Source organism: Quercus lobata, chromosome 9 (genome assembly GCF_001633185.2).
Source record: "Quercus lobata isolate SW786 chromosome 9, ValleyOak3.0 Primary Assembly, whole genome shotgun sequence".
Taxonomy (NCBI): Eukaryota; Viridiplantae; Streptophyta; class Magnoliopsida; order Fagales; family Fagaceae; genus Quercus; species Quercus lobata.
Genome location: NC_044912.1, coordinates 44,364,690 through 44,435,289, shown reverse-complemented (window position 1 = coordinate 44,435,289; position 70,600 = coordinate 44,364,690). Strand labels below are relative to the sequence as shown.

The 70,600-nt window shown below is 35.5% G+C and overlaps 6 protein-coding genes across 16 annotated transcripts; 3 read left to right on the top strand and 3 right to left on the bottom strand.

Annotated features, from left to right (window-relative positions):
* Positions 1-13,469: 13,469 nt before the first annotated feature.
* LOC115962300 (alcohol dehydrogenase-like) lies at positions 13,470-18,180 on the top strand. 4 transcript variants are annotated; one of them, XM_031081209.1, is made up of 11 exons: positions 13,470-13,794; positions 13,919-13,994; positions 14,292-14,407; positions 14,977-15,023; positions 15,888-16,213; positions 16,318-16,400; positions 16,504-16,579; positions 16,662-16,723; positions 16,837-16,932; positions 17,385-17,546; positions 17,663-18,180. In XM_031081209.1, exons 2-11 carry the CDS (start codon positions 13,958-13,960, stop codon positions 17,777-17,779), a joined length of 1,122 nt encoding a protein of 373 aa, XP_030937069.1. In that variant the 5' UTR covers positions 13,470-13,794; positions 13,919-13,957; the 3' UTR covers positions 17,780-18,180. The 4 variants fall into 4 exon arrangements, with proteins under 4 accessions (XP_030937069.1, XP_030937068.1, XP_030937066.1 ...); XM_031081208.1 differs by having other exon boundaries at positions 13,471-13,794; positions 14,271-14,407; XM_031081206.1 differs by lacking the exon at positions 13,470-13,794 and having other exon boundaries at positions 13,801-13,994.
* A 1,006-nt stretch (positions 18,181-19,186) lies between these two features.
* LOC115962299 lies at positions 19,187-26,269 on the bottom strand. Of its 2 annotated transcripts, none has more exons than XM_031081203.1 (4): positions 25,876-26,267; positions 22,701-22,762; positions 22,462-22,566; positions 19,187-19,527 (listed from the first exon to the last, which is right to left on the bottom strand). In XM_031081203.1, the coding sequence occupies exons 1-4, from the start codon at positions 26,117-26,119 to the stop codon at positions 19,387-19,389; spliced, it is 552 nt and encodes a 183-aa protein (XP_030937063.1). In that variant the 5' UTR covers positions 26,120-26,267; the 3' UTR covers positions 19,187-19,386. The 2 variants fall into 2 exon arrangements, with proteins under 2 accessions (XP_030937063.1, XP_030937064.1); XM_031081204.1 differs by lacking the exon at positions 19,187-19,527 and adding an exon at positions 21,958-22,074 and having other exon boundaries at positions 25,876-26,269.
* A 10,804-nt stretch (positions 26,270-37,073) lies between these two features.
* Positions 37,074-41,423, bottom strand: LOC115960997. Of its 3 annotated transcripts, XM_031080040.1 has the most exons (7): positions 40,994-41,423; positions 39,576-39,629; positions 38,996-39,070; positions 38,416-38,515; positions 38,025-38,183; positions 37,496-37,906; positions 37,074-37,195 (listed from the first exon to the last, which is right to left on the bottom strand). In XM_031080040.1, exons 1-5 carry the CDS (start codon positions 41,183-41,185, stop codon positions 38,158-38,160), a joined length of 447 nt encoding a protein of 148 aa, XP_030935900.1. In that variant the 5' UTR covers positions 41,186-41,423; the 3' UTR covers positions 37,074-37,195; positions 37,496-37,906; positions 38,025-38,157. The 3 variants fall into 3 exon arrangements, 2 of the variants coding, with proteins under 2 accessions (XP_030935900.1, XP_030935901.1); XR_004085277.1 differs by lacking the exons at positions 37,074-37,195; positions 40,994-41,423 and adding an exon at positions 40,381-40,402 and having other exon boundaries at positions 37,393-37,906; XM_031080041.1 differs by lacking the exons at positions 37,074-37,195; positions 38,416-38,515 and having other exon boundaries at positions 37,393-37,906.
* A 3,515-nt stretch (positions 41,424-44,938) lies between these two features.
* On the top strand, positions 44,939-45,683 carry LOC115962161 (acanthoscurrin-1-like). Of its 2 annotated transcripts, XM_031081050.1 has the most exons (2): positions 44,939-45,224; positions 45,276-45,683. In XM_031081050.1, the coding sequence occupies exons 1-2, from the start codon at positions 45,023-45,025 to the stop codon at positions 45,407-45,409; spliced, it is 336 nt and encodes a 111-aa protein (XP_030936910.1). In that variant the 5' UTR covers positions 44,939-45,022; the 3' UTR covers positions 45,410-45,683. The 2 variants fall into 2 exon arrangements, with proteins under 2 accessions (XP_030936910.1, XP_030936909.1); XM_031081049.1 differs by having other exon boundaries at positions 44,939-45,683.
* Positions 45,684-47,230: 1,547 nt separating this feature from the next.
* On the top strand, positions 47,231-48,075 carry LOC115962162 (acanthoscurrin-2-like). The gene has a single exon (XM_031081051.1). It carries the CDS (start codon positions 47,420-47,422, stop codon positions 47,804-47,806), a length of 387 nt encoding a protein of 128 aa, XP_030936911.1. The 5' UTR covers positions 47,231-47,419; the 3' UTR covers positions 47,807-48,075.
* Positions 48,076-61,399: 13,324 nt separating this feature from the next.
* On the bottom strand, positions 61,400-68,515 carry LOC115960715 (U3 small nucleolar ribonucleoprotein protein IMP3-like). Of its 4 annotated transcripts, none has more exons than XM_031079692.1 (6): positions 68,352-68,515; positions 66,552-66,590; positions 66,272-66,414; positions 66,070-66,177; positions 63,846-63,929; positions 61,400-61,866 (listed from the first exon to the last, which is right to left on the bottom strand). In XM_031079692.1, exons 3-6 carry the CDS (start codon positions 66,403-66,405, stop codon positions 61,635-61,637), a joined length of 558 nt encoding a protein of 185 aa, XP_030935552.1. In that variant the 5' UTR covers positions 66,406-66,414; positions 66,552-66,590; positions 68,352-68,515; the 3' UTR covers positions 61,400-61,634. The 4 variants fall into 4 exon arrangements, with proteins under 4 accessions (XP_030935552.1, XP_030935554.1, XP_030935553.1 ...); XM_031079694.1 differs by having other exon boundaries at positions 68,290-68,353; XM_031079693.1 differs by lacking the exon at positions 66,552-66,590 and having other exon boundaries at positions 68,290-68,515.
* Positions 68,516-70,600: the final 2,085 nt, after the last annotated feature.

The window sequence follows — 70,600 nt, the reverse complement described above, 5'->3', positions numbered from 1 at the left end:
TCCTTGATGAGATGCCCGCCTCGAGAATTCTCCATATCGGTTTGCCTTAAAGAGTTTACCACAGACTCAGAATCACCCTCGCATACAAACTGATCATAACCTGACTCAGCAGTAAAGCTTACAGCGCGTCGGGCAGCGAGGAGTTCAAGGATTTCCACTGTTGGAGGTTTCACGATTTGCTTGGATAAGGCAGCTAACACCCGGCCCTTACTGTTGCGGACTACTACCCCAATTCCGGCCATATTAGATTCCGCAAACATGGCACCATCATAGTTAGTTTTCACTGAACCTGCACTAGGAGGTTGCCATCTGGTAGAAGTAGCTTGACGTTTGTGGGAATGGTTACTGTCCAGCCCCTTGAATTCACAGAGGTAGTTCTTGGCAAAATCAGCGATATTGCGAATAGGCAGGGGATTTTCATTGAGGCGAGCTTTGTTCCTTTGATACCAAATTGACCAAGCCGTAGCAGCAAATAACGGAAGCAAAAATGGTTTGACTCAGATTTTTTGCAGAACTTTCGAGAAAGAAATAGGGGTCGTTAAGCTCCTGTCCACCCATTCGAATTCCGACTCCCAAACAACTTGGATGCAACTACAACTTCAAAGAGCGTGCACAATAGATTCCGAGTCCCCAGAACAGCGAGCACAACCCAATTCATGGAGAATTTTTCGCTTCAGAAGGTTATCTTTAGTGGGTAGCGAGTTGGTGCAAGCTTTCCAGAGAAAATGCTTGACCTTACCGGGCACCTTTAGCTTCCATATGTTTTTCCAGAAGCCTTTCTGCGAGTCCGAGACTTGAGGCCGATTCATTTCAAAATTATGGAGCTCGCACAGGAGTTTATAACCAGACTTTACCGAATAGCAACCTGATTTTTCTGTTCTCCAAACCAAAGTATCGGGTTGTGGAGTAGAACATAAGGGAATAGACTTGATGAGACTTGCTTCAGGTGGAAAAAAGCACAAGTCAATGAGGTTGGTATTCCACCAACCTGTTGCAGAATTAATCAAAGATACAGCTGTGGACTCCGGTGTTAGATGCAAAACAGGAGAGTTGATTCGACCATTAGGACTAGGAAGCCAAGCATCTTTATAAATCTGAACAGATTCGCCACTGCCTATTCTCTAGAAAGCTCCTTTGTTAATTAAATCTCTAGACCACAAAATACTTTTCCATGCAAAAGAGCCCGTAGAAGTCTTAGCTTCAAAAATTGAGCAACTTGGAAAATACTTTGCTTTGAACACTTTGTAAAAAAGAGACTCCTTATCATGAATCAATCTCCACACCTGTTTAGCCAACATGGCTTTATTGAATTTACATAAATCTTTGAAACCTAGCCCCCTTCACTCTTTGGTTGACACAAAACCTCCCATTTTTTCCAATGAATTTTTCTCCTATCACCCCTTTGACCCCAACAAAATTTCTGAATGAGCATCTCAATGTCTTGGCAAAGCCCAATAGGCAATCGAAAACAACTCATTGCAAACGTAGGAATGGCTTGGACCACCGCCTTCAAAAGAACTTCTTGCCCGCTTGCGACAATAATTTCTCCTTCCACCCTTGGAGTTTACCCCACACCCTATCTTTTATGAAATTTAAGCTTGCCTTTTTTTTCCTCCCAACCACCGTCGGTAAGCCCAAATACCTTTCATACTCCTTTATTTCGGCCACCCCAAGCAAATTTTTTATTTCTTCCTTTGTAGCACTAGAGGCATTGCTACTGAAAAAGAGGGTAGTTTTATCCGAGTTAATTTTTTGACCGGATGCACGTTCATATTTTCCCAATATCACCTGAATTTTTTCCACATCCCCCACCCTAGCTCGGCAGAACAATACACTATCATCTGCAAAAAAAAGATGAGAAATCTTTGGACCATTTCTGCAAAGGGAAACCCCCTCAATATGCTTGTTGTCCACTGCATGATCAGTTAACCCATTTAAACCTTCGAAACATATTAGAAAAAGATAAGGGGAGAGAGGATCACCCTGCCGAATACCTCGAGTTGGCACTATATGACCTTTAGGTTCGCCATTGACAAAGATCGAATAGGATACGGATTTTATGCACTCCATAATCCATCCTATCCACTTCGAGTCGAAGCCCATTTTCTCCATGATCCTTTGCAGGAACACCCATTCCAACCGGTCATATACTTTACTCATATCCAATTTTAAAGCCATATGACCCATTTTTCATGTTCTTTTTCTTTTCATGTGATGCAACGTCTCAAAGGCCACCAAAATGTTATCGGAAATAGCTTTGTCCGATTGAAAGGCGCTCTTAGATTCTGAGATAATATGGGGTAGCACTTTCTTCAACCTATTGGCCAAAACTTTCGAAACAAGCTTATACAAAATATTACATAGAGCAATTGGACGGAATTCAGTAACAAATTCAGGGCTTTTCACCTTAGGAATTAGAGTAATAAAAGTGTGATTCAAACCTGGTTCAATTGAATTCGAATTTAGACAAGAAATCACAGCTTTGACTACGTTGTCCCCAATGCTCTCCCAATAATGTTGGAAAAAGATTGGCGGCATTCCATTTGGGCCCAGCGCTTTTAACGGGGCCATTTGCTTCAAGGCTGTCTCCACCTCTTCCTTTGAGAAGTTTCTGGTTAAACAATTATTCATATCATCGGACACCACCTTTTTTGTATGTTGGACAACTTCCTCAATGTCATGCGGATTGGAGGTAGTAAACAATTGGTTGTAATATTCAATAATCATCTCAGAAACCTTTTCATCACCTGAAGCTATTCTTCCTCGAGAGTCTCTGAGTTCCGTAATGCTGTTTCTCCTGAAACGCTGAGACGCCCGGTTATGAAAATAGCTAGAATTTTTATCCCCAGAGATCATCCAGTGCACATGACTACACTGCTGCCACATTTTTTCTTCCACTCTAAGCAAATCTGCCACTTCAGTTTTTAATTGAAGAAAAAACTCCACACTCCCTCCTTTCGTTGTAGCCTCTTTCGCTAATTTTAGATTCTTTTTTTTCTCTGCCAATGCACTTACAACATTACCAAAAGATTTTCTACTCCAATCACGCAACTGAGTTTTGCATGTATCGACGTTCATCATAACTCTAGGCATAGGTGGTTCCGAGGAGATGGTTTTCTAGGCGTTCTTCATTGTGTTATGGCGGCCTTGCTCTTCTAACCAAATATTTTCAAAACGCTAGGGGCGTTGAGGTTTTAAGCTAATCCCATCGGGAATGACTAAGATAGGGATGTGGTCCGATGAAGCACACACTAGAGTTTTCACTTTAGTTGCAGGAAAAAGGTTAAACCATTCCGTTGTACACACAGCCCTGTCTAGCCTTTCCCAAACAATACCACCATCCGGATAAGTTTTGTGCCAAGTGAATTTACTACCCACAAAGCCAAGATCAATCAACCCACATTCATCTAATGCTTCACGGAATTTCAGCATTTGACCATAAGGTCTTAACCGGCCTCCCAACTTTTCCTGCGACTTCAAAAGTTCGTTGAAGTCACCTCCACACAGCCACGGTATTGAGAAACAATTATTTAATTCTCGTAACAAATCCCATGATTCCATACGAAGCTGGGTTTCAGGAGCACCGTAAAAACCGGTAAAGCGCCAAACATTCACCTTTCCTCTATTGATCAAGACATCAATATGATTATGAGAGGAGGACATGACTTGCAAGTCAAAGTCCTTCTTCCAAAACAACACCAAGCCACCACCACAAGTTAAACGAGAAACTCCATGGTGATGACCAAAACGAAGCGAATCACGTAAACCAGTTAGCCTAACCTCATCCAGCCATGTTTCGGCTAAAAACACCATCGTAGGATCTTGTGCTTGGACTAAATCGCCAAGCTCTTGAACTGTCTGCCGATTCCCAAGCCTGCGACAGTTCCAACATAGAAGACTTATAAGTCTCGACGAAGTTGCTCCGCAACCTCCGCCGATCCCATTTGTGTAGTAAACAACGTGCTCTGTTTTTCAGCTTCCTTCTCTGTTTTTTGTTTTTTTTTTTCCTTCACTGCATTTGCTTCCTCACGGGCATGAGCTTCCCTTATTTTGCGTTTTGGGCCTTCAACCCCATAGGGTGCTTCCTCCATTAACTCAGAATTGGGCCTAGTTAATAATCTAGTCCACTGGCATTTCTTCCCTTCCTTTATTGGGCCCGGCCCAACTCCAGCTTTTCCTTTCCTACCCAGTCCAGCCAAGCCTTTACTTATATCAGTTTTTGCACTCATTTTGCTGTCTGCTGCACACTCCAACCAATCCGCCTCTCTGCTCTGACAGCCTTCAGCTTTTGGTAGTTGTGAACCTAGTTGACCCTCTAAGCACCCTATTTTCTCGCATGGGACATGATCATACTTTTGTATGTCACTGTCAATTTCCTGAAGTTTTGCCAGAAAAAGGGTCTCCCTCAGCGTATGTTCCCATGCTGTTTGGAAGAAAATCAGAGTTTAAAGTCATAGGTAAGTGTTCCGCATCACCCATCGAGACTCTACCTCCACTAGTGTTCACGTCGCTGTCATTGGTTTGGTGCGCGAAAGCTGGTGATGAGGAAGAACCAGCTTTACCCTGCAAATCCGTCATCAACTCCACATCAATCCTCAATCTTGAGGCAACCAGAGGCACAGTGGCATTTAATGCATTCCCCATCAATACCGAGGCTTCCATTTCGGCTTGTTCTCCAGAGGGAGGATGGCCAAAGTTTTCCGGTGATGATGAAGTCTCCATTTGCTTGAGATGCTAGTTTCCTACATAGTTTTACAAACATGACAGCTAACTAAAATATTTTTAAAATAATGTTAAATGGAAAAAAAAATTCTCATACTAGGCCTTTACATTGTTTGTCAATTTAATTCATGATCTTTCAAATGTGTCAATTTGATCCCTAATTTTTTGGTATTATGTTAAAAATGGTCTCTACCGTTAACTGATGGATGAAAAATGTTGATGTAACTAATGGTTAAAATATAATATTATTTTCATGCCAACTAAGATGACACGTGTAATTCTATGTAGATTTAAAAAACAAAAAAAATCAAAAGGTTAAAAAGTTAGAGATAATGTCATGTTTCATATTAATAGAGTTTATTTTAGAGAGTGAATATTTGAATATCTCTAACTCTTTAACGGAGTGTAGTCCTACAACCCACATTGGTGGCTCCTTAAGTCCTATCTTATAATATGACATAGTTTTATCCTTGCAGGAGTTTCGATGTGTTGAGTTCTTCCATGTCTATAGACAAAGTAATAGACCTACTTATTTGTTAGCAAAACATGTTTTGGGCATTGATGATTTTAATGTTTGGATTGAAAAGAGTCATTGTTTTCTTGAACAATCTCTTGTCCATGACGTTATTTATATTTCCTAATTAATGTAGTTTCAGTTTCCTATCAAAAAAGAATATATATATATATATATATATACACACACGAAACATGATGTTAACTCCAACCTTTTATGTAATTCCAAACAATAAAAATAAAAAGTTCTGTAGATTAGTGATATTATTCAATTCAACTTATGGAGAGTATGTTGGATGCACATGCACCATAGTCTAGCCCATGAAGAATAAAAGCCGAAGTGATGAAGACTTATCAAGTTGAAATAAGAGAAAGATAGAGTCATACCTGGAATATGAAAAAATCCATCATTTTTTTTTTCATAATAGATGCTCTCATGCTCCTGTGCATGTAGAAGTAGTGGATGTCTTGTAGGTCCTTCCTTGCAAGAGTAAGGTGACCTCTCCCTAGGTGAGGTCTGTTGATCAAACGTTGTGATGGCAAAGGAACTGGAAGCACTATGGCAGAGATTATCTCTCACGGAGGAGGAAGACGAAAACTTTGTCCTAGGGAGTAGTAGCATGAAGGCAGCGAAGGAGGGTGGCAAAAACTGCTTGGTGATGAAAATACTCTCTTGTAAGAGTATCAAGCTGGATGCCCTACGAAAAAATTTGAGAATGATGTGGAAGCCAAGCAAAGGGGTGTAGATCATGGAGATAGAGGATGAAATATACATGGTGGAATTTGGAGATGAAAAGGATAAGAAAAAGGTAATAGAGATGAGTCCTTGGAGCTATGAGAAGCAACTAATCCTTCTACACGATTTTGAAGGAGAATAGGTATTGAAGGAAATCTCCTTTTGGATATAGATACACAACTTACCTCTGAAGAGCAGAACAAGGGAAACAGGTTGGGTAATAGGTGAAGCCTTAGGAAATGTAATGGAGGTTGATGTTACAGATAGTGGAGTCTAGTGGGGGAAATGACTAAGAGTACGGGTTAATGTGGATGTCACCAAAAAATTAGTCCGAGGGAAGAAGGTGGCTATCGAGGAAGACGAGAAAAGATGGGTCATATTCAAATATGAAAGGCTTCCTAATTTTTGCTATAATTGCGGGCTGTTGAGCCATAATCTTAGAGACTGCCTAGCCTCCTTGCATTCGACTAAGCCAGTGGATTCAAAGGAGTACCAGTATGGACCATGATTAAGGGGGGAAATCATCAAAAGAAGCTTAAGAGAGACCCCAAAGATGAATAACAAAGAACCACTAGAAAACCCAATAAACTCTGATAAGGGAGACCAAAGTTGAACGACCGAGGAAGCACTAACGCTAAGGGGCAAAATGGTGGTTGGTGGGGAACCGAGGTCAACAACGGATCACCTAGGAAAAAGTATCATAAGGGAAGAGACAAACAAAATTTTATTGGGGGAGGAGAACATGGAGAACTTGCATGAAAGTGGTGAGGTCAACCACGATAACTTAACCCTAGAAAACATGCTTCCCATCCTAGGAATTGAAGGCAAGGAAGAATCTGAAAAACAGAGAGGGACAGAGAGGGTGATGCAGTGGGAGAAAACGACCCATCAATGGAAGGCCCCACTTTTTGTGTTCAAAATGGAACAAAGCCATACGAGTAACGGTCCAAAAGGAACTTTAAGCAGCGAGGAAGAAGTTTTGGGCCCAATGGCCATGACTTTTAGTAAGGAAGTAGGCTGGATAGCAGAGAAATTGGGCCCAAAAAGTGAGCACTAGAAACGTATGGCTAGAGAGGCCCATGTAAAAGATCAGGGGACGGGGTCAGGTCCAAAAAATGCCAAGAGAGAAAGCTCAACCCCAGTTTATGAGCTTGATGCGAATGCGTTAGAGCGCAGAACAAAAAAACCCACTGACCAACCCTACAAAATCCAAAAGAAAGAAGACCAAGCGGATGGCTGAGCCCAATGATGGTCTTGGCATGGAACTGTCGGGGCCTTGAATTACCCTTGGCGGTTCGGACACTCACCAACAAGGTGAAGGAAGAAAAACCGATCCTAGTCTTCCTTGCGGAGACGAAAGCTAATCGGAGTAAAGTAAAAGGTATCCAACACAAGCTTCAACTCACACAAGGCATATTGGTTCCGAGTGACAACCGTAGTGGAGGACTTGCGATGATTTGGAAAGAGGGCTACGACATCAAGTTTAAAAGTTGTTCAAATTCTCATATAGATGTGGTGATTCATGGTGAATCCGGTAAGCCGCCGTGGAGAGCAACGAGATTCTATGGGCAACCAGATACAAATAAAAGGTACATTTCTTGGAAGCTGATGGAAACCTTGAATGAGCAATGTGACATGCCGTGGGTTGTGTTTAGGGATTTCAATGAAATACCCATCCAAAGGAGAAGCTGGGGTGGTTGGATAGAGATGCGGATCTAATTAGGGCTTTCAGGGAGTGCTTATAGCAGTGTGGACTTTTGGACCTGGGGTTTATGGGGTAGAGGTTCACTTGGTGTAACGAAAGAATCGGAGCCCAAAGAACACTGTTAAGGCTTGATCGTGTGGTAGCAAATGAAGGATGGAGAGCTCTATTTCTTGAGGCCACGGTTCACTATCTGCCAACCTTCGCATTGGATCATTGTCTTTTTGCCTTGTTGGTCGAAAAAAGGGTGCTTCCGAAGCCTAAGAGGAGGAGATTTTTCTTTGAGGAAATGTGGACCCACGACGAGAGGTGTAAAGAGATTATGGAGAAGGCATGGGATCTGCTTAAGGAAAGCCCAGACACCCAAATTCAGGATAGAATCAAGAATTCTCAAACCCACTTATAGAGATGGAACCAAGAGGTCTTTTGCAATGTAAATAAGATCCTAAAGCAGAAGCAAGAACACCTTAAACAGCTAGAGACTCTCAACTTACTCCATGAAACAGCAAAAGAAATTCAAGAATTGAGGAAGGAAATAAATGAGTGTCTAACTAGAGAGGAAGTGATGTGGAATTAAAGATCAAGGGCTATATGGCTGAAGTGTGGGGATCGTAATACTAAGATTTTTCACACCACGGCTACACAAAGGCAAAGGAAAAACAGGATTGCAGGTTTGACGGGATCGGATGGTAGTTGGCACAAGGATTGAGGGGTGATTGAACATATGATCTTGGATTCTTTTGTGGAGATTTACAGCTCTGTGCAACCCAGTAATCATGAGGTTAAAGTGGAAGGAGTCACTCCAAGAATCTCAGTGGAGATGAATATCAAATTGCTGGAGGAATTTCAGGAGGATGAAGTTAGGACTGCTCTAAAACATATGCACCCAACGAAAGCACCAGGACTAGACGGTATGCCCCCAATCTTTTATAAAAAATACTAGGATATACTGGGTGGTAATGTGATTAATTATGTTCTGAATACTTTAAACTCGGGTAGGATGCCTTAGGTCCTTAATGAAACGTATATATGTCTAATCCCTAAGGTTAAATGCCCACATAAAATTTCAGAATTTAGACCTATAAGCTTATGTAACGTAATTTACAAGATTATTTCCAAGGTTCTTGCCAACAGGTTAAAGAAAATTCTCCCCAAAATGATAAGTGAGGAACAGAGCGCCTTTGTGCTAGGGAGGCAGATCACAGACAATGTGCTCATCAACTACAAGACCATGAACTGCATAAATCAAAAAAGGAAAGGGAAGGAGGGGTTGATGGAAGTAAAGCTCGATGTGAGCAAGGCGTACAATAGAATTGAGTGGGCGTACCTTGAAGAGGTTATGAGTAATTGGGCTTCCAAGAAAGGTGGATCTCCCTATCTATGATGTGTGTCAAATTAGTATCCTTTTCAGTCCGAATAAATGGGGAGCCGATGGGCAGAATCATCTCAACAAGGGGCTAATGGCAAGACGACCCTATATCGCCATATCTCTTCTTACTATGTGCTGAAAGTTTGTTAGCAATGCTAAGGAGGGAGACTAGTATGGGGAGAATTAAAGGGATCTTGGTGTGCAGAGGGGCTCCACACATATCGCACCTCCTTTTTGCAGATAACTGCATAATTTTTTACAAAGCTACAAGGGAGGAAGGCAACCGGGTTATGAAGATTCTAAAGGATTATGAGGTTGATTCAGGTCAGAATTTAAACAAAGAGAAAACCTTGCTTTTATTTTGCAAAAATACCTCGAGGGAAACCTAGGAGGAGGTGAAGAATCTCTTTAGAGTACAAATCATACAACAACATAAGCGATATCTTGGGCTACCCCTTATGGTGGGTAGGGGAAGGAAGAAAGCTTTTAGTCGGATAAAAGACCAAGTGGGAAGAAGGATCGCAAGCTAGAAAGGAAAACTTCTCTCCAACGCAGGTAGAGAAATCCTCATTAAAGCAGTGGCCCAAGCAACTCCCACTTACACGATGAGTTTCTTCCTCCTCCCCGATTCATTATGCACGGATCTGAACTCTTTGGTCAGAAACTTCCGATGGGGTTAGAAAGAAAATGAGAGAAAATTGGCTTGGATGATGTGGGAGAAGCTATGCACTAGAAAATCTAAGGGGGGGAATGGGTTTCAAAGACCTTAGGGATTTTAACTTGGCCTTGTTAGCCAAACAAAGTTGGCGGATCCTAAAAAACCCAAATTCTTTGCTCCATAGTGTTTTTAAAGCTAAATATTTTGCAAAAGTCTCCTTTATGGATGCTCAATTGGGGAGGAGTCCTTCTTATGTTTGGAGGAGTATTGTCGCGGCACGAAGCACTAATGATAAGGGTCTAAGGTGGAATGTTGGTAATGGGAAAAAGGTGAACATATGGAAGGACAGGTGGTTGCCAACCGAGGATTCTTTTAAGGTAGTGAGCCCAAGAAACGAGGCTTTAGAGCTGGAAAAGGTTGAACAACTGATAGATTTTGATTAGGGCTGCTGGAATATTGAAAGGGTAAGGAACACGTTCTTGCATTATGAAGCGGAAACAATCTTGGGAATCCCAATCAGCTAGGGCATGACAGAAGATTATCAATCATGGGTGTGGACAAAAAATGGAGAATTCTCAGTCAAGAGCGCTTATGGAGTGGCACTAAAAGTCTTAAAAGAGACAAAAAAAATAAGGGATTGAGGTGATTGCTCAGACAACGCGAAAATGAAGAAAATGTTTAAGGTTATTTGGAGCTTGAATTGCCCAAGCAAAATCAAACACTTTATGTGGAGGTCGTGCAAAAATATTCTCCCTACAAACCACTGTTTGAGAAATAGAAAAATAGTTGTGGTGGAGGATTGTGTCCTTATGGGGAAAGGGAGACATCAGACCATATTCTATGAGGGTGCAGAATCGTAGCAAAGGTTTGGAAAGAGTTTGGTATCAATTTGCCCAATGGCATATCGCCTCAAGGAAAGTTTATTGACTTGGTGTGGAATCTTATGGAGAAGCCAAATGATTTTGACTGGGAACTCTTTGCAACCACTGCTTGGTGTGTGTGGAAGAACAGAAATGCTATTAAACACAAAGGCAAGAGCAAGCAAGCGAAAAGTATTGCAATGGAAGCAGGCAAGTATGTAGAAGAATTTAGACAAAGTAACATGAGCAACCTGAAGCCCCAAAAGCAGCCTCCTCAAGCCAGACCTCATTGGCGCCCTCCAAAGTCGAGGTGGTACAGAATCATTGTAGATGGAGCAATATTCAAGGACCCCCACTGCTGTGGAATTGGAGTGATTATTAGAAATGATAGAGATCAAATTATGGGGCTATGAGCAAGAAATTGCCCCTCCCCTTGGGGGCGTTGGAGGTGGAAGCCAAGGTTACCGAGGAAGGGATTACACTAGCAAGGGATTTAGGCCTTGGAGAAGTGATTGTGGAAGGTGATGCCTTGACAGTAATGTCTGCTCTATCAGGTGTAAATCGGCCCCCAAGCTTTATCAAAAAAGTGGTGGAAAGCTCTATCCATGTGGTCCAGAGTTTTAAGGTTTGGGAAGTAAAGTACGCAAGTAGGAGTAGCAATGCTGCTGCCCATCAGTTGGCTAGACATGCTAAATCAGTATCAGATGCAGTAATTTGGGTGGAAGACAACCCCCCCTCCCCCCCGCCCTAATTCCTTGCAAAATACTTTACGTGGTGTACCAAGATTCCTACTCCTAATTGAATTAAGAGTGTGAGGGCATGCTTTTATATAAAAGGAACGCGTGTGGTGCTAAAAAAAGATGAACACACAAGTGAATTGAAAGAGGAAGTCATTTAGAGAAAGAAGACAGCCAAAAGAGAGAGCTGTACATGGAGAAGAAAAATAGAAAGGAGAGAGCAAAATATTGCCGTCTTTGAGAAAGATAATTAGTGTGTGTGAGAGCAAAGAAAACAAGAGAGATTTTTACTTTAGTCGTGAGACGTGCACAAAAATTATTATAATTGATTTGATAATAGTAAAATTATTCAGAGTTTGTCCGTGGTTTTTCCCTTCAAAAGAAAGAGTTTTCCACGTAAATATTTGTGTTCTTGTATATGATTATTTTTTTGGATTGCTAATTTTTTATTTTATTTTATTTTTTATTTATTTGAGAAACACACACATATATGGGGAAGAGGATTTTTTTTTTGAGAATGAAATCTGTATGATTTTATTAAGGTAAATGAACTACATCTGAATGTAAAAACGAAACAACATGTGATGGGACATCTTCCATCCGAACTTGAAAATCTGGTATGCTTATAGCATATTTCGCCAGATTATGAGCTGCACTATTACCGTTTCTCTTAATGTGCGAATACGACAAACTAACAAAATTACTTGCAGCCAACTTGACATCCTCTACCAATAGACCTAGGGGAGATAAATTATGGTCGTCTGCCTTCAAAGCTTTTATTAGACCAAGCGAGTCCCCTTCAAGTATGGCATTTTGGAAACCCAGATCGAAAGCCAACTGTAATGCTTTAAGTGCTGCCAACGCTTCTATCTCCTCTGCCTTGTAAGCTTGGTTTAATTTTTCTGCACAAGAGGCCATAACAGCTCCATCATGGTTCCATATTACAGCTCCAACACCCGACGAGTTTGCATTACTGAACACGGCGCCATCAAAATTAATCTTGACAAAACCAGCTTGTGGGGGACTCCACCTTGTTCCTCTGATGTCGCTGCAAGCTGCACTTCTGCAATCCGTGTGGTCATCTGGTATTGCGCCAACATGGCTCTAGCTTGTTTTGCCACTTGATGAAGCGAATTGGACTGAAGGTTCATGCAGACTTTATTCCGTTGATTCCAAATCCTATAAGCCGTAAATGCAAACAGCTCCAGGGGCATTCCTTTCTCCACCATCCATGACAGCAACTCCTTCACACTTGAGAAACCAACTTCATACCTGAAACTCCACAGTACCTGATCAGCCCACACCACATCCAACTTCGGACATGACCACAAAGCGTGCTCTGCATCTTCTACATCCAATTTGCATCTTTCACAAATCGGTTCAGCAACTATTTTCCTCTTCATCAGAGCTTGTTTGGTCGGCAATACATTGTGACAAGCTCGCCAAATAAAATTTCTAATCTTCGGTGGGACTTGCATCTTCCATATTGCTTTCCAAACCTTCTCATCACAGATTGGTGGGGCTTGTGCATGAGTAAGTGACTCTGATTCCTCTTTAAGGAATCTATAACCTGACTTGCACGTGTAGTGACCAGAGGTGGAATAAGGCCAATAAAGTGTGTCTTCTACTGCATTTTGACTCAGGGGTATTTTCTTAATCATCTCTGCATCCTCTACCCCAAATAGGCCATCTACCAGCTCCTCATTCCAACTTCTTGAGATCGGATCAATAAGTGAATCCACAGTGTGATTCTCAAAACTTTCTAGTGGACAATTCAGTAGCCATGGAGGGTGTTTTCTTGGCAGCCAGCGTTGCTGCCAGATGTTAATTTTTTCTCCACTTCCAATCCTCCATATTGCTCCCCTTTGAATAATATCTCTCCCTCTAAGGATACTGTTCCATGCATAAGATCCCATCATTGATACGCCAACACCAAAACTGCATGCAACAGTTAGTGTCAGGGACCAAGTGATAAATCCCTTCTCAATATCACACCTTACCAATTGCTAATATTTTTGATAATATTATTTGAGACCAATCAAAGTAATTTCAATTCAAATTTCTCTCACTACTTGTTATACTTAAAAATAAATAAACAAGAAAGGAAAATAAAGCCTGGATAACTTTTTTGTGATAGAAATATTTTCTGGAAAAAAAAAAAATAATAAACATTATAATGGTTGATAGGATTGATAGCAGAAGAGTGAAGAGAGAAAGAGTCGAAATTGCAAATGGTAACATTAAAACTTAACAATCGTGTACGTAAGGTATTGAATCCTAATCAAAATAATTTTTTATAGAAATATTGTGTCCGGAAAGGAGCAAAGGGTTTGGCAATCCACAGAAAGCAAGCCTACTTATTGGGCAGTTTTACAGAGAAAGCAAACGGAATATATGCCTATAAACTTTGTGTGCTGCCTTCCTAATCGGAGTGGTTTATATTTTTGGCTTTGTAAATCCATGGGCAGCCAACAGCAATTGGTGTTTGAGTTTTACTGTAAGTTATATCAGTGTACAGTGTCATCAAAAAAATATCTTTGCGCAGTGATATATAAATGTATAAGCGGTTGGGTTCTTTGGTGTCGTATTCCTATGCTCATAACTCTAAACTCCTCACACAGAAACATTTTCGCTTCATTCATTCTGAAATTGAACCAACCATGTCTGCTACTTCTGGCCTTGTGATTCCCTGCAAAGGTATGAACACTTTTATATTTTATCATGCATTTACTTTTTGATTTTATTTTTATTATTTCTGTGCTTTTTGGTTGTTAGAATCTTTTGTTTTGGCCAAGTGGGTTTTTTGTTCACTATATTTTAGGACTATGTATGTGCTCATTTTTTTTTTTTTTTTGGTAGTCAAAAATTTTTTTTTTGTTGATTAAGAAATGGTTTTTTTTTTTTTCACCTTGTTTTTTTCGATGTATTCGAATTATAATTGGAGGTGTGGATTTTGCACATGTTTATTTGAAGCTGCCATTGCGTGGGAGGCAGGGAAGCCACTGGTGATAGAGCAAGTCGAGGTGGCTCCACCACAGACTATGGAAGTGAGGATCAAGATCAAATATACTTCACTTTGCCATACCGATCTCTACTTCTGGGAGGCCAAGGTTGGATATGAAATGTTTTTGTATCAAATTTTTTTTTTCCTAATGGTTTCCTTTCTTCCTATTTCTTTAAAAGAATACAGTTGCTACTTGCTACAGAGTCCTATGTTATGAAATTGCACAGTTCTCACTCTAAATTCGATAGAGATGTCTTGGTTCAGCCATTCACAATAAAGTGAAATTTAAGATTAACTTCGGAATATGGTAGTCGAAAATCTCCTGGACCTCCATGTTGTGCCAAAAGTAGATTGATGTATTGGTTACAACAGATGCAGTTGGCCTCTATACTAAAAAAAAAGTGGCGTCCGTTGTTTCCTTCTTGAATGCATTGAGTTAATTGTCCAGTTTGTGATTATCATTACAACTCATATGTCATGGAATCTAAATTATCTAATAGAATCAATACCTTCTGGCCTTAATTTCTCTTCCTATGAAAACAAAGGCATAAACTTGGTGATTCTTGTTTGAAACAACAATTTGAGTTGGCTTTTATTATTAATCCTTTGAGAATGCACTTAATTTCTCTCTCTTTTGTTTTTCATTTTTCATTTTCTCTTTTCTTTAATTTTCAGGGCCAGAATCCACTGTTTCCTCGAATATTTGGCCATGAAGCAGCTGGGTAAGTTGTAGATTAATATTGCTATGGCATATTTGTTTTTAATTAGTAATACTTTACACTGAGTGCCACATTCCCTAATCAAATTTTCTGAGTGAGAAATCTTAGGTTTTTGATGGAATTAACCATGATCTATGTCCATGAGTTCTGTTATGTTTGAATATTGCAGTAGTATGAGTCTTCAAGTAATGCAGCAGGCTACACGGACAAGTTTGTCAATTAATCCCATTATTCATTTAATACTTGTGTATGTTTGGATTGCACTGAAAACAGCAGAGGTGTGCATCTGTTTTTGTTTTGTGTGGGTTCCGTGCATTGTTTACGGAACCCACAAGTATGGATTTCAACAAATTTTTCTTTAAAACTGGGTCTCATAGCACTATTCACACATTTAAAAATTATTTTACTACAGTATTTTTAGTTTTCAGCAATAAGCAGTATCCAAATAGACCCTAAATGGGTTATCTTAAAAGCATCCCACGCGGCAGGAGCTCGCAGGCATGATGAATATCTACTATCTTAGAAGCTTTTGAAGCAGAAATCCTCTAGAATGAAGGTGTTACGTGATGAAATGATTCATTATGAAGAAAACAAGTCATCATAAGAAATGAACAAAGAATTTGCAGCAATTTCGCATCATCAAGATGGATTGCATGCTCACAACTTTGACAAGCACATAAATCCTGCATTTGACTACTAGAAAAAAAATAAGATAATTTTGTCCCCATGAAGTGTCTAATTACAACTTGAGTCTTGATTCTGTTCTTCATTCATTTTCTTAAATGATGAATTTATACAGTTATGTATTTTACTATAGTTTGTTATAAATGCAATAGCATGTTCATTGCCAAGATTTTATTCTAACAGGGTTGTAGAAAGCGTTGGGGAAGGTGTATCAGACCTCCAAGTTGGGGATCATGTGCTTCCGGTGTTCACTGGAGAGTGTGGGGACTGCAGGCACTGCAAGTCTGAGGAAAGCAATATGTGTGACCTGCTGAGAATAAATACAGACAGAGGAGTTATGCTTAATGATGGAAAATCCAGGTTTTCTATCAATGGGACTCCTATAAATCACTTTCTTGGTACATCCACATTCAGTGAGTATACTGTTGTTCATTCAGGATGCCTAACTAAGATTAGTCCGCTAGCACCTTTGGATAAGGTCTGCATCCTCAGTTGTGGCATCTCAACAGGTTTTATGTCCAATGAAATCTTGTGTTGGTGATTTCTGTATTACATCTGAAACTTCCACCTAGAGGTTTATGTAAAATCTGAAATTTTTTTTTAAAAATTTCAGGATTAGGTGCAACTTTGAATGTTGCAAAACCAAAGAAGGGATCTACAGTTGCTGTTTTTGGTCTTGGAGCTGTTGGGCTGGCTGTATGTTATGGAAAATTTTGTTTGAAATCTTTGTTCTGTTTATTCTTTTTGTAAGATTTGGATCCTTTCTACACTTTAATTTATTTCTGTTCTATTTCTTTAGGCTGCTGAAGGTGCAAGAATTGCTGGGGCATCAAGGATTATTGGGATTGACTTCAACCCCAAGAGGTTTGAGGAAGGTAGGTACTCTTTCATCATTTTTGTTGATTGAGTTTTTATTTTCCATGATATTGAGCTTATGATTCTCTCTCTTATTGCTAGCCAAGAAATTTGGAGTAACTGAGTTTGTAAATCCAAAGGACCATGACAGACCAGTTCAAGAGGTGTAAAACTCTTCTGTATTCTAAAGTTCACTTTTCCTATAGTATCTTGCTGCATGAATTCCGTAGTATAAGTGAGTCATATTTTAGATTCCTAATACTTTGTAACTACTCAGGTTATTGCTGAGATGACAAATGGTGGAGTTGACAGGAGTTTAGAGTGCACCGGCAACATCAACGCCATGATCTCTGCTTTTGAGTGTGTTCATGATGTATGTTTTCTAGATAATTTAACAATTAACTCATCTTATTCATTGGTAATAATAAAGATAGAGCTTGGTCTGACATTAGGTTGGTTCTATGATAACAATGTAAACTAAAGTAGCTTGAATGTCCTATTCTTTGTATGATAATTATTCAATACTATGAGTACAACAATGTGATGCTTCCCCCGTCAGATAATAGTAGATCTCTTCTTTAATTTCATTATGGAAATTATCATTTATATGAGAAGAGGGAAAGAGGGAATACCACGGCGCTATACTCCGAAAGTACCAAGTTGCTGTCCTTCAGGAATTGCTTATAATATTCCCTGTTCTTTTAATTATAGTTTTAGTAGTTATAGTTGGAGTGTGTGTATTAGTTTTAGGCCAATACTTGGCTTGGTACTCCAGACTCGTACTGTCAAACTTTAACCTGAGTCTTGTTTTTTTGGTTAATGCAGGGATGGGGTGTAGCTGTGCTCGTAGGAGTGCCCAACAAGGATGCGGTGTTCATGACCAAGCCCATTAATGTGCTTAATGAGAGGACACTCAAAGGAACTTTCTTTGGAAACTACAAACCTCGGACTGACCTTCCCTCAGTTGTTGACATGTACATGAACAAGGTACTCTCATTTTCTCATGCTTTAACGAGTTTTGGGTTTTTATATACTTGTCTAATGTCATGAAGAAACAAAGAGGAAAAAATTACCTTATTTTATTTTTAAAATTTTCCTTGCAGAAATTGGAAGTGGAGAAATTTATAACTCACCGGGTCCCTTTCTCCGACATCAATAAGGCCTTCGAGTACATGTTGAAGGGAGAGGGTTTGCGGTGTATAATTAGTATGGAAGAATAGAGTTTTCGACAGAGTTAAGAAATAAATACGGGTTTTTGAATCCGGATTCTCAGGTTTAATTTATCTCTTATGAATAAGGCTACGAACAAAACATTTTCACAACAAACCTAAGTAGCAAATTATTAATGGTAAGCTTTATTGTAAAATTGTCGTGGGTGTAATAGTACCTGGATTCTTTTATGTATTATGGGAATGGGCCATCCTCTGACCGTTTAAATGTAATTATATAGAAATAATGTGCCCCAAAAGCCCGGGTTGTGCTCTCTCTTTCTGAGACGCATATACATACATCGTATATGATAGGAACTTGTGCTTTCAGAATTAATTCAGGTGCTGAGGTATTGTATTTTTCTGGAATCTAAATGAAAGTTGAGTTGTATAGAACTGCCAAATTTGTACCAGCCACTTTCATTTTCCATATTGTATAATCTGTTTATTTTTAGCTTAAAATTCTACCATATTTTCACCTCCAGCTAATCTAAACACACAGTAATACGACTTTCTTTTGAAAAGTAAATGAATTTTTATGGAGAACCTATTAGATAGTTCATTGATCAGATAACAGAAGGTTATGGGGCAATTTGGAAAATAAATACTGAAGAACATGTTGAGATCATGATATCAAATTGTGACAGGAAACGAATATCTTTCTTTGACAATTATCAAGAATTGAATTGTGACAAATAAGTGATAACCAAATCCTTTTGTCCGCGTTGTGCCAATCAAACTTTTAGATGTTCTCTATTGCTGTGTCCACCAATTTTTGACTAATCATGGCCCACCTGTTTTGTTATTTGGCAAGAGCTCCAAGAAAATTTTTATATTATAATTTTTCATAGAAAAGATGGGAGTATGATTGTATGCTTGCTGGTGTCGTTACAACAATTGACCATCCTAATCATGACACGGATCTTCTAGAAAAAGAAGCATTCATTTTATATCTTATGATATGACTGCTTTAATGTAGACTCAGATAGCAGCCTGATGATCAAGTTAGCTGGACCATTCTCAAAAGCATATTAGAGCAAAGCTTATGGATGGACTTGAAAAAATGAAACAATAGTACAATACACGTGACTAGGCTTATTGTCTTGGCAGATTGGGTGTTGGATTGCCTGGTAATGTTCTACATGAGTGCATAAACAGCAATGATCCTCATCTTAAAATAAATAGGTGATGAAAGGGGATGGGCTAGTTCTAATGGAAGGAATACCGAAATCTGAATAATACCAATTAACAAAAATATGCACAGACCATTTTGCGTATGCATAGCATTAGAACTCCCCCCCATACAGCAACTCTAATGAAAGATAAACAGAAAATGACATTGTATCTGTAGTAAGATTCATCCGAGATTATGTAAGCTCAATTTGACTCAACTTAAAAACATTGGACATATTATAAAGCTTTGCAGAACTCAAGATATGATTTTGGCAAAGTATAGAAGCATCTATAAAGTTGAGATATGATTCAAGCAATTTAAAAGAAAAGAAGGTATACTTGTATTCCTTTCTTGTTCCCTCATGTCTGCCACAACTTTACAGGAGAAAACAGTAGCATATGTAAATTGAATAATGGAGAACCAGCATACTTACTCTTTGCCTATTTTACTTGTACTTTTCCATTATTCTTTTCGCTTCTTCTAAAGAGTCCTCCGTAGAGGTGGTGCCTCCAGGCCCTCCACTCCCTTTTGGCCCATCATCTTTATTCATGGCTATGAATGCGAAATATATGAGTCCCATCGTGGCCTGCAATCAAGAAATCTATTACTTCTCGCCATTAAAATTTGATGCTGAAAAATCACTTTTTAAACATTGACTATTATATCATGTCATTACTTGAAACTTTGACAAATACCCCATCCCCTATGCCCTTCTTACCTTATCTTTTCCTTCAGCCCCTTCTAGAAACAGAATAAAATTAATTGAGAGATGATTTTTTAAATTTGGAAGTGTGAAAGTGAACTACTGATTTCAAAATAGTCCACTTTTGAAGAATTGTGCCTTAATTATTTCTATAACATAAAGAAAATAGATATAAAAAATTCTTTCTATAACCAATGCATCTCAGAAGTCAGAAGTGAATATTAAGGAGTCATCAGAAGTAAAATAAGTGAATATTTAGGAGAGTTTCTGGCAATTAGTTGTGTTATACATGTTTCTAAAAGAGTACTAAATATTTTTCCACAAGAATCATAATGGGAGTTGAATTTCCGATTTAAACAAATGAAAAGAGTATTATTACCAAATGAATGAATGACTGCACGTATGTGAGCGTACTAATAATAGCTCAAAGAGAAAATATGTATAAAAGATATTAGCAGGGTGTTGGACTGACTGAGAGAGGAACATATTGCTGGACGTATAAAGAGATTGATATATTGTTTCATCTCCATAACCCAGGTGTAGTGCCAAGATATTCTAATCCACACAACCTGATTATGATAGGAAACTGATTCAAGCAAGGTGTAAAAAGAAACCTAAATTCTTGAGAAGCATATTTAGTGAGACTCACAAAGAGATCAGTGATCTGAAGCAAAACTGAGAAAAGAGGGCCACTTTCTCACTTTTTAATCTAGGCCAAGACTCTAAATCAAGATTTGCAATCAGGCACATTTTCTTAGTTTATACCACCAGTGGCCATGCATTGCGTGGCAAATTGTGTTGCATGAGCTACAAGGTGGTGAGGTCATAGATTATAAGTTCATTTTTCTCATGCCACCAGTCACACACAGTTGACTGGATCTTGCCTATATTTGAAGGAGTAAACTATTTCGGTTGAAGTCGTAGTTGTTAATTTCATTCTCAAAAGACTAACAGGAACTTGCTGTGTTTATCTCAATTTATGCAGTTCAGGTGGTGAAGTCTCTTAAATTTGAAAGGAAGCTTAAGCTCTTTAGTATGTGTTATTCATTATGAAGTTTTTATGAAAGAAGTGTTGTATTTTACAGACATCACCATACTAAGTTGTATGAGTAATAATATTTTTAACCTCTTTCTTAGATAAAACTCAATACTTACTATTTTTTTTTACTTTCAATTTAACCAAACCCCATTTATCCAAATACACAAATTCTGAGATAGAAACATGTTTAATACTTAAGCATACTCAAGAAGATCATCTTGACCCAAGGTGAATAACTTCTTTTTTTTTTTTTTTTTGTTTAGTTTGATAATTCAATAGCTATAATAAAGGAAGGGGAGATTTGAATCCTGGACGTCTCGTTGGATACACCAAGAGGTGTTAGTTGAAGTAAAAGGCTCTTCGCAACAAGTGATGCAATCAAGAACAGCAATAACAACAAATAAACCCTTAGTCCCAAAATTTTGGGATCAATTATATATTCTCAAAATACAAATTGAGATCGGTCACATGAATTGCTAGTAGGGAATGCCCCAAGTTATGTCTATAAATGTCCCATTCATAATAATGCGTCTAAATTTTGACATTGGCTATCAATCTATTGCAACACTCCTTTTTCTGGGAGTGCAATGAGAATGATTTACTATAATTTTCCATTGAAGTCTATGTTTTTCAGAAGGAAACAAAGAGAACTTCTTGAGTGCTTCATTAAGCAAACCCTAGTGTTCTACAAAGAACCTAGAAACCAAAGACAATTTTCATTGATGTCAAAAGGTCCAGAAGTTAAAATGGCTTTAAAATCTTCTATCCATAACATAAAATGCTTAGCTTGTCATGGCTGAATGCCCTTGGATTATCCAACAATTGGTTCTGGCAGGTAGGGTTAGTTGCCTGTAGGTTTTCTAGCTAGAGGCAAGTCCAAAGGGTTTTTCTTTAGAAAAGTTCACTAAGTTATTAAAAAAAGAAAAAAAAGTAGACAAGACCCTGAAACCCTGGAAAGAATTAGTCACGACCCTTCATTTAGACTAATCTTAACCATGCATTATAAAAAGAAACCAAAAAAACTCAAATACCCTTAATTAGCATTAGATATACTAGGCCAATATGGTACTGCAAACAATACAGCTACAGTAGTGTAAACTGTAGTCCCCTCCTCCCCCACAATGTTGTCCTGCATCAGTAAAGACAGATCACCTTTAATTTTTTTTTTTTTTTTTGGTAAGATTAAGAAATTTTTCCTTAATTAAGAAAATATCAACAGACCTGAAGCACATATCTTCCTACTCTTAAGTCTTTTTCTTTTTTGGTGTCCCTGGGACTAAAGTGTAAGAAGCTTCTGAGTTCATGGACTTATCCCCATGCAAACCAAGATACATGTGCCTGAGACCCAAATCTTGGCAGCTTTGAGTTGAGTGGCAAAGGTAAACTTCTCACTGCAAACTCAAATGTTCATTCCTAAGAGATAAATTTTTTTTATCTAAAAAACGCATTTTATGCGAAAAGAACTTAATAATTAAAAGAGAGATAGTGTTCTGCTGCTTCCAAAGTAAAAAATCAGTAAAAAAAAGGGAAAAAACTTGTAAGTTACTGAAACAACACTATTGTATGAGTATTATGCACAATCAAGCTAAAATGGAATCAGCTTTCCCCAGAAAAGCCATCTGCTAGTTCTTTTTAGATTAAACCAACTGCATTAACTTTGAATTGCAATCATTTAAAAGATAAGAAGTACACTTCATATGCAGAATATGCAGCAGTAAAGATCAAATGGAATAAGCAATCATCAATCCTTACAGATGGAAAGGAAGTAGAAAAAATACCAGCGCAAAGAAAGCTGTAGACAGGAAAGACTTGAGTACAAAGAGTGAAACAGTCAGTGCAACTACTGTGACAGAAATCCTTGCTATTGGTCTGGGTACAGAATCCTAGAAAGATGTAGAAAAAAAAAATTTAGATCTTCCATTGAGAAAATAAAGGATGGTTTCAAACTTTCAATCATACATAAAACTGCTAATTAGTTTGTTAGTGTAGACTTGGAAGTGAAACAAAATCAACTTACGGGCACCAAATTGGTTCCTGCCTCAACTCCATCCTTTCCAACCTTCCACACTGTTTGAATAACTATTTGACGAAGATCAAAATGAAAGTTAGCACAATCAAAACATACCAGCAAAAGGAAGTAGGAACTCATGCAATGCAGAAAGCTACCTTAATTGTTGACTCTGATTTACAATGACCTACTACAAATTCAATGTTGGCACAAAAGCTTTTTAGATAATACAAATGCATCACATCAGACAGAGATATTCAGCAAAACCTACTTCAACAAACCCAGCCCATCAATATTAGCTAGGCCTCTTGGATAAAAGCATGTTCTGTCGAGATTTAAGATTAATTTTAAAAGTAAAACTGGCTCTTAGCTAAATTTTAAACCTTAAGTAAGTTATGCTCAATCCCCATGATATGTGAAAGGGGAGGGACCATCCATGGAACTTGACTGACATCATGATGCAGGAGCAATACTATTCTTTTAGTCTTTTCAAATATTTTAAATTATGAAATTATGCTGATATGTATGAACAGGACTAAACTTAATTAAGGGGTTTTTTGTTTTATTGATAAGTTACACATACACCTAGTGGGTTTTGAACCTAAAACCTTTATCCACTCTTATGGTGCAATTTGAGCTAGAGTTCATTGGCTAAACTTAAATAAGGGCCTTGATTAAAAGTTTATTGGGTTTTATAGCTCCCTTATAAGTAAAGGTTATAGCAGATTTATAAAAATGTCTCACCTCTCGTCATCAATAACAACTCCCTTTTGATTCTACATTCTTTTGAGAACTTTAACATTTGCTTGATTAAGCATCAATGAAGAGGTTTTTCCTTTGTTCTCCTCTAAGAAACTTCATATTTGAAATAAATTGGAGTATGTTATTTTTTTTATCATGCTCCCAACTGCGTCATAACAATTGATGGGGTGAAAAAATCTAGCTATTAGTAATAAAACTCAAACAACTATGACCCTCCATAATTCCATAGGTTCTGGAAAGCGAACAGGGACAGAGGGTAGAAATTGTTGTTATTAGGGTGAAATGCCACTCAAACCCAGAGATAGATGATTTTCCTTGAAATGTGTTCAGGCACATTAGTTGATTGGACATTAGGGGCAAAGCATTGTTTTTGTGCAGGCCCCGAGAGTGGTACTAAATCAAGGAAAACTCTGAATACTAAATATGATCTTAAAATAACAGGGATCAACTTATCACCCATAAAAATTGGCAAATTCTCTATCGCAAAATTCAGGCGGAACAAACCTTGATGAGAAGATTTTCTTTCCTATCAGCTATAATTATGTAGTATTGCCAACAACAAAATGTGGAAAAACAAAAAACTTCCTTAGTAAATCTGCTTGCCGTAAACATGAAAAACCCACCACTTGGAACACCCATTACTTGGTCTTAACTATTAAATCAACAAGGAATGGTTCATATACATGGCACTAGAGTCCTTTTATTGTAGCAACTAAAATTTTAAACACTAAATACAAAGCTCTTGGGCACTAGCTTATGTGATTCATATGCATATGTTGCAAAAGTTTAGAAGAAAATGACCAAAACATCTAGCTTATGTGATTCATATGCATATGTTGCAAAAGTTTACAAGAAAATGACCAAAACATCCAGGGGCAGAGGCACACATAAGCTTGGGGGGGCCAAAGCTTTTGAAACCCCTATATAATACTATATAAAAACAAGTTGGCCCTACATATGTATTAATTGGCCCCTCCAAAAAAATTCACATACCTAGTCTAATGTTAGTTTTAGTGGTTTCCCCTTTGAAATATGTTGTGGTTGTATGATCGATCAAAGGACTAAGGCAATTATCTCTCAAAACTAAATAGAATGACACACTAGCATGAGTGATAAAAAATATTTGATACCATAAATATGTCTCAATCTTATTGGTTGATGATTGGATGTATCTAGAGCATGGAACTATTAGGATTAAAGAAAATATATGGAAGTAATGAAAATAATTAGCTAAGTGGGGTTGTCTAGCAAAGCAAATTATGGCATATAAAATGACTAAAACAAAGTAAAAGTATTAGTTACCCTTCAGTCATTAGCCTTTGGTTCAACAAGTGACTAAAGCAATTGTCATATGTTTTATTTTTTTGTGGGTCCTATGCATCATACAATGTTAATTTCTTTACAGCATTCCTTTTGAAATATGACCTTTTTTACAATTACAATATTTTAATTTTTCAAGTGGACTTCACCCAACAAAACTTTACTCAAACCAAAAAAAAAAAAAAAAATACAAAGTTGTCAAGATGCTATTTTTTTTTTTATTTTAAGTAAACAAAAGTGCACTATGTCTGTGTGTATTCAAATGCGAAAGTCGCTAAAAGTTTATTGTTTTGCTTAAACTAGTGATTTTTTTGGTGGCATTCTTAGTCATTGAGCTTCATTTCTTTATTTCTTTTAACTCTATCTATCTCACACATACGTACACATAAATATATGAGTCATGACTAATGTGCAAACCTGTAATTCACCCCCCCAGTTAAAAATCCTGGCTATGCCCCTGAAAACATCCTTATGTAAGTGCTTAGTTGCATTAATAAGGGTGTAATTGAAAAGGGAAACTAGATGTATTAGTCAGTTTATATTGAAGCACTTTTTTAGGAGAGGGCTTGGATACAGATATTGGCAAGCAAGTTTTAAAGCATTTGCATGTAGAAGTGGCAAGACAATCGTGATTGTCAGTTTATCAGAGAGTACTCAAAAGTATATTGTTCCATGGAAATTTTATTCAAAAATATAATGCAGCTTATTCAACTATGCAGGGTCAACTTTTTCATATTTATATTGAAGACAATCAATTTGCTTATTTTTTTGACCAAATTAGGATGCAGCTAATAAGGCATTGTTCAACATCTTATTTCAGTGACTTCAACATCTTACGTAACCAAAAAAACCCATCAAACTTTCATGGGATTCTTTAGTTGCACAAGCTCTAGATTTTCTCCATAGGAATCCATTAAAAAGATTACCATAATCAAGCAGTAACTAAATTAGAGTGCTTGCTCACAATTACAAAATTATCCCTATTAACCAGTTTGAGACAAATGAAACCAATTCAGAAATAATCAAAAAGTCCGCAAACCCAGATAAGATCAATTCAGTAAATTCAAAAATCATCCCAAAAAAAAAAGTGAGTGAAGCTTACCTTTCAAAAAGTTGGACTGTGCAGCGAAGACAATGGATGCTGCTGAGCGAGATGATTGGATTGTACGATTCTTAATATGGATGGTTGAGCGCAAAGAAGGTCTGTCTAAATTCAAAAGGGATTTGGAGGAAAGAAATTGGGAGTGGGTGAGAGTTAAATTTTCATTTTTGTAACATTTTGGAGAGTTTAGTGCAATGGAGCACATGTTATGGACAATAACTGACGAAGCCATATTCATAGTCATAACATAAACTCTGCGGAATTCTCGTATGTCTTTTTTTCTGTTTTTGGGTATCAAAGTTCAGACAGCTATATAAATTTGGTATTCACTCTATTGAGTTTGAACCTTGTTATCTGGTTTTTAGAATCGTATGGAAGTATCAGGGGTCTAAAAGTCTGTCTTGGTTTTACTCTGAAGCCTCACAACCTCACAAGTCACAAGCTTAGAAGGGAAGGGCCCACAGGAAGCTGATCTTACTCGGCCCAAAGTTTGTAAAACAAACCAGCTTTCCCCAGAAGTGAGAGCTCTAAAATTTCATGTCTGCGGCCCACATTGGAGATGCAAAAGCTTGTGGACTCATTACAAATTTAGGGCCTGTTTGGTAGTTTGAAGAGTGTTTTGTGCGATTTAATGACTCAACTCTGAGCCCCACTTTTAAGTTAGCTGCTTTTTTTGTTTTTGTTTTTTTTTTGGGTAGAAACAGAGACTTAATTTATTTAATAAATATTGTTCATACAACAACAGCTAAAGTCGGCGTTGGGTACATTGTTTATTAGTCCCTAGGCCTAGCATGTCTCTTATATAACATGGGTACACAAAAGTAGGGTAGGCGTCATATATTATCAAAACTTCTTGTTGGTGGTTTCCTCATTTTGCAAGTTCATTGGCACACTCATTTGCTTCACGGTATATGTGGTGCACCTAAACCTCCCAATCCTGCACCATAAGGCTCCTGCAATCACATAATAAAAGAAACACATTAGGAGGGAAAATAACATTCTCATCAGTTAACCAGCCTAGGATTATCATAGAATCTACTTCAAGGTGGATAGATTTAAATCCCAAATCCCAAGCCAACTGAAGCCACTGTCAAACTGCACCCAGTTCTGTAGCATTATTGGACTTAATGCCCAGATTCAAAGAAAAACCCGAAATCCATTTTCCTGAACTGTCTCGTAAAAGGCCTCAGGCTCTTACCCTTTCTGAATTTCCTAAAAAGCTTTCATCCGTTTTAAGTTTAATAACAGGGTCAACCGGTGCAGGCTATATAACAAGGAGATATATTGTACCTAGGACAGTTTTTTCGGGCCTACCAAATAATAAAATTCAATTGTTGCCTAAACTGTTTTATAAACAAGTCTATTATGGGAGCTCGATTGATTGCGGAATATACGGTCATTGCGTGCTAGCCATAGATTCCTACACAAAGGAGGAAAATAGATCTTCTAGGAAAGGTTCAGGGTCAAGATAACAGCATTACCCGTTGAATTGGTTTTTAACCATGTTTATAATGGCAATTGGAAAAAATTAAGGGACAAGATACCCGGTGAATGATGTCAGGCCTCCTTAGCCCACAGGGAATCTCTCAATATGTGGAGCGTTGTTTCAAGAGAGTTGCATCGAGGGCATCGGTCACCTATATATGGTCGAGAAAAAGCAAGATATTGTCTAGTAGGAATCCTATTCCGCATGGCTTTCCAAATGAAAAATTGAATCCTTTTGGGGCATAAAAGCTTACAAATCCAACTCCACAGAGGTTTATCATTGGGAACTTTCTTGCTTTGGAAAATGTATTGCGAGGCTGACTTGACCATATAAATGCCATTTGGGTGGGGCCACACTAACGCATCAGGGATGCTTATGACCTAGGGCACAGGTATACCTTGGATAATTGCTCTAAATGTTTTGGGAGAATATTTAGAGGTTGTTTGGTTCAAGAAAAATTTGGGAGTATTATTGTGTTGTAACATTTTATAGATCAAAGAATGCTTAGTGCAAGACAAGAAATAATCAGATCCCCAATGGGAGAAACTATTATTTACACCGAGAGGATTGCTGATTTGGTCCTCCCTGATCAATAAGATGACATTTATGCAAATGTATGTGTGAGCTTTCTAATCAGCATAAGGAATAAAAAATAAAAATTACCAGATGATGTCATATTTGCATAAATAACAACATTTTATTGGTTGGAAGGTTAGGGAGAACCACGTAAGCAGTTCTCCTAATGGACCTAATAATTTCTTCCCTAATAAAAGCAACTCTAGTAAGTGGTAGTACCAATCCTCGACCCGTGGAGGAATTTTCTTAAGGGGCACAAAGAGAAATAGGCTAGATTATGGATAATATAACTAAGAGAATTTGGAGGGATTTTACAATGCGTAAACATTGATTCAAGAAGTATGTGAACATGGTTTTTGTTGTCGTCTAAATTCTTTTGTAGGGAGGAATGTGACATATTCACCTGTTTGTATTTAGCATTTTTGTACATGGAACTAATTTGTAATGTAGTTTGAACTCACATTTACAACCATGTGTTATATTGGTGATAAGCCTGATGTAATTATAATAATTGTTTATTCAATATTTACTATGACTATGGAAGATGTTTATTTAGCGTTAGTTTTACACATCTTCTAGAGTTATTAGTTTTACATATTAGTTTTAGCATCTCCATGGAATATGTACATTGACTTGATATAATCAACCGTGCATGTTTATAGAGATAAAGTTTTACACCTGATGTATCAACTGTTTGTTACTAGTTTTACATATCTCCATAAGCCTACATATATCAACATCAAAATATCAAAAATCATTCATATCCATCACCAAAATAACATCAAAATGTCATTTTAATTTAAACACGAACATCAAAATAATATTCATATCCATGTTCATACAAATACATATACTATTACCAATATAAATATATAAATTTATTCCATTAGAATACTACATAAACAAATTGGAAACTTGGCCAAAGTACGAAATCATCTTACTAAATTAGTGTTTAACACATTAAGACAATACAAAATTCTACAATCATCATGAAAGGCTCAATGTTTTCGGTCCAACTTTGTTAATGAGCCTACAAAGAAAAGGAACACAAGGAAGAAGGATGGCAACTCCTCACTTATATCCTCCAATCCCCCCAAGACTTACCCACATATGGAAACAAAAGCATAGACAGATATATGTATGGATTTTCAAGCATCAGATAAATGTCATTAGCGAAACAATAGATATAAAAATGACCACTTTTTCTCTAAAAGGTGGTTGTTGTGAGTGCACAATCACTTGTTGATAAGTAGAGCATATGATAAAATCTATAATTGATTAAATTAGCATGGCTCATAAAGATGATAGACACTAGTTCTAGATTATTTTTTTTATCCCAAACAAAATACTAATCCGATGGAGATGACGCTCTTTTTCATTTTCCAAGGCCTCAAAACAAAGTATTTTCAATACATCAACTAGGTGGCTACACAAGATTACCTAAATCTACACATGTATTGTTTAACAAAATCACAAGTGAAAAGAAAATCCCCAAATCACAAGTCAAAAGAAAACCCAATTTCAATTGCTTAACACAGCTTAGTAAACAAAATCTAAACCACACTTCAGAAAACCCCAACTTCGTACAGTGAGAGGGAAATAATAACTTTTTGGGTCAATGGTAAGGACTATTGGTGACCCACCCACATCCTAGAGACACATATTGAGAGAGAGAGAGAGAGAGAGAGAGAGAGAGAGAGAGGACTCCATTGATAAGACTATTATGAAGCAGGGTTGAATTATGGAGTGTGGGATCTTTCATATGGGTCCGAAAGTACACCATAAGCATCATTTGTTTGTAAAATACTTAGTATGTTGTGCAACACAACCAAAACAAAGAACCATATCAAGGAAGAAGCACTGATAAAGAAGCTAAAATACAGGACATTTAATATGCATTTTGACAGAAATATCGTGTTGATATTTCTTTTGAGATAAGTATGGAAATTTTTATCAAAGAAAATAGATAGAGCCCTAATCAAAGGAAGTACACAAGAAAAGCCCCTAACTACAAAGAGACAAGATGAACTCTAAGTTTAAAATCAATTTAAGTCTGTAGACTCTGTACAGCCAAACTTCCTTCTTCTTCTTCTTTTTTCCCTATGTCTGAAGTCAACCAAAGTGAAGCTCATACAGAGCTTAATCCCTTTCTTTCTTCCTTCCTTATTCTTGTTCTTTTATTTTTTTTCAATGCATTTTGATTCATGTGTTATGGTAATATGAGAAGTTAGAAGCGAATTGGTTTATATTGCCAAAAATGTCGGCTTTGGTTTCAAGCAAACTTTTTATTTGGTAACATATTCAAACTTGACATCTTAGTAGTTAGAATTGTCCCCCTACAATAATATAATAGTTAAATAATTGATGGGGGTATGTGGAATCCACTTTACAGAAATGGAATTATATGAATATGATTGAAATCTTGTTTGTAGTTATGAGATACAATGAACTCTAGTTGTTTGTAGAGTAGCCAAAGCTTTTTGCTATACTTTTTTTAATGTTTCCAAATTCATATGATCATATTATGTTTACTAAGATCCTAGTTGCTAATTAGTGGAGGTTGGTTTAGCACACGTCTAATACACCAAGACATGTTTCAATAAACTGGGAATTCTCTTTGCAAAATTTATTGACCAAAGAATGGCATATGCCTTCTCTAAGTGTATAATCTATCCTAAATATAACATCTAATACTTGAATATTGCATGATTTTTTAAGTATCAATATGTGAATTATTCACACATGCTGCAATAATTGTGTGTTTTTTTTGTGGAAGCAACTTGAGAAATTTTTTCCATGGGTCGTAATCAATGGTAGCTCCGAGAATTTTTCTTAGGGTGTTCCTTAAGAAGCATAAATTACACAATCTAATAAAAAGAGAAATTCATATATTGACAACAATAATAATAAAAAAAACACACAAATACATATAATTTACAATTGCCTTCTACAATTTTCATATTTTGAAATTGTTGCATGATAGTCTCATTATCAATGCTATAAGTTACATCTTTTTCAATGTACACAACTAAGCAATCATTCATTTACTAATCTTCCATTCGATTGTGCAGTTCATTCTTTATATATTTTATTGCTGAAAAACTTCTTTCAACTGTTGCAATAGCGACAAGAAGGGTCAAAACTAACTTCACAAGCAAATAGACTAATAGATAAGTCTCATACTTCCATGTCTTCACTAACTTTTTAGCAAGTTCACCAATTCCTTAAAACTTTAAAAACAAGTCATTGTTGCATATATCAAAAATGTAATTTTGAAGTTGAGAGCCAAGTGCCAAGATATCTGTCCTAGGAAAATCAGATGAATAAAACTTTGCTAGATGTATCAACTTTTCCTTATCAAAAGACAAAAAAGAATTACTTGGATTCAAGTAAGCCATACAAAGTAGTAAATCGATATTCGTCTCTGAAAAACGGTTGTTAAGCTCTTGAAGTTGCAAATCTATGACTGTGTAGAATAGCTCAACACGAAAAGGATGTAAATTTGTATTTTGTTGGATGTTGCGTCGTGGCCTCCCACTAACTACAAATATTTCATCCATGATCAAGATAGGAATATCATGTGTGGTACAAAATGAAGACACTTTAGTCAATAAAGATATTCATTCATCATTTTTTATCACTTGCAATAATTGTTTAGACACTTTAACAAGATCCATAGCATTTAGTATATCTTGATTTTTTTTTTTTTGCAATGCTATTGACAACTCATTTGTAATTCCTAAAATGTTTATCGTCAAGTGTAGAGCAAAAACAAATTCAAAAGATAGAATTGATCTCATAATATATCAAGTTTTAACTTTTTGGTCAAAGATGCCATCTTCTTCAATAATCTCAAGTACATCAATAACAGCAGAGAACATCAAAATCAAGTTGAGAATAGTCCCATAATATGATCCACAACATGTATCACCAAGACGTTTAAGATTTGTCTCTTGATTCAAACCTTGCCCAATTCTACGTACACCATTTTCTAATTCTTCTTTAATTTTGGCAAATTGTGCATCTCGAAGAGCATCTCGTCTCTTACAAGAGACTCCAACAACAGTTACTTAATTACTAACCACATAAAAAAATTCAGCAATGTTTATGTGATTTTTAGCAACAGCATCAAGAGTCAATTAAAGTTGATGAGCAAAACAATGGACATAAAATGCTGACTTATTCTCTTTCAAAATTAAAATTTTGAGACCATTGATATCATCTTGCATGTTACTAGCCTCGTCATATCCTTGCCCATGTAGTTTCGATGAACTCAAATTATGTTCACAAAGTAAACATTCAATAGCATATTTGAGTGACAAAGTGAGGGTACTTGCTACATGTACAATACCAAGGAGCCGCTCTATAATTCCTTTTTTGTTCACATAACGAAGAATAAGGGCCATTTACTCTTTCATTGAGATATCACGCAACTCATCAACTAATATTGAAAAGAACTCATTGTCAAGATCCTTGATGATGGCTTTGGATGTTTCACGTGTCATTGCATCCACATTGTCTTTTTGAATTTTATGGTGGGTAAGCTTGCAATTTTTCGGAGCTTTTTGCAACACTTCGTTGATAGATTCATTGTGATTCGCCAAAAATTGTAAAAGCTCAAGGAAGTTTCCTTTATCACTTGAACCTTGAGATTCATTGTGACCACCAAAAGCTAATCCCCAACATAAAAGGAATTTTATGCAATCAAATATTGCATTTAATTGAATCTGATATTCAATTTTATCTTGATTACACTTTAAATGTGTTGCTTTTCCTTCATTAGATCTTCACTCTTCTTGACAGCTTGGTTATGAGCACTATTAACTCCTCCAACTTGGGATAGTAACTTCTCTTTCTAATTCCAAAGTTTGAATTCCTTCATTATAAAAGTATCTCATCTTCTTTGCTTACCAACATTTTGCCCAAATAGGTAGCAATATAAACAAAATACTACATCCTTGTCTATACTATATTCCAACCGGTTTCTATTTACATACCATTCGGATCTAAATCGATGGGACTTTCCAGAAAAATTTGTTAAAGGGTAATCATGGACTTGGAGAACAAGTTGACAAGGGCTTTTTTGTAAATAAAATCTTCTTATTTCATCATGATTACTAGGATGATAAGATGATATCTTTTCTCGTAGCCCAGGATCTGAAGGAAGATTTTCAAAGTTAAAGTCAACATGAATTCGCTTAGAAGATGAAGATGAATCTTGCACAAGAAATGAATTTTGCACAAGAGATGAATCTTGGGTACGTGGTTTTCTTATCAAATATTTGTCAATAATTCTAGCAAAAAAATAAACAATAAACTATAAGTTCATTTGAAATATTAAAAAAATTATTAATTATTATTATTTAGTTGTTTCATTATTTTTCTTTATTGACTATTAGCAATCTAGCACACACCCCACTGTGCATAATCCATGGCTCAACTCACTGCCTAACATAATTTAATTTGTTTTTATTTTATAATGTATTGGTTAATAAAATTATTAATTATTGTTGTTTAGTTGTTTCATTATTTTTCTTTACTAACTACTAGCAGTCTAGCACACACCTTACCGTGCATTAGCACACACCTCATGTGCATTATCCACGGCTCAACCCACCGCCTAACATAATTTAATTTTTTGTCTTTTATAATGTATTGGTCAGTTACTTTTATGCCTTTATTGCCTCTGCCTATCCACTTTTATGCCTTTACTGCCTCTACTTGTCCACTTCCCCAATTCAAATATTCGACCCCACGGCCCTATGGCCCCCATCCATCCCCCACTCAACAAACAAGAGTCACAAGAACCAATCAACATTACTCAAAACATTAAAGATATAAAACATTCACAACACACAACACTCACAATACACAAAATGACAAACTCACAAACCGATAAAATCAAAATGTCAAATAAAGGCAATTAGACATAAGATAAAGCTATTCAATTCCAAAGAGAGAATCACATTTTTCAGTTCAAAGAGAAATAGAAAGAGAGCTCCGCTCTTACTCTCAGAGCACAGCAAAGATGTAAGATGAGATAGAGAAAAAGAGAGGAAAGTAAAGAACTAAAATACCTTGAGGGGCGGCGTCGCGGCAACACGCCGAGGACTCGAGGCCAAGCCAAGGCAATCTCTAATCTGATCTCGCCATCATTGATGTCAATGTGCTCTGGGACTAGGGGCGGTGTGGGGACTATTGCTGTTGCTCGAGGCCAACCACCAACGCAATCTCTTTCTCTTGTCTCTAATCCGATCTTGTCGTCACCGATGGCCAGATGTGTTATGTTGCTGTTGCTATTGCTATTGCTAAGTTTGAGGCGGAGGCACCAATGTGCTTGGTCGTTGATGAGGTTCTTTTTCCTTTAGGTTAGGATTTCAGTTTTGCTTTACCATTTGGGTGCATTAGGTTTGGGTTGGGTTTTTTTTTTTTTTTTTTTTTTTTTTTTTTTTTTTTGAGAATCTGTTTGGGTTGGGTATTTAGTTAATAAAAAATTAATTATTTTGATTTAAAAATCTGTTTGGGGTTAGTTTTGTTTAGGATTGATGTTGGGTTTTTTTCCCCTAGGGTGAGCTTGCTATGTTACAAAATTTTTTTTTTTTTCCAAATTTTAGTTCAAAATATTTTTTGGGCCTTTTTCTTTTTGCTTGAAAGTAGAGCAAATTATGGAGCAAAATTTAATTCTATAGGAATAAAAAAAAACTGAGGGTGTTCCTAAAATTTTTTTGAAGGGTAGACAAATAAAAAATTTTAAATTATTATATTTAGGTCAGGGTGGTCCTAGGACCACCCTAGCCTTAACATGACGCCGCCCCTAGTCATAATACAAATTATGCATGTAATATACTTCTAAATGACTCTGATTCCGATGATGATTTTGAGATAATTGCGCTTCTTGTATTGGAAGAAGAATGATTAAAAAGAGAGAGGGCATCAACATCACACCGTGGTTCTGTTCCAAGCCATAGGTTCATCCAACGTGATCATGAACAAGGCCACCAAAGACTTTTTCAAGACTATTTTGCAGAATTACCAGTATATTCTACTAACATATTTTGGAGGAGGTTTCGAATAAGTTGTTCTCTTTTTCTATGTATTAAATCTAATCTAGAATAGAAAGATGAATATTTTGTTCAAAAAAGAAATGCCGCTGGAGTGCTTGGTTTGTCTTCCCTTCAAAAGATGACTACCACACTAAGGATACTTGCGTATGGAATAGTGCCAGATTTTACAGATGAATATGTGAGAATTGGAGAAAGCATTGCAATAGAGTCTCAAAAAATTTGTTGAAGCCATAGTCAATATTTATTCTACAGAGTACTTGAGGTCACCAAATAACAATGACATTGCTAGGTTGCTAAGAGTTGGTGAAAGGCATGGATTTCTAGGGATGCTAGGGAGCATTGATTGCATGCACTAGAAATGGAAGAATTGCCCATCGGGGTGGAAAGGTTAGTATACTAGTCATAGTCGTGAGCCAACAATTATTTTGAAAGCAGTAGCATCATATGATCTTTGGATATGGCATGCATTTTTTGGGTTACCTGAGTCTCATAATGACATCAACGTGCTAGACCATTCTTTTATATTTACCAAGCTCGCTCAAGGTTGTGTACCTTCGGTGAATTACTCAATCAATGGTCATGATTATACAATGGGATATTATCTTGCTGATGATATATATCCTCCATGGTCCACTTTTGTAAAGACAAGCCCAGCTCCACAAGGTAGAAAGAGAAGTCTTTTTGCTACAACTCAGGAGTCAACAAGGAAAGATGTAGAGCGTGCATTTGGAGTTCTTCAAGCACGATTTGCAATTGTTGTGGGCTTGCACATCTTTGGAGAACAAAGGCTTTTGATTACATTATGAAGGCATGCATAATATTGCATAACATGATAATTGAAGATGAACGTGATACTAATGAAGCAGAAGACTTTGATTATGAACAAGTGCCTGAAAGCATTCCTATAATAGTGACCCACGAGCCTATAGAAGAATTTAGTCAATTTACGGTGTTCATTGCAACCCATGAAAAAATTAGAGATAGAGAAGCTCATTTTGAACTCCAATCGGATCTCGTTGAGCACTTGTGGCAACGATATAGTGAGTCGTAGGATCATCTAATTTCAAGTTTTATGCTCGCAATAATTTTTATGTCTTTAGTCTTTATTGTAATTTGAAATTTCTCTTCATTTATGTTAGTTTTCTACAGGTAAAATTCGATATAATTTGAAATTTATCATATCTATGTTAATCTTGAAATTTACCAAGTCTTTTTGAAAAATATGACTATTGAAAAATATTATCATTTGAAAAATATAACCCTTAAAAAAAAGGCTATTGAGAAAATATAATTGTTGGAAAATTCGAAAATGTTACTATTGGGAAATTTAAAAATATAGCTGTCAGGAATTTGAAAAATATAATTGTTGGGAATGAATAAAAAAAGATTAAAAAAGAACAAAGAAAGATTAAAGAAAGAATGAAGAAATAATATTTAAATGAGATGGAGAAATGATAGAGAGTTTGTTGGAAAGTGTATTTCAAAAAATAAGTAGGTAAAAAATAAATATCATTATTTACTTTCCAAACAGTACAAAAGTTAAAAAAGGCTACTCACTACAACAAATCTAACTTTTTTCAAGGGTCAAAACCCTTAAAAAAAGTATTAAAAAGCCTTGAAAAAAATTATTTCAAGAGTCCAACTGACCCTTGATGACCTTCGAAACATATACCGTCGAAAAAGAAATTTTGATGGCCTTCATGGCCCTCAAAACAAGTGCTCTAATCTTATTTTGAGGGTCAAGAGACCCTTAAATAACCTTTTACCAAGGTTTAAAAGATTTATATTTACCACCCTTGATAAATAAGGTTATTTAAGGGGTCCCTTGACCCTCAAAATAAGATTTTATTTTATTAAAAAAAAAAAACCACAACCATGCAAAAAAAAAACCATACAAAAAAAAAGCAAATATATATATATATATATATATTTATATATTGCTACAATTACACACAAAAATTCACAATTAAGAAGATATATTTATGATAACAGCACAGTTAACCAAGGAACAAAGCAGCAATAAAATATAGTCATTTAAGAAGATATAAGTTGACTCATACGGTGGAACTCAAGAACATAACTAAGTAGCCAACAAGAGAAATTACTCATACAGTGGACAAAGATTCATGTAGGACAACTTATAAGGATTAAAATGGCAGAGCTTACTTCCAATAGTGTACTTGCTTTGCAAATCCTGTGAAAAAAAAAAATGAAGACAGAGACACTATCAGATTATTTTGATCTTTTAACTTTTAATTCAATGAAATGATTTCTTTAAAAATTCACATTTAGCATGGCAGCACTCTCAGGATAAGCAACTCAACCATGGCAAGATTTAAATCAATGAGATAGCCTTTATTTAGCTTTCAAGAGAAGATGAAGTTCCCAAGCTTAACATCTCTGTGAACCACTCAATGCAATTACAAAATAAAGACCTTTACAGCTAGGCATTTTTTGAGACTTCTCTAAATGTACAATTGTAGGAGTATCTTACCTGCTTATGCAAACATGCAAGGGCCCTAAACAGACAATAACCATACCACTGGAGCTGATATACATCCATGTCTTTCTTCAAAACCTAGAAGAAAAACAATGCAATTGCATTAACACAGCTTCCAAATGAGGTTTGAATGAAATGGCTCAATAATTTCCAAATTTTGGACACTGCAATCGAATTTCAACTTTAAAATTTCTTGACAACAATTTATAAAATAGACTAGATCATTACCTACATCAACCAAATATTTATTTCAATAGAAGGTACCACTATTTAAAGGTGCAGTAATATATGTGGGACAGGGGATAAGTATCTTAATATATTAATATATTAACTTATTAAGAAAGAAAGGGATGGTACCTGGTAGCATCAATATTCATGTGATCAAATGATCCATTAAAATATAACCTGGGAAAGTGATAATTGTATTATAAAGTAAAATAGAAATATTCCAAAATCCAAAAACAGTGCAACTAAAAAGGCAAACAGATGGATGAACTGAGGAAGGAAAAATGAAGAAACATACTTGAGCCATTATTTCATATGTAAGAACAAACTTTATAGGGCCACTAGTTTAATCAAACTCGCTATTGGGGCTTAAACCCGGCGTAGGAACAACCACCCTAAAAAGCAGAATCTTGAGAGACAGAAGAATAAGTTCATGAACCGTTCATCAAGCGAGAGCCTGCATACAGGAAATGAAATATTGTCAATCACCGCGTAACATTTCTTAGGATTGACAGGCCACTGGACAGTTAGTTGGAAAGGGGAAGACTTAATCAGCATAAGAAATAAAATAGGACAGGCAAAAACAGTTAAATAAAAGGAAATGAGTGTTAAAAAAGCACAGCCCCAAACATTTACACCAGGAAAATGGCTAAAATAATAATAGGCAAATCATTTGAAGAATAGTTAACCTGTCAGGATCAATGGTAAGTACAACGACATTCGGTAGAATCCGAGTTGCAATCTCAGTGACGTCATAATAAGCATTGGTGGCTCATAGAGCCATGATCCCTGACACAATAAAATTTTGAATTGGTCCATAAACTAATTGGTACAACAACATTGGAGTTAATCAACATCCAACATTTAAAGAATTGAAGATGGAAGATAAAATGCATAATTTTTTTATTAACAAAACATAGAAATATTTTTAATGCCAAGAACTTCATGAATATTGAGGTGAAAGAGTTGCCACAGACAAATATCATAGAGTTCTGATACCTGCTCCTCAGGCAGGCGAGAAAGTATCACGCAATGCATGAACAGTAAATGCATTAATCAAAACTCTCTTCCTTGTTTGCATTGTAGATATGAACCCATCAGTTGAAACTCACAAAAGGAACATTTAGCAAAATATGCTTATGATGACCAATTAGGCCATAATGAAAAAAGGAAGAAAGCATGACATTTGAGAACAAGCATATCAAACAAGAATATCAAGTTACTCAGGATGCCAATGAATCAATAGAATCCGAAATTGCTGATACTAACCCCTTCATTTAGGTGACTTGCAATATTCCCAAGTAAAATGGTAGTATTTGTTCTGATTGCTGGCTCTTCATCAACCTGTAAGATTTACAAAACTAAGAAACCTATTGAACATAAAAGAAAAAGAAAAAAGAAGTCATCGACAACTAAGGGTCCGTTTGGATACAACTGAAAATTGAAAACTGAAAAACACTATAGCAAAATAATTTTTAAATGTGTGAATAGTATCGTGGGACCCATTTTTAATGAAAAAATTGTTGAAAAGTTAATTTGTGGGTCTGTGAACAATACACGATATGCACTGATTGGCTGGAAAAAGTTAGAAAAGTCAAACTTTGTGGCTACTGTTCATTGAATAGTGCATGAACAGTAACCGCAAGTCTAAAAAACGCGTGGATAAAAAAAAAAAGGAAAAACACAGACACGCTGGAAATCAGCGCAATCCAAACGTACTCTAAATCAATATAGGCATTTAATGATCAATAAAACCAACTTAAGTCATTAAACAAGAAGTCTAAAATATGAGTGAATAACCAGCTCTTTATAGGCTCCACTTCTCCAAACAAATGGTTGAAACTATTACCTGCAACTTTGAGAGATACTTTAATAATGACCCTGAAATAGTACGTTGAGAAAGCTGCAATGACAAGTGAAATAGGAACACCATTTAGAAAGGAGTTAAAAAAACACAAATAATTAGCTTGAATCAACAATTCGTTGAGAATGGGTAAGAAATACTGAACATCCTCTGCCATTTTGGCTTCCATCTAGGGTCATATTCTCCATCAAATCACAAAGTATCATGTCTTTTTAGTTCCTTGACCTTTCTTTCTCTGTATTCTTTCTCATCCTTGAAGTGAATTCAACTTAATTCAAACCACTCTAATTTAGGCATGAACCAAGCAAGTTAGAGGACATTCATCTTGTAAGACATGGTGCAAGACAGCTTGCAAAGGGTGGCCAAACTGTATGGTGCCCCACCAAGAAAAAGACAGAAGCCCAAGAGTCATTAAAATAGGTATGCCAATAAGCTATAATTCAAATGACACTACCTCTCACAAGAATGGAAGGAGAGTGAAGTTGTGGGTTCAAAACCTACAACATGTTTTGTACAGCAACAAAGCCTTAGTCCCAAAACTCAGTTTCGAATCTTCAACAAACTAATTAGACTAATGTAACAAATCAACACTTATTATTTCTGCACTTTTTAAATGCAATTCATTATTCCTTCTCAAAAAATTCAACACTAACTACCAGAATTACTACAGTATATACCTCATATATTAAAGGGCTCTCATCAAAATCAACATTGGTTTTTATCAATAAATCCATTACACAGAAAACAAAGGAAACAGGAGTCCTAAAACCAGAAAATATGATGCACAAACCTTAGGAGCCAGAGTAAGCATGTATTCAATGGAACAGAACAATAACAAATATAAGGGAAAAATAGATTGCCAATTCCAAGCTACATAACTTGAAAATGAATTTATAAACTTCATAAGCTCTAGTAAGTTTTATAAACAAAATGAGCGTAAAAAATCTCTGCAATGTAAAGAAGCTGAACAGAGCATTGAATTGCAATGACCCAAACCAAGTAAAAATTAAATTGATACTATTGATAAACCAATGCTCGTTTCCACAGGAAACCTAAAATTAACAAACACAGCAACACAAAAAAACCTCATAGATCCAACCCATACTTAAATTGATATTAGTGAAATACTACACCATTAACACTTACCAACTCCTTTTTAAGCATTTCTTCAATATAATATGTTCAAACCATAATTTAGATTCCAAAGGACTGGTATGTAATTCCATTTCCAAAGTATCCAAGCCCTGGCCCCAAATTATATTATTGGCGAGGAAGAGAAATATCAGTGGAGAGAATGAGAGAGAGAAAACAAGAGAGAATACCAAAAAATTCTTTGCAAAGTTCTACTAGGTAATTTCCAAATTCAATTTTTTTTCTCGAGAAACAAACAGAGAGAGAGAGACCTGTAATCGGACAAAAGGGCGGAGGAGAAAGCTCTGACTATCAACGGCAGGTCCTCGTCGGAGATAGGATCGTCGACCATTGCGCCTCAACCTATCGTCAGACGTGATAGAAATTAGGGTTTCCAAGTCGCCGATCAGCAATTGACACCGAAGATTCACCGATGAGCCACAGAACTCTCCGAGCTTCACCATTAACTCAATAAGAACAACAAGAAAAAAAAAATTTTGATTAATTATTCACAAAAAACCAAACGAATTCACAAAAATCGAATATGAAAATGGAAGAGCACACAAACCTGTGAAAGAAATAGAGCGATCGATGGTGAGGACCCATGTCAGGCCACCGGCGTAACGAAGAGTGCCATCAGTGTAGCGAGGGAGGATTTTCCCGCCATAACTGCAGAGCAATTTGATGGTCTTTGTGTTTTTGTTGTTGTTGGACTCCATGAAAGTTTTTGAAAGTGAGAGAGAGAGAGAGAGAGAGAGAGAGAATTTTCTAAGAGAGTGAGCAAAGACTTTATTTGAAAATTGGTTTTCTGAATTCTGAGTTTGAGGGAGACACAGAGACTTTATTTCGAGGGTTGAAACATTTGGATATCTTTTATTAAGGGTTGTGTTAGAATTTCGTTGAAAAATGTAAAAATTTGGAGGCAGCAATTACACGGGATTTTAGTTTTTTAGTTTATTTCAAGGGTTTTAATGACCATGGTAACAAGATTAGTCAGATTTTAATTAACGCGCCAGTTTGTTAGCGTTTGTTGCAACCATTTTCAGTGAACCCTTGAAAAAAGTGGGTTGAAACAAGTCATGTTTTTTGTAGTGACTAGAGATGCTCAAAGAACTATTTTAAACCTCATACACAAAATGAACACTAGTTTGGACTGAGCCTAGACCTTGGATATGTTTCTAAGAAGATATTAGGCATTCAAGATTGCCCAGTCATATGGTAGGCCTCTCACTTGTATTGTCCCAAGATCCTTTGGTCACGGGCTCCTCTGAATGAAATGACATATTTTCCAAGATCAGTAAGTCATGGGCTTTGAATAAAATGGAATGAAGTATATGAATCGGCCTCATAAGGACAGTTTTGGGGCAAATTGTGAAATAAAATGACATGAAATATGAGATATTGGGCTTTTATAATAATGATGGATTCTTTTGTGTCCCAATTTGTTAATGATATATGAAATAGCTGTAGAAGTCTAAAATAATTTATGGAGGCTATTTTGGCATTTAGTGAGTGAATAAATGAGATCAAATAAAATTGGGACATGCGACTTATGTAAAAAAAACGTACCTCAACATTATGTTAATCTAATTTTTAAATTTCTCTTTTATTTTCTTTTTTTTTTAAAGGAGGAAAATTTTTTATTGACAAAAAAACTGTAATTTATCTTGTAGATTTTTCTTATTATTCTTAATTACATTCTTGTCTTAAAATTAAATCACTGAGATTTTGACATCTAATTAATTCAATTAAGGATGAATTAGAATTAAATATTCATAATCACATGGTTTATACTATATTGTGCAAGAATGTGTACTAACCGTTGAATCTTGATGTGGAATAATGTTTTGATTGGATGGTCTGATCATTGCATTTGATATGTCATTTTGATTGTTTTGACCTCAATTATATTTTAGAGTGAGATTCTTGTTCATTTAACGATTCAAACAACGTTTTTACTCATAGAGTATTTCAAAATTTCAATTTTACCTTTGATGAATTCCTTGGTTACAAAATAGGGTGTTGTCTACAAAAGGATCCCCAATCTAGCTTTTAAAATGTTTGTGTTCTCCATCAAAGGATTTCTAAGGAATAGGCTATACACAAGAAGATTTCCTTCATAATTCAATATTTGCTTGTGAAAATTTCTCTACAAATCATTTGAAAATTTCTTCTGATGTTTTGAATTTCTTACTTGACACTAACACTAGTTTTGGGAAGTGCAGTTTTTGCCAACTAATGATTGGAATCAGGTAATTTCTAAGTTTGTGAGGTAAAGAGAACGATAGAGAGAGAAAGTTATGGTGTTATCAATTAATTGCTGTTGTGAGATGGAGAGAAGGATAAATAGAAAGAAAGTTATGGAGTTATCATTTACAAAACTAATTGACATAAGAAATTAACTAAAATAGTGAGGATGTATAAAATTGTGAGGACGTAAAAGCTAATATGGTAAAATACTATGCAAAATATTATGAAGTCAATCAAAACTCAAACTTCTTTAATTATACATATAGTTTTTTTAATTAAAACATCATATATTTTTTTAGATACAATTATAATATTGTATATCAAAGAACAATAACATCTGTATAATCTTTATGAAATGACATTATTAGATAACATCATCAGTTTCAATTGTTATAGATATCGTCTTGGAATAATTTTAGTATTATACTACATGCTTTGCCAAAACTATCCTAAATGGTGGACTATGAGTGGTAGAGAAAAAATGATAGGTCCATATGATAGTAACAGACAATTATGGCAAAGTGTATATGAAAGTGTTAAGTAGTATAATTATTCATCTTCTTTAGCTTTGATACATATACAATAACCTAATCATACATTTATTAGAAAAATATTGAGGCCGATTAAATGATGTTTATTTAGTCTTTTTTTTTCTTCATAGAATAAAGTTCAATTATTCTAATATACTCCAAAACAATGGTACACTGATAATAAATATATTATTATTTTTCAAAAAATACAAAACAATTTTGTAATTTTTTGAAATGGTAAATAGTAATTAATATAAAATTATTTCTAATTGGCCAAATGCTAAACATCACATGGATTCTAAGTAGCTCAATTAATTAAATTTCTTGTTGTTAAATAAGAAATTAAGGATTTTAACTCCATCTTCACCAAAAGACATTGATATTTTGGCATGATGATAAAAAATAATAATCTTAAAGTGGATGTCATAAATTGAAATTTTATCGTATCAATATCTATAAAAAGGACACTAACATTACATCATTTATTATACTTCATTTATGGGAGAAAAGAACGGATGCCCTAAAAGCATTGATTTAAGAAATATTTTTAAAAACTTTTTACGAGAAAAGAAAAAAATAACTAACTTTTTTTTAAAATTTTTATATATCCCATGAAAGTTATATTAAAAATTTCTTAAAATGACCTATTAACAAATTCTTTAAAGATACACATTAACTGGATCTTTTTTTTTTTTTTTTAATAACCTATTACCTTTGTAGTTAAGAAAAAAATTGTGAAGTTTATTATTTCTTCTAGACTTAAGCATTTAAATTATAATGAAATATTTAGTTTTATTTTAGGAAAATGTTTAGTGTGCATCCCTTAATGCATATAGTACATATACTCTTTAAAAAAAAAAAAAGGAACCGTGACTTCAAGTCATGGTTTTAAATTTTAGAACTGCAATTTCAAGTCATTGTATTACATTTTATTTATGTTACATTTTATTTTTTAGAAACTATATCTACTATGTATGCAAATGTGTGTAACGGAGGCTCCTCTTTATTTTAAGAGTAATTTTGAGATCATAAATTATTCTATAATAATGTTTTTATCAAATTTCTAACATAACAAACTATGAATAATTAATTTTCACTTATATATGATCCATCATTTTGTTTTTCTTCATCAATCATCTTCTGCCAATTTACAATGGCATATGACAAGAAATTTCAAAATTTTTTGTAAATCTAGACTTTTCTTTATTTTAACCGGGGCCTACGTGCTAGGCTACCGGTCAACACAACGTACAAACGAGGTCATACATGATACATCTCTAAACAAGGTTCCGAAAGCTTATGCTTGAATCCATTGTGATGATGAGCATAACATCTTGGCCATGGACAGCAAACTTCTGAACTCGCATTTAATCTCATTTACTACTCCCAACTGTCACTTACTCTCTTTTGGCCTATAAAAGGTGACCCCCAGCAGTGTGGTTTTCATCAGGTACTCTAAAACAGAGCGACAGTAAATAGAGAGAGTGAGAGAGAGGGATAGTGATTGAGAGAGGAAGAGAGATGGCAAGGTGGTGTATCATGGTGATTCTTGCTCTTGCTGTAGTCCACACTACAGCAAGAACTGTGCCAAGTGATGCTGGCCTCGACGACCAAAAGAACTTCGTCTCATTCGGTGGGGTTGGCGGCTATTCCGGACTTGGCGGTAATGGACTTCCCTTTGGTGGAGTTGGTGGAGCTGCTGGGATTGGTGGAGGACTTGGAGGTGGAGGTGGAGGTGGCTTAGGTGGAGGACTTGGAGGTGGAGGTGGCTTAGGTGGAGGACTTGGAGGTGGATCTGGCTTAGGTGGACTCGGTGGTCTTGGTGGTTTGGGTGGTATTGGTGGTGGTGTTGGCGGTGGAGCCGGTGGTGGCGCTGGAGGTGGGAACGGTGTTCTTCCATTCCCTTGAGCTTGAAGTTTGGCATTTAAATTTAGCTTATGATCTACGACTACTAGTGTTTTTAACTTATTTAGTGTGTTGGCAGTTAAGTTAGTTGTGTGAGAACGATATGTCTTAGTACTTTGTTGTGTTTCCTTATGTCTACGTTCGTAGTCAAAAGACTCAAAAATAATAGCTTGTAAAGTGTTTCCATTTGTAGCCTTTGAGTTACTTAGGTTTTTATGGCCTTGTAACGTTTCTGCATTCAAACATTATCGAAATACGTACATTGCGTTGTGTGACATTTTCTATCTTCGTTTCATTTTTTTTCACTTTGATGTTTACGAAAGAATTCAGAAATTCATTTCATGACTCTAAAATGCTTGAGCTTCTATGCATAGCAAAATTGCCCCCCTTTTTTTTTCAGTCAGAGATTCAGAAAGCAATCCCCTACAGGTTAAGCCTCACTTCTACTCTTAAAGAGATTTAGGTTCTGCTGGCTGAAATTAAAAATTATTATAGATAATTAAAATAGTATAGTGAGACTTATAAATAGTATCAAAAAGAGTAATGAAACCCATAAATAATAGTAAAAATAAACTAAATAATAAAATAAGTTAGCAAAAATTAAAATAATCAATCAGACATTTATGGTTAATCTACAGGCAGTAACGAACCAAGATTTTGTTTTTTGGGAGCCGAAGTATGGTTATAAAAAATAAACACTTTAGAAGAAATGCTCTAAAATATTTTATATAAAAAAATATACTTTAAAAAAAATGGAGAAATCACGACAAACATGCGCATGCAGGCTTAAATATATAAGAGTTACAAACCCTGATTGTCGTATATGTGTGAAAATGTTAGGTACAAAATTATTCATCTTCTTTTAGCTTCAATGCATATAAAATAACTTGATCATGCATTTTATTAGAAAGATATTGAGGCTGATTAAATGATGTTTATTTAGTTTTTTTTTTCTTCAAATAAAGTTTAATTATTCTAATTATATACTCCACAAAATGGTACACTGATAATATTAATAAATATATTACTATCTTTCAAATTAAAAACACAATACAATTTTGTAATTTTTTTGAAATGGTAAATTGTAATTAATATAACATCATTTCACATAAGACTAACACTAAACAACGTATGAGTTCTAAGTAGCTTAATTGGATAAATATCTTGTTGTTAAATAAGAAATCTAGGATTTAAAATCCATCTACATTAAAAATTAATTGATTTTTTGACATGATAATAAAGAACAAAAATCTTGGAACGAACATCATATAATAATTGAAATTTTATCGTTTTAGTATCTATAAAAAAGATACTAACATTACATCTATTATACTTCATTTATAGAAAAAATTAATAGATGCCATAAGAGCATTAGTTTAGAAAATATTTTTAAAAACTTTTTATAGAAAAAGAAAAAAAATAACTAATTTTTTTGAAAATTTTTAATATTTTTCATGAAAGTAGTATTAAAAATTTCATAAAGTAGCCAATTAATAAATATCCTAAAGACAGGTTAACCGGATCCTTCATTTATAACCTTTTATTTTTTTTATTTTTTTTGATGAACTTCATTTATAACCTATTATCTTTATAGTTAAGAAAAAAATTATGAAATTTATTATTTCTTCTAGACTTAAGTACTTAAGTTATAATCAAATATTATTTTTAATTTAAGAAAATGTTTAGTGCACATACTTTAATGTACACATAATACATACTCTCTAAAAAGAAGAAAAACTGAAGCACAACTTTCATTTTTGCTTTTTAGAACAAGGTTCCAAAGCTTATTCTTGAATATATTGTGATGATGACCATAAAATCTCGGCCATGGACAGCAAACTTCTGAACTCGCATTTAACCTCACTTACTACTCCCAACTGTCACCCATTTCTGTTTTGGCCTATAAAAGGTGACCCCCAGCAGTGTGGTTTTCATCAGGTACTCTAAAACAGAGCGACAGTAAAGAGAGAGAGAGAGTGTGAGAGATTGATAGTGATTGAGAGAGGTAGAGAGATGACAAGGTTGTGTATCATGGTGATTCTTGCTCTTGCTGTAGTCCACACTACAGCAAGAACTGTGCCAAGTGATGCTGGCCTCGATGACCAAAAGAACTTAGTCTCATTCGGTGGGGTTGGCGGCTATTCCGGACTTGGCGGTAATGGACTTCCCTTTGGTGGAGTTGGTGGAGCTGGTGGGATTGGTGGTGGACTTGGAGGTGGAGGACTTGGAGATGGATCTGGCTTAGGTGGAGGACTTGGAGGTGGATCTGGCTTAGGTGGAGGACTTGGAGGTGGATCTGGCTTAGGTGGCCTTGGTGGTTTGGGTGGTATTGGTGGTGGTGTTGGCGGTGGAGCCGGTGGTGGCGCTGGAGGTGGAAACGGCGCTCTTCCATTACCTTGAGCTTGAAGTTTGACATTTGAGTTTAGCTTCTGATCTACTAGAGTTTTAACTTATTTTTAGTGTGTTGGCAGTTAAGTTAGTTGTGTGAGAACGATATGTTTTTTTAGTACTTTGTTGTATTTCCTTATGTCTGCGTACGTAGTCAGAAATAATAGTTTGAAAGGTGTTTCCATTTGTAGTCTTTGAGTTACTTAGGTTTTTATGGCCTTGTAACGTTTCGTATTGAAACATTATCGAAATACATTGCTTTGTGTGACATTTTCTATGTATCTTCGTTGGTTTATTTATTTATTTATTTTTCATGTTTACGTAAGAATCCAGAAAGTCATTTTATGTCTCTAAAATGCTTGAGCTTCCATGCGTAGCAAAGTTGCCCTTTTTTCTCAGTCAGTGGCAAATTGGCAATGTTGATTCAGAAAGCGATCCCTGCAGGTTAAGCCTCACTTCTACTCTCGAAGATTTATTTTTAATTTACAGGCAGTGACGAACCAAGATTTTATTTTTTGGAAGCCGAAGTATTGTTAATTTTAGAAGAAATTCTCTAAAATATTTTATATATAAAAAAATAAATAAAAATCCTTTTAAACAAATGGAGTAATCACAACAGACGGGCGCATGCAGGCTAAGCCTCTGTTTGGGCAGCACATTTTACGCATTTCTCAGCGGAAGCCTTTTTTTATGTGGGTCCTATGTACTGTTTATAAAACTCACAAGTACTTTCATTCAGTAATTTTTTCTTTAAAACTGAATCTTACGATACTATTTACACATTTAAAAATTATTTTACTACGATATTTTTAGTTTTTAATTTTTAGCAATAAGTAATATCTAAACAGACCCTTAGGATGGAACGTATTATCATTTTTATTAATTATTACAAAACACTTTTTGAATTATATGATCTTAAGTAGTAAATTAATTACTAATTGCTTGGAAAGTAAGAGCTTTTAATTAGAGACGGGCTTACTTTAGAGCCAAGAGGGACCTTTACCCTGCCCTGTAACACTCCTTTGTATATAAAATACACCTTTTTGTATTTGGAAAATTTTGTTTTTCATTCATAAAAAAAAAAGAGGACAAGCCAAGAAAAAAAGGACAAGTTGTTATTTTAGTAACGTTATTTGTATTTTTTAGAAATACATGTGGGTGAAAAAATGTGAAAATACATGTAATGTAATTTAAAAACTGAAAAATATTATTTAAACTACCATACCAAACGACCCCTTTATGTTCCTTTCTCATGTATGTGTGTGTTCATATTTATTCTCAAAATTTTGATGGATATGGTGGTAGTTCCAAAGCAAACATATTTATTTTATCCATATATCATCATTTTTTTTTTACCTTGAATTGTGACAAATGGTTGATATTTAATTGAACACCAATGGCGTATCAACTTGTTTTTGAAATTGTTGTACCTATATGTACCTTTTCAATTCTTGTTAAAAATTTGAAACGAGTATTTTCATATTTGAATATTATTAAAACTAGATTTCAAAAAGATTTTCAAAAGTACTGTTTGATTTCGTAAATTGAAAGGGAAAACATTATAAAGTTTAATTAAAAAAAAATCAACTACATATCAACCAAAAAATTATTAAAAAGAGTAAAAGCAACCAAAAAATTTAAATTTAAATTTAAAAATACTTTTTATATTAAAATACTATCACATGCAATTTTCTATCCATTGCATTAAAGAAATGATAGTATAAGATGTGATCTTATTATTAATGGAAGTTTAGGGGTGTACGATTTCAAATAAAGTATAGAGAATCAATTTGATTTTCATCCAAATCTTAAATAAATAATGCTTATACAAGGATGTCTCAAATTTTGGAAACCTATTATATATATATACACAAAAACTTATAACATCCAAATCTCAATTAATTTTAATTTTTGATAATTAAGACTTTTTAAAAAAAAAAGTTAAAAGTTTTTAAACTTTTAAAATTTAAACTTCAATTAGTAGCTAGCAACGTGGGGCTACACAGCTACACCAAATTCTTTGAGATTTATATATATTAAATACTCTTTTATATCTTCTCTATCCGACACATTTAATGTGACAAGTGACAACCAATTCCATACCAAACTCAGTTAAGGAAACAAAATTAAGATTACACCTTCCGTAGAACAAAAATTGAAACAGATGGCAAAAAACCAACATACTAATATATTAAACCAAGCTGTAGATCAGTTAAACCAGTTAAGACAATAATATGACAGTAAATGGTTGCACCAAAACCTTGGATATATTAATAGATCACCTACATACATTCATGTTGATTTCATTGAGCCTTTTACTTCTCCATTTGTTTAAATATTTTTTTCAATTACTCGATCTGGTTGGGGTATGCAGTGCCACAAATTCCAGGAGTTAAGGACTCTTGCTACTTTGCTAGTTGCTATCACACTTGATTTGAGTGTTCTCCAACCATGAAATAATGTAGCACCAAGCTTGAAAGGAAGGGCCGACAGCTTAAAGTGATGCATATATCTCTTTCACCTGACAAAGTTTATGAGATCTCGATCTTATCTCATAAAATGCAAGAAGATGGAACACGTTGTGCTTGACAGATGTTATTATTATTATTATTATGTTTGGTAAAATGGCATTTAATGAGGTGACCCACTTTTACTTAAAATAGGCAGCAGGACTGCCATGTCTAATTTTCTAGCTCTGGCAATGGTAATGGCAGCAAGCTCTACTCAATTATGTGAATTCAATCACTCTGCAGTGTCCGTGACTCAGTAGTAAAGACTCAAGAGATGCCACCTAATCAAATGGTACTACAATGCTTCACAGCTTAGGTGTTAGGTTTCACATTCATTTGTTTAGGTGGGATGGGAATTATTAAGTCAAAGATAATATTGCAGCACTCAAGCTCGATCGTCAAACACCGTGGAGACCACTGTATTTATCTCCCATCTGTACAGAAATTTATGGGTAGCACAATAAATTTTACAATTTTTTTTTTTAAAAATAAATTGTAATTAGTAAATAATAAAATTAAAAGTAATGTTATATTGTTTATTACTTTAAAAATTATAAAATTTGTTGTATATGTATTAATTCTCTTGTAACAAAAATTTGAAGTGACGTAATCAAATGTAGAGGTGTGCATGGGTTGGGTTAAGAGATTTTTTCAATTCATCCCATCAAGGCAAGTTAAAAAAATCAAATTCAACCCAACTCATCACAGGGATCCAACCCAACTTAACCCAGTCCACGTTAATCGGGTTAAATCTATGAGTTTGACATTTTTTTAATTACTATTATTAATATTAAATTGAGAATTAAAACACCATCATCACAAATAAGAGCAAATTTATAATCAAATAATCCTAAGTATAACACCAAACCAACCCAAGCCCTACATAAGGAGAACTTGGGGTTTGAGTTTTATTTAGAAAGAGGGGTAAAAAGTAAACATCAAAATTGTATAATATATTTTTAAAATTTTAAATATATATTAAATATAGGTGGTTCGAGTTGGATTAGGCGAGTTTTTGAATTTTATGAACCAAACCCAATCCAATCCATTGTAAAAACAAATTTCACAACCCAACTCAACCACCAACCCTTAAAAACTGACCTAACCGGTGGACTGAGTTGAATCGGGTTGATTTTGGCGAATTGGTGGGTTGGCTACACATCCCTAATTTACGATACGAACTAGCAATTTAAAGTTGAAGCGGCTCCATTTTATTTTTATTTTTAAAACAGGCATAGTATTATATTAATATAAACAGAGTTTCACTAGTAGTAGGGGAAAAATCTCTGTATGAAAACCTATATATATTATCATATACAAATTAAAACATTGAAAAGCAAAATTAAGGCATAGCAATTTATTAGTCTCTTGGAGCACAAGCTGCGGATTCACTGTCCATTAACTAATTGTAGTTAGTAAAGATAGGAAGGATAAGAGCCGAATCCGACTGTAAAATGATATTCCTATTTAGCCCAAGCTTAGCCACACAATTGAGAGTCTAATTGGCCATATTACTTGTAGCATACCCTACATCAACATGCATGGAAAGAAAAACATTTTATCCATTTTTCATTCATGTCCCTTTCTATCCTTCTCCTCTCGCCCTTCCATCAATATTCAATTTATTGAAGGATTTCAATAGATAAAACGATTAATCTGTACGTGGTTTTCCTTCCATTGAAGCATTTGATTAATTGTAAAAAAAAATTTCATTAATTAGCATGATGAACTATTCCATAAAAAAGCAATGTAAGAGAGATTAACTTAACTTCATATCAATCGGAATAAAAAGCATTCCTGACTAGCTATAATTGTTAGGAGAAATATTATATTCATAACATTTTCATAATAATTTCACAAAGGTTGTTACAAGTTGTTATTAGTGGGTAAAAATGTAATTTAAATAGTAAGTTTAAATTAGAACCAATAACAACTTATCAGATATGATTTGTTATGAAAGTATTGTAAACATTGCACTTTTCAATTGCTAGAGAGTAAAAGTTATGAGGAGGTCAATCCAATGTAGGGTTTGAGGTAGACAGTTCAAATTAATTTCCATAAAAACAATATTCTTTGAGCTTGGGTAGGCTTTTATAGGAATGTAGTCCACAGAAATTTAGACCATCTACAATCTCTAAGGACATGTAGCAATTGGTAGTCTGGTAGCAAGCTATGTGCTGAGCATTCTCATCAAAGATGCTAAATCCTATGATATGCTATTTTTATAATTCCAAGCACAAAAAACGTGCTCCATCAAAGAAGGCAAAAATGCTAAATTTTTTGACACCCAACTACAGTGCGCTGCTATCTCTAGCAGCGCACTATATATAGCTGAGTGTCAAACACAAATATTATATTTTAATCTCCACACGTGCCCTCTCTCTTTCTCACATGCGATTTCCATCTTTCTCTCTTCTGGTTCTCCCTCAACCCACGCCTCACCACTCATCAAGCTACCTCCTCCTTTTTTTTTTTTTTTTTTTCCTTTAACCCAAGCTCTTCTCTTCTCTCTATGGCTGAACCCAAAAACCCAAGTTTGAGTCGGTGTTCAGATCGGGTTGAGTCAGCGTTCTTGAGGCGTCATTAGAGTTCTTGAGGTGTCATTCTTGAGTTGGCGTGGTCGGTGTTGTTGGTTGGGGTTGAGACCAAAGAGGCTGGGCCGCTGGGGTGGTGGTCGTCGGAAAGGCTGGAGTGGGTTTTGGTTGCAGTTTTGTGGTGGGTTCACATCGGGGTGAGTTTGATTTGATTTTGGGTCTTGATTTGGTTTTGGGATCATGTTTTGGTTTTACAGTGCGAAGGAGGAAGGGGAAAGAAAAGTGAAGTTGCCACCATGGAAGAAGATGACGATGGGGAAGGAAGTGGTGTTCGTGTTCGTGGGAACGAAGAGGCGGAACCAGAGGTTGAGTTACAGAAGAAAAACGTGTGGTTTGTTTTCGTGTGTGTGGGTGCGTGCTACAAAGTTGATGAAGGGATGGACTTTTTATTTATTTATTTATTTTGATGGTTGGAGGTTGAGGTTGTAGTTGGTGGTGGTGGCTGTAGTTGTGGCTGTGGGCAATGGTGGCAATGGGTGTTGGTGGTGGCAGTGGGTTTGTTGGTAGTGAAAGATATGAGAATGAGAATAAAAAATAATATTTTAATGAAGTGGTAAAAAATATAAAATTTTTGATGTTGGGTGTATTGTAAAATGAGTTGTTAAAATTGATAAAGTAGGTTTTTGAGATGCTAAATGCTAAATTTTTTGAAATCTTTGATGAGAATGCTCTAAGTTCGAGGCTTTTGCAGTTGGTGCTCCAATTCTGCTTCTATAAATAGCCATACAATTCTGCTTCCAACAGTGATTCTCTTAAAGGGTTGCATTTGATTCAATTAGCTTCTAAGCAACACTTAGCCTTCAATAATCTTTCACATTCTCCTAGCCTTTATGTTAATTTCTTGCATATCACAATATTCTTGAAAACTAATTTGTAACCCAATATATATGCATGAATAAATTTAAAGATAAATATAATTTGATGCATATTAAAATTCCTACAAAATTTAAATACTATTGCTGTTCATTTTTATATTTTGTTAATTAAAAAAATTGTAAGAATATTATTTGGTAGAAAATGCAAATTGTTCATAAAAATATTTTGTTACTTGACATGACTTTTTTTTATTTTTTATTGTGATACAATAAATTATTTCATGTGTGCATTTTTGAATAAGTTGTGAACAACCAATTTTTAGAACATAGTATACTTTTTTATTAAATTAATATCATGTTAGAGTTCAATTACTTTCTCTCAACTTCAACTTTAATATAATAATCTCCGACTAGTATGTTTATATATAATTATATATATATATATATATATATATATATTGTGGGGCCAAAGAATTTGTGATCCCGGCTCACTTTCCATTAGGGCCCAAGGCCCACGTCGAGGAGAGGTGTTGCCGAGGACATGCAACGAAAGTCCAAATGGCCTAGAGATATAGCTGAGGACGATCCTGTCCTCGGCGTCTCAAAACCTAGAAGGAAGGGATGGCACGCCATCAAAGGCAGCCCCTAGAGCGCTTCCCAGAAGAAAGGGCGAGTACAGTGTAGGAGCGGTTCAAGGAAAAGCTGTCACCTCCGCATTGAATGCGCCAACAAACGTCCTGGCCGCCTTAATGGGGAAAGGATCCCTGAACAATGTGGCGACGAAGAACAAGGGAAAGACTGCCATTACTGCAATTAAGTACTCTGTGCCTGACAGAGCCATGTTTTTCACTTTTACAACCACCCCCAACCACTTTGGGTATAGGCTGATAAGACAAGTATCAGTCCTATAAAACCTACACGTGGATGTTCGAGGGAGGGGAAAAGCTAGTATAAAAGGAGGATGATGCATCGTCTCTAGGGGGATGAAAAACCTAGCACAAAAGGGGTAATAAGAACATTAAACTCCTCGGACGAGGTCCAAGGACCGGAGCCACCCAGGCCGTGCCGAGGAGAATGTCTTCTTGGATATGCTCAGTTCACCCCTATGCGATCATCATGAACACCATGACTAACGACTGTCCGTTCACCAAGGCCTAGCCTTTTAGCCCACTCTCTACAAATTTATTGTTCGGGCCTTTAACGTTTGAGCCCAACACCAATTTGGGATTGTTACAAATTGAGTCCTTACATATATATAAATATATATATATATATATATATATTTCTTATTTATTTATTTATTTATTTATTGTGGTATCCAGACCCTAGACGCTCGATAATTTTAGGTCGAGCTCCCAATTTACTTGTTAGGATGGCTAGGGGATTTCCTACAATGGGAAAGCCCCCAAAAGCCAATCCAGTAGCCCAAGGGGAGGTACTGAGCCCTACGTAATGAGCCTTTTCCTCGTCTACATGTTTCCCGAGAAGGACCAAGCAATGTTGAGCTGAATCCTCATATCCCCCTTTAGGTCGTTCCTCTCTATTCTCTCTCCCTCTCACTTTTTCCCAAAAAAAAAGAAAGACCAAAGACCACTTGCTTCTAGTTTCATTTCCTTTTTATAGTGCACCTCTAGTGGGGTCTCAATGACGATATTTTATCCCCTTTGTTATGTGGTCCCCACCTTTATTCAAGATTCTTGATTAAGTGGGATCTTTTGAGGATTCTCTTGAAACTTGCACATGATGCCGAATGGTGCTCAGTAGGTGATTCCCCCAAGGCACTATCTATTTATATCTGCTCGGATGGTCGGTGCAAGTCGGTTTGATTACTAAGTAAGTTCGAAACCTTTGATTTGGTCTCCGGCCCAACAAAGGCTAATGGGTTGGGCCCCGGCCTGATGACCATATATATATATATAGATTGGGTTCAAATAACACTTGGTGTAAGTCTAAGTAGTGATACACTGCTTGGTGTGATTAAGTGCTCTTCATGAATTAAAAAAAAAAAAAAAAAAATTGAAGCAAGAAGAAATTTAATAATACATGCAATCAAAAATATCAAAATAATTATTAGGTTAAATTAGTTAAAATAATTATATATTTGTGAGTTCATGAATTATTATTATTATTATGAAAGAGTTCATGAAGTTTTTGTTTTTCTAATAGAGAAGTTTTATCAATTAAGAACTTCATTATCGGAAAAGAGAAGATTACCCATATCTTATAATTCTGATAATATAAAAATTTATTTTCCAACCGTAAAAAATGGCATATAAAAACAACGTTGCCAATAATAAGTTTTCAAATTAAGGTACATGATATTTGCGTAACATTTTTCGCAAAATTTTTACAACAAATTCTAAGAGGTAAGATGTTATTGATTCTGTGGGGCCAAAGAATTTGTGATCCTGGCCCACTTTACATTAGGGCCCAAGGCCCGCGCCGAGAAGAGGCGTTGCCGAGGACATGCAACGAAAGTCCAAATGGCCTAGAGATATAGTCGAAGACGATCCTGTCCTCGGCATCTCAAAGCGTTCCCAAAAGAAAGGGCGAGTACAGTAGGACATGCACGAGGGTACAGTGTAGGAGCGGTTCAAGGAAAAGCTGTCACCTCCGCATTGAATGCGCCAATAAACGTCCTGGCAGCATTAATGGGGAAAGGACCCTTGAACAGTGTGGCGACAAAAGAACTAGGGAAAGGCTGCCTTTACTGCAATTAAGTACTCAGCGCCAGACTGAGCCATGCTTTTCGGCTTTTACAACCACCCCCAACCACTTTGGGTATGGGCTGATGGGACAAGTATCAGCCCTATAAAGCTGAAACTATACGTGGACGTTTGAGAGAGGGGAAAAGTTAGTATAAAAGGAAGAGGAAGCAGTTCAAAAAGGGGGCAGCCAAGGACCAAAGCCATCCAGGCCGTGTCGAGGAGAAAGTCTTCTTGCGTAAGCACAGTTCACCTCTGTGCAATCATCTTGAACACCATGACTAACGGCTGTCCGTTCACCAAGACTTAATCTTTTAGCTCACTCTCTACAAATTTATTGTTTGGGCTTTAACGTTCGAACCCAATACCAATTTGGGATCGTTACAAATTGAGTCTTTACAGATTCCAATCTGAGTCCACCATTGGCATTATTTTTGTACTTACCATTAACAGCCTGTCACTTATGCTTTGTTATGAAATTGGTATTTACATTTTTATTTTATCAAAACAATGTTTGCATTTTTGTGTAGGCATGAAACATTATATTATTAGTTAATATGTCATGCAATTTTCAAATTTGTAAATTCATATAGTATATGATCAAATCATTACACTATTCTTATTGTCTTTCTATTTTGACTAAAATAAATACTAAGCATTACAAATTTTTTACAAGAAAAATTATTGAGATAGTGGAGAAAACTAATAACAAATTAGTGATATTTGTGCTAATGACACGTTGACCATACACAATTCAAGGAACCTATTGTATGTCACCTTTGCACCATATGGCTTGGTTGAATAAAACAGGCTACCTATCTTTGTGTTCACGTCAATTCTAGAAACAATTTTTGCACTCTTAGGGTACGTTTGATACACTAAATGTGGATTACAATATGAATGGTAATCTTTATTACCAGGAATAAAAAGTGTTGTAATGGAATAACTAAACCTATTCATTAGTTTGGTTGTGAGTTGTAACATTAGAATAAAACTTATGATCTATTTTAGGAAATATCTCATTCATACAAATATATTTCCTAGAAAATTGTAAGGACTCAATTTGTAACGATCCCAAATTGGTGTTGGGTTCGAACGTTAAAGGCCCAAATAATAAATTTGTAGAGAGTGGGCTAAAAGGCTAGGCCTTGGTGAACGGACAGTCGTTAATCATGGTGTTCATGATGATCGCACAGGGGTGAACTGAGCATATCCAAGAAGACATTCTCCTCGGCACGGCCTGGGTGGCTCCGGTCCTTAGACCTCGTCCGAGGAGTTTAATGTTCTTATTACCCCTTTTGTGCTAGGTTTTTCATCCCCCTAGAGATGATGCATCATCCTCCTTTTATACTAGCTTTTCCCCTCCCTAGAACGTCCACGTGTAGGTTCAGTTTTATAGGGCTGATACTTGTCTTATCAGCGCATACCCAAAGTGATTAGGGGTGGTTGTAAAAACTGAAAAGCATGGCTCTGTCAGGCACAGAGTACTTAATTGCAGTAATAACAGCCTTTCCCTTATTCTTTGTCGCCACACTGTTCAGGGATCCTTTCCCCATTAAGGCGATTAGGATGTTTGTTGGCGCATTCAATGCGGAGGTGACAGTTTTTCCTTGAACCGCTCCTACACTGTACTCGCCCTTTCTTCTGGGAGCGCTCTGGGGGTTGCCTTTGATGGCGTGCCGTCCCTTCCTTCTAGGTTTTGGGATGCCGAGGACAGGATCGTCTTCGGCTATATCTCTAGGACATTTGGACTTTCGTTGCATGTCCTCAGTAACACCTCTCCTCGGCGTGGGCCTTGGGCCCTAATGGAAAGTGGGTCGGGATCACAAAATCTCTGGCCCCACAAAAATATATTAATGTTAGAAATTTTTACATCTACTAAGGAATAGCTATTACAACCCTTTTAGAGAGCAATAGTTATTCCTCATTTTAAAGAATAGCTATTTATAAGGAATGACTATTCCCTGTAATAAAAACATAACCAAACTATTGAATAGTTAAACCATAGGGATAATTATTATATTACAGTGCCTATTACAGTCTACCAAACGTGCCCTTATAGTTATTTTAACTTTAAGTCGTGTGAGTTCACCCTAACTTGAAGGGATCCTTAGGGATCTTTCTTGCAATCTTTCACTATCGAAACATTTCTTGATTTTTTCAACGACTTCAACAGATTTTTGATAGAAGATTTATTGTTCTGGTAGCATTAGAAAAAAGAAACAAAAAAAGATATATATATATATATACATATATGTAAGAACTCAATTTGTAACGACCACAAAATGATATTGGGTTTGCACGTAAAAAGGCCCAAACAATATAATTTGTAGAGCGTTGGTTTGAAAGGCTAGGCCTTGGTCACCGGACAGTAGTTAATCAGGGTTTCCATAGCGATTTGCACAAGGATGAACCTGACGTGTTTAATAATAATCTATTCCGGTATGTCATGAGTGGCTCCGGTCCTTAGACCTTGTTCAAGGAACTTCATGTCCTTATTATTCTCCCTTTTTAGGACTCCACCATCTGGAAGCCCCCTCTCTTTGGCGCATAAGCCTTCACATTATATAGCCTTTCTCGGTTGATCCTGACCCTCCACCTGTTGATTAGGCAGGTACCTATTCAAATACCTGTCCCATCAGCCGCCCCCCCCCTGCTTTTTGTTAGTTGCAATAACTGAAGCCACACTGTTCAGGAGTCTTTTCCCATTAATACGGCCAGGATGTTTATGGGCGCATTCAATGCGGAAATGATGTATTTACCTTGAGCCAACCCCACTTCGTGCCCCCATGTGGGTCCCATTCTACTCGCCTTTTCTTCTGGGGGCATTTTGGAGGCAACCTTCGACGAGATGTCGCTCTTCCCTTTGAAGTCTTGGGATGCCGAGGACAGGATCATCCTCGGCTGTGTCTCTAGGCTATTTGGTCTTTCACCACTTGTCCTCGGCAACTACTCTCCTCGGCACGGACCCTAGGCCCTAGTGGAAAGTGGGCCGGGTCATAAGTTCTCTAGTCCCACAATATATATATTTATTTATTTATTGGAGTAAAATGATAATAAGAGTATGTGGGGTATGTATATATATTGTTAACTGAGCAACTAACCAACCATGAAAAATTGCAAAGGGATTTCCTTTGGGGGATTTGGATGGTTCTAAATTCTATTTGGTGAATTGGAAGATGAACCAATTCAACAAGGAGGTTCGGGTATTCGGACTGTTGTGAATTTTAACCATCTTGGTATATGGTAGCAGCGTTTTGCTACTAAACGGGGAGGCGTTATTGCTTTGAATAATTTATGGCACAGCCATGGGGTAGTTGGAAGTCCATGGGGTTAGCTTAAGGAAGCATATTCGAAGAAAACATGACAGCTTTCTAAAGGCTTTTACAGTTTAAAGTAGGCATTCGTTTTTGGTGTGGGGATTTAAGTTTTAAGGATGCTTTTCTGGATATAGTAGAGTATTTGAATACTAGTTCTGGGATTTTTTTTGGAATGTTGTTCTGATACAACTTTTATAATTAGATAATTAGATTAAATGTTTGTATCTTTTGTAACTAAAAGATGACATATGTCATTGTTTTATCCAACTTTTATAATTAGAGAATGTATCTATTGTAACTATTTAGATCCTTAATCAGATGTTAATAACGCATTACTTGGAATTCTCAATTAAGAATAACTTTTTGATGAACGAGAAAGAGGGGCGAGGGCGATCATTTGTGGCTAACCCCCCAAGGCGTGATCTAATAGGGACACCCCCCGCTAGGGAATGTTGGAATTAAGAATAACTTTTAGTGGCTATGTGAGCATTGGAATTAATGGAGACTGTTTGTCCTAATGAAACTGTAGTTGATTCTTTGATGGTAATACTAATAACTAATAAGGCCCTCTAGTCATCTGAATAGAACAATACTAAGGTTGATTTTGCCAGTTTGAAAGCTTCTTCCTTCAGATCTATGAACTATTCCCATATATGCCGTGAAGCCAATCATGTGGCTCAGTGATTAGCAAAATACTCTACGGCTTTGCTCTGACTGTATAATTTGGATTGATGTGCCATCCAGCATGTTCCATGTTGAATTAATGAAATTACTAATTTTGTTTTCTTTAATGATAAAAATCAATTCAATTAAAATTAGGAGGCCGTAATTCATAAACGGTACACCCTTTTTTTTTTTCCCAGTTAGGAATGTTCCTAAACATCCCTCTCCTTTTGTATTTTTTCCTTACATCAATCTCTTCCAAACCTTTTACTAAACTGCAAATTCCTAAATCCTCAAAAATAAACCTAAACCCAAGTGAAGCAAAATGGAAGATGGCTCTGACAAACAGTATCATAAGAACACTGCCTTGCAATGTACATGAACTTAAGCTTTGTTTGTTTTGATGGAAAACCTCGTGTAAAAATAATTTTCCGTATTTTCTAGCGTTTGATAGTATCAGAAAAAATGTGCCAGAGGAAAACTATTTTTAATCAACATAAAAAATTTTGCTTATTTTTATAGATTGTTTTCCACAATTATTTTATTTTATTTTAAAAACAACTTTATCTCATAACAAGCTAAATAAATGAAATTAGGAGATTGATTTTCAATTCATTTAAGGTTGCTACTAAACATAAGAAAATGAGATAATTTTTTGAAAAATGGCTTGTTTTCTAGAAAATATCATTACTAAAACAAACAGAACAAGAAACTACCATATGTGTGTCCCAAGGGAAAAAAGGGAAGAGGTAACCGGAATGGGAGCTGGGGAGGTCTATGATGTATGTCCCTTTTGTTTTCTGGTATGTTGCTTGGTTTAGTACACAGGTACAACATTTTACATCGCCGTTCTCACATATGTGCATATCAGAATACATTGGTGCCCTAATGAAAAAAGTATAACAAATGGCTATATGGATGGTTTTGCATGACAAAGTCCAGTACCAATATCTGTAGAAGATAAAGTCTATTAAGGAAAAAAAAAAAAAAAAACATTCTGATGCTAATTTCAATTTACATTTAAATAATCACTGCTGTATGCATTAATTAATATCTTTGCTAAATCTGATCTGTGATCGGTATCTCCAGTTACCAAATTCTATTAAATTATAATCAAAAGTCATAAAAGACGGGAAAATTTTCTTATGAAAAAATCACAAGTTCAAAGATCGCAACCAACTTGCCTCATTAGGGAGATGTGAGAAAATAATAGCAATATCCAGTGTTATGCTCTCAGGTCATTGCATCATAGTCGTCCAACTGATCATTATACTGCAGCACCTTTCTCTTTATCTTGGATGAATCTACCCAAGTAACGAAGTCTTCCATATTCCTTGTTACAAGGAATGCTGGGTCAGTAACCGTCTCTGGACCCACTCGCACATGCCCTTGCTGAATGTATGTGATAGCTTCTTTTAAGTGCTCACAAAACTTCAGGCGCACCAAAACAGTTGAGAGCCTACGCCTACAAGTAAATAGTGAAATACAAAAAAAGTCAATGTCAGACTCAAATTGTGTAAGCCAGTGACAGGGAACAGAAACACAAGTCCATTCATCCGAGAGAAATGGGAAAAAAATTGTCCACAATCCTTTTCAAGAGCATGACATTATGAGAAAAATATTAGAGGCCTTATTCTAACTTCTTACTGTTTCCACTCTTAAAATCGGGAAAAATGGGTCTCAAGATCTTTATTTATTTATTTTATAACTAATAAGAAATATATTAATAAATGAAGAAGGGTGTCACCAGAGTATACAGAAAGTATACATCAGGGACAAAGTACAAATCAAGAGCATAAAGTACAAAAGTCCATGAAACCATTAACTGAAAAAAAAGAAAAAAGAAAAAAACGAAAGCCTAAGCAACCCAGTCCAAAAGAGTATTAAAAAAGAGGAGTTTAAGATCAAAAACTATTTTCTCTAAATCCTCAAAATGCCGGTTATTCCTCTCCCGCCAAATGCACCACATCAAACAGTAAGGGACAACCATCCAAATAGCACTATTCCGATGCCACCCAAACTTTCCTTTCCAACAAGCCAACAACTCCATCACTATCTTTGGCATAACCCAGTGAATGCCAAACAAGGTAAGGATCATAGACCACAAATCAGAAGCAAGGGGGCAATGGATAAGGAGGTGGTCTACTAATTCCCCATTTCTTTTACACATACAATACCAATCTAAAATCAAAATCTTCCGTTTCCAAATATTATCATTTATCAATAGTCAAAATATTTCCCAAAGCTACTGTCCAAACAAAAAAAGCAACTCTAGAAGGGACCTTAGGCTTCCAAGGGAAGGACTCATCTATACTTTTTATCAAAATTTGGTAACAGGAGCAAATTGCTAAACCTTTTCCCTTAGCAGGTTTCCAAAAAATCTTATCGTCCCCAACTCCCCTCAAAGAAATTCCATAAATACTATCTAGAAAATTGGATAAGGACTCCAATTCCCAATCTTGAGCGTTGACGGAGGCTCAACAAAGAAAAAGTGGATCCTCCCATAACGAAAAAAGAGAAACGGTAAAACAAACAGAAAAAAGAGAACAAGGAAAATAAATCTATGACTAAACTGCCAGGCCTCTTTTGTGACTAATCCAAGGTAGCCAGGCCTCTAAAATTTTTTTAATGATGTCTCAAGATCCCTTGAGATCATGCATGAGCACTCAAAAATGGTGGCGTTCATGGGATTAGGCCATTCTTCAAAGAATTATAAATCACATGAGATAAAATCCACACATTCTCATAAGCCATGAAATGTGAATAGGCATCATCTCTCTTTTTCATATTTTACAAGAAATGCGAACAGGCAAGATGAATATGCTCTAACCCAATGTGATGCAGCTTAAGAAAATAACATTCAGAAGTGGCCAAATGGTGTATGAGTGCCACAGAGAAAGTGCAAACCCAAGCACCCAAGGAGATGCAAACCCCCATTCTTTCCCACCACCCTATACTAATGGGGTGGATGTGCCATATGGCCCAAAGGCCATTGTCAGAAGTAGTTCGAAACTTGGAATCAATTTAAATATACTCAACCATTTTTTTATAAGTCAATTTCCTTGTATTCAACTATTATTGGGTCACGATCATGATTACTTGTAAAATCCACTGTAATCCATCCTTTAATTAATGTCAGTAATGCTTTTCCTGCACGTACTTCTTGTTATTTTCTTAATCTTTATAATTGCATTGTCAAAGTTTTCTAGATTGAAGCATTACCAAACCTGCTCTCAAAAAAAAAAAAAAAAAAAAAAAAAGGTATGACTACTAGTGGAAATGAATAGCATATTTTTAATTGTTCCAATATATTCATGGTGGTACCTTCCAATGTGAATAAAACAAGTAGTGATGTAGCTACACCTTTCTTTACTTTTAAGGCAAGGGAGAGTTGTCCTGAAACTGAGCAGAAAGAGATTTTTATACTTGGAAACTTTTCCTTACCTAAAGAAGGATGACACTGTTATACGTTCACACACTTTTAGAGCATCAGCGTTGTGCTTGGATGGTAGTACACCAATGTTGTACCTGTCATCGAGAAAACACACATAACAGTCAACAAAACCCTTTGATAATGAGTGACAACTGAAATGAGAATGGTGTTACCATCTAGATAAGGATGATCTCTTTTTTTGATAAGTAAACCATCAATTAAACAATCAATCCATGAAACAAACATAAAATCAGATAAAAAGGCCTGAAATATTGAGTTAGTATATATACATTCATATGAAATTTCAATCATTTTTCTTTTTAGATTCATAAGTTGCACACTAAACCACACCCACCGCCTTATTTTAGCGGGAAGGTGTTGCCATTTGACTAGAGCTCATTGGCCAGCCTCAATTAAGCCAGAGTCATGGAATTGTTCTGATCTATCATCTATGGCTGTCTGTCCCTAAGGGCTGCTAGGTTAACCATGCCATATATCAACACATATCAGATATTAAACACTTTGGCGCCATTGCCTAAAAACCTATGATGATGAAAAGGTGTTCTAAAAATTTATGGGAAGTCATTGCTTAGACAGCTGAAGACACCTCCTGCATTAGAAAGAGGATGCTTAAAATCCCCCTAGAAACGTTGATGGTCAGGTGCGTATTCTGCCTTGTCACCTGATGCTGCTGTGGTGCAAAAATAAATGTACAAACCCCAAGAGGCTAAGCGGGTAACATTATAGAACGTCAACTTAAGAGATGCTTTCATGGACGTCACATAGGAAAATTTTTAAATCAGCACTAATAGAAACACCCTTTAACTATACAGGAATTTCCAGTATATTAACATTGACTGATGACAAGAATAGGAAAGTAGACTTTTCCCAAAGAGAATTGAGAGAACCACAACTCCCCCCACCACCCCACCCCACAATAACTTCATGGTGATTGGGCTAATCTAGCAGTCAAAACATATTTTTGATTGGTAAGTTATGCGCCCAATGGGTGTCAAAAACCCACGACCTCAACCTCCATCCCATTATTATGGGAGGATAAAGTACCAGTTGAGCTATATAGCTCATTGGTTAATCAAGTGCTCAAAAGGAAACATATAAATCTTCTATGTGAATAGTTGGTTAATCAGTTTTAAAAAAATATGCCAATTTTTTAAGCATTATGCAAACTGCCCTACTGCGTAACCTTGTACCCTATATGTTCTATACATCATTATATAGTTCATGGATATAGTTCTGGTAACACAAACAATAAAAAAATGCATGGTTTTTCTTCCTCTTGCCAGAATATATCAATTTTTAGCCACATCATTATATTGTGGAAGATGAGAATAATCCTCTTGTGTTAAGATTTCAACAATGAAGTGGTACTCCCTGTGCATGCACCAACAATAAGGATCTACAACAAGGATGACAAATGAGAATTCAACATTTAAAAATCCCTTCCATAATTGAACATCATCCATAACAGATAGCTATAATGTGTTTGTAATTGGTGCTGCATTTTCTACGTGACCAAGGGGTGTCACATACAAGTCCCAACAACTATATTTGTAGTGGATTCACTATTGCTATACAAGTTCTCTCCATAAGAAACTTAAGGTTTCACTAATGGACACTGTTCAACATTAAATTATACAATTTCTTTGAGAAGGGATCTCTATATAAACACTTTTAGGGAAACTGTGCTCAAGAATAACTTGGAACATCAAGCAATATAGAGACATGATTTTCAATTTGTTATAGAACAAAAATAACAAACATAAATTCTTGAGCACCCAACTAGGTCATGAGGAATCTCGTGATTCTTGAAAGCACCAAAACCAAGGACACCTCATTGAGCTGATCATTCCTTTTCATTTTTTTTTTTTTTTTTGGTTTTGGTGGGGTAACCATTAATTCTTCATACTACAAATATTTGTAGAATTTATGTGCCTATTATGCAAAAATTGCTCCATCTTCACACTCAGAACTCAAAAGACATTCAGTAGCCAAAATTCAAGTCAGTGTACACAACAATGGATTTTACCTGAGCACTATTATTAATTTTTTTCAATCATACTGATTGAAAAATATAACAAACAGGATTCTACTCATCTAGTTTTCAACTCAGCCCCAATTAAATTCCACATCTCCAACAACAACATAAGGCTTTACTCTTTATCCCTTATTGTCCGATTAAAAAAGCACAAGCAGAAAAAAGAAAGAGAAACTCACAGCTTTTCGAGTAGCATATCAGTCATTTCAATCCGAAAAGGGTCTTTGTGGTCCATCTTCATCAAAATATTCACTAACTTCTGCACCATCCGGCACAACCCTGAATACCTATTCTCAAAATTTAATTAAAAAGAGGGTATAAAAATAGATAAAAAGTAGGTAAAATAAAAAGTGGGTATTGAAGTAAAAAAGAGAATAATACTTCTTATAATCATCACGGTGAGTGGCATGGTAGCGTTGCATAACAGAGGCTTCTCTGTGCCCATCTTCTTTCTTCCACTCCAAAAAATTCACCTTCTTCAGCAGCTTCTTCTCATGATACTTTAGCTTCCTCATGCTTATTTACTAAATTCACAACACACAAAGTGAGTTTGAATAGCATGGGGTATATCTTAATTTCCCAGCAGGGCAACAATATATAACTAATGAAATTGATGTACAAGCATACAATTTTTAAAGCAAGCCATAATAAAGATCAGTACCTCAATAAATGCCTTCAAAACCCACAAAAGCACAAGCACCTATTTTTTATCCAAATATATATATCAGAATTGAAGCTAAGGGGGTCATTGTTGGGAAAAGCGTCAAGTGCACTTAAGCGCATAGGCCTCTTGGAGCCTAGGCGCTAAGCACAAGCATGTGCCTGATTGAAGTAAAGCACACAATTTTCAATCTCATAACTTCTAATAGAAATATTCATAACATAAAATAAAATAAAAACAATGACTCAGGATTTCTATATTTTACTTATTAGGGAAATCAATTGTATAATGTATGTAAATTCAAATTTTACATATGTTATTTCAATTCTTAAAATTTTTATACAGTAAATTGAAAACAATTATCAATGGTTAATATCATAATAATCTAGTCACAGAAAGTTTAAACATAATATTTTATATAATTCTCTAACGTTTTATAAAAGTACATAACAATGATAGTTATGATCAAATGGTGTATATGGTTCAATCAACATACATCTAAAAGTCAGAGACCAAAAGCACAAGAAATGTAAATTAACCTCGTTCATATCTTATGACATGTAAATTTTTTTTAAAAAAATTGTGTGATACAACACCTTAAGGGCAGTGGTTGTGTAGTAAATCATTGGTCCATATAATTTCTTTCAAGATCAAGCAATTCATTTTGATGATCCATATCGTTTTTAGCAATAAATAACAAAACGTGCCTAGACATGCTCTGTGCTTCAAAAAGCTCCAAAAAACATGCCTAGAGCACACTTCATTAAATGAGCTTTTTTTTGGGGGGGGCCTAGTGAAGCATTGAGAGAATGGGGATTCGAGCTTTGACCTTAAGTACGCATGTTGCACACCTAAAGCGTGCTTTTAACAACACTTAAGGGGTCCAGCTTTAGCTTAGTAGGAATAGAAAGAGGTAAGAAAGATCATCTTCAACACATTCTGAAGTAACAAACCATACCTTTGTCTTTGTCTCTGTTGGAATCCAAATTCACAAAACACAGAGAAGCAAGAGTGAAAGAGTTCTTTCTAAAACCCTAGTAGAAGTCCCAGATGCTAAAACCCTAGACACCTTTTTTCCTCTTATTCAGATATTTTTATTTTTTTTGGATTGGGGTGTGAGCTAAGAGTCCCAATCAGCCAGCCCAGTGGAATTATTTTGTTCACAACATTGGTGAGAGGGTGCCGTGTATTGGATCAATGGTAATCACAATTCATAATAGCATATGTTAAAAAATCATTGGGCGAAAAAGTAAATTTTGACACAAATTACATATAAAAGGTAATAACCACTAACTATATATATATATATATATATATATATTTTATTTATGTATAGGTGCAATAACCACAAAGTACCAAATTACAAACATGTGAACAAATGACAAATTTCAAACTTCAAAATTACAAATTTGAATTTCTAACACCACAAACATACACAATGTCACAAATAAAAAACCCATTGTTACAGGGAAAGAGAAAGAACAAATTGGAAAAACATGAAAGAAAGATGTCAATGATGACTTACTGCAAAAACATTCCATTAATTGGCATAAAAAAAATGACCAATAACTACTAAGCTACTCTGTCAAGAGCCAACCTAGAATTGATGCCAATTTCTAATTAGTTATATGCATCAAGAAAATGAACATGGCAGATTTTTCTATTTTGAAAACCCCAAAATCTTCATTCAGAAAATCAAGAAAAATCACATGATGAAAGAAAGATGTGAGCAACTCACTCAGGGCCGGCCCTTCCCTTAGGCGAGTTAGGCAATTGCACTCAAAACCCTAAAAATTTTACCTTTCTCTCTAGTCTCTGCTCTCCGCCTCTCTCTAGTCTCCAGTCTCCACTGTTCAGTCTGTTCTCTCTCTGATTCTCTGCTCTCCGCCTCTCTCAAGTCTCAACTGCTCACCTCACCGTATCAGGTTCTGAGGTTCAGGAATCAGGTATATAATTATAATAAATATTTGGGCTTTTATTTGTTAAGAACTTAAGATAACTTTGCTTAGTTTGGGCCCTCCGTGGCTGGTTTGTAACTTTGTTTATCACTTATCAGTTTATCATTATGGCTGCCTGGACCCTCCCTGAACTGGGCGTTAAGTTTGGGCCTTCAAGTTTTTTTTTTTTTTTGGTGGGTGGGTCTTATTAATAAGTCTTGTGTCAGTGTTATGGTTGTGCTTAAATTTTTGTTATGCTTGTGTTTAATTTTTTTTTTTAATTTATGCAGGTTGAGATTGCTAAAAACTTGTTATTGTTCAGTAAAACTACAATAATACTTTTTATATAAATCAGGTTTTATTTCTCATTTACTCTACACTTGAAAGTTATTTTTTATTTTAGTCGTTATAAATATATTGTTTGATTAGAAATGTTTACTAGAAAATATGCATCTGGATATGAAAAACTTAAAAAAAAAAAAAAAAAAAAAATTTAATTGAGTCTCAAAAGGATCAATGGATAAATTTATTATTAGTAATAAACAAAATATAATACAAAATTTAGATGAAAATATCACAAATAAGTAAGAAATTCACCAAAATAATTTAGAAGAAAATGATGTTCAATTTTGCAATAAAACAAATCTTGATAATGAACTTCAAAATAATTTAGAAGAAAATGAAAATAATGATGAAAAATATAATATAAAAATATTAAATAAACATTAATTTAATTAATATATAAGTATAAAAAAGGCCCCATTTTTAGTTCTTTGCCTTAGGCCCCAAAATGTCTAAGGCCGCCCTTGTTTCCCTCTCATTCTTTCTCTGCATCAACCCACGTCACACCGTGCTCTATGGCTAACCACCAAACTCTCGTTCTAAACCTCCATGGCTGGAGCTTTTCAAGCTCATCACCCCCAACCACACACCACTGCCGAAACCCAGCCAAAATCAAATCACGACCACCACTACGGCCAAAACCCAGCCAAAATCAAATTGCAACAAAAACCCAAAAGCCCACCAAATTAAAAATCAAATCACACCTACCAAAATTAAAGCACAAAACAACCAAAATCACAAAATGAAAACATTGAAAGTGAACCCACTGTTAAAAAAACATATATTGGTTTTGTTATTATATTTTAGAAGAAGAATCATCTTGTTGAACTAATTTTAGATCCAAATTAATCAAACACATATCACAAGCAAAAACGATAAACTAAAAGCAAAACAAAAAAAATGGTATTTCCCAGAAAAATGTTTTCAGAAAATAGAAAGGGTAAGCAAAATATAAAAACTATTTGCTTCATAATCTCAAATGAATAAATAAATAACCAAAAATCACACACCATAATCCGGTGAAGTATCGTGAGTCACAATTTCACTTAAGAGGATCATCTGAGTTAAGAGGAAGAGATTTTCATAGTCTTTGACTCGGCAGCACAATCTTCAATTTCCTTTCTTGACATGACTTTCGCTCGCTCCTCTCCTGTCAGCCTAGGTGATGTATAAAGAGAAATAAAAGGAAGAAGAACAAAGCATTGCGTAAAAAAGAAGAAAAGAAAAATGGTGAGAGAAGAAAGACGAACTGAGATCAGGTGCATTGTCGTAGGTATTTTTTTTAAACATTTTTTACTCTTTTTTTTAAAACTTTTTAACTCTCCTTAATATATTTTATTTAATGATTGAGATTGAAAGTTATTTTTCAACTTTTAATCTCAGCCATTAATTATAATTGCATCAGGGTATTACACCTGAATCTGAAAAAGATAAAAAGACTTACACATACAAATACACATACATAAGTACACATACATAAGCACACATACACATACACATACACATACACATATATATACATAAGCAGACATATACACACATACATACACATACACATACACATACAAATACACATAAACATACACATACACATAAATATATATATATATATATATATACATAAACATAAACACACATACACATAAACACGTATAAACTCATATAAACGTAAACATATATACACACAAAAACTTAAATATAAACATAAATACACATAAAGGCTCGATTTAGCACACCAAAGTAACTAGCGAAATTGTTTGAGGATTGGTG

Excerpts from the sequence above, each read along its gene's own strand:
- LOC115960715 (XM_031079693.1), bottom strand. The coding sequence starts at position 66,405 with ATGAGGAAGCTAAAGTATCATGAGAAGAAGCTGCTGAAGAAGGTGAAT. Across the intron at positions 66,178-66,271 it reads CACCGTGATGATTATAAGAA|GTATTCAGGGTTGTGCCGGA; the intron begins GTATTATTCTCT and ends TTTTGAGAATAG. Across the intron at positions 63,930-66,069 it reads GATATGCTACTCGAAAAGCT|GTACAACATTGGTGTACTAC; the intron begins GTGAGTTTCTCT and ends TCTCGATGACAG.
- LOC115962161 (XM_031081049.1), top strand. The coding sequence starts at position 45,023 with ATGGCAAGGTGGTGTATCATGGTGATTCTTGCTCTTGCTGTAGTCCAC.
- LOC115962299 (XM_031081203.1), bottom strand. The coding sequence starts at position 26,119 with ATGACTATGAATATGGCTTCGTCAGTTATTGTCCATAACATGTGCTCC. Across the intron at positions 22,763-25,875 it reads ACAGTCCAACTTTTTGAAAG|TTATTCAAACAGTGTGGAAG; the intron begins GTAAGCTTCACT and ends TTCGTCAAATAG. Across the intron at positions 22,567-22,700 it reads CAGGAACCAATTTGGTGCCC|GATTCTGTACCCAGACCAAT; the intron begins GTAAGTTGATTT and ends ACATCTTTCTAG.
- LOC115962300 (XM_031081205.1), top strand. The coding sequence starts at position 13,853 with ATGTATAAGCGGTTGGGTTCTTTGGTGTCGTATTCCTATGCTCATAAC. Across the intron at positions 16,214-16,317 it reads CAGTTGTGGCATCTCAACAG|GATTAGGTGCAACTTTGAAT; the intron begins GTTTTATGTCCA and ends TAAAAATTTCAG. Across the intron at positions 16,724-16,836 it reads ATGACAGACCAGTTCAAGAG|GTTATTGCTGAGATGACAAA; the intron begins GTGTAAAACTCT and ends GTAACTACTCAG.
- LOC115960997 (XM_031080040.1), bottom strand. The coding sequence starts at position 41,185 with ATGGTGAAGCTCGGAGAGTTCTGTGGCTCATCGGTGAATCTTCGGTGT. Across the intron at positions 39,071-39,575 it reads AGTATCTCTCAAAGTTGCAG|GTTGATGAAGAGCCAGCAAT; the intron begins GTAATAGTTTCA and ends TAAATCTTACAG. Across the intron at positions 38,516-38,995 it reads CAAGTCACCTAAATGAAGGG|GGATCATGGCTCTATGAGCC; the intron begins GTTAGTATCAGC and ends TTATTGTGTCAG.
- LOC115962162 (XM_031081051.1), top strand. The coding sequence starts at position 47,420 with ATGACAAGGTTGTGTATCATGGTGATTCTTGCTCTTGCTGTAGTCCAC.